This window comes from Nannobrachium achirus, assembly GCF_963921795.1.
Source record: "Nannobrachium achirus genome assembly, chromosome: 22".
Lineage (NCBI taxonomy): Eukaryota > Metazoa > Chordata > Actinopteri > Myctophiformes > Myctophidae > Nannobrachium > Nannobrachium achirus.
The window spans coordinates 28,789,416-28,850,363 of record NC_137829.1 but is presented as its reverse complement, the minus strand read 5'-3'; the positions used below and the strand labels follow the sequence as shown (position 1 = coordinate 28,850,363).

At 41.5% G+C, this 60,948-nt stretch overlaps 2 protein-coding genes across 2 annotated transcripts; one reads left to right on the top strand and one right to left on the bottom strand.

Moving 5' to 3' along the window:
* Window positions 1-6,242: 6,242 nt before the first annotated feature.
* On the bottom strand, window positions 6,243-36,901 carry mospd2 (motile sperm domain containing 2). The gene is made up of 15 exons (XM_080753794.1): window positions 36,764-36,901; window positions 36,593-36,647; window positions 36,034-36,189; window positions 33,877-33,963; window positions 32,174-32,328; window positions 29,452-29,512; window positions 29,255-29,293; window positions 28,728-28,852; window positions 28,027-28,206; window positions 19,409-19,533; window positions 14,875-14,968; window positions 13,093-13,189; window positions 11,673-11,793; window positions 10,678-10,780; window positions 6,243-6,929 (listed from the first exon to the last, which is right to left on the bottom strand). Exons 1-15 carry the CDS (start codon window positions 36,797-36,799, stop codon window positions 6,774-6,776), a joined length of 1,590 nt encoding a protein of 529 aa, XP_080609920.1. The 5' UTR covers window positions 36,800-36,901; the 3' UTR covers window positions 6,243-6,773.
* An 819-nt stretch (window positions 36,902-37,720) lies between these two features.
* Window positions 37,721-50,401, top strand: fancb (FA complementation group B). Its single transcript, XM_080752818.1, has 9 exons — window positions 37,721-37,743; window positions 39,381-40,339; window positions 40,742-40,897; window positions 41,414-41,506; window positions 42,320-42,448; window positions 42,951-43,123; window positions 45,395-45,813; window positions 46,959-47,199; window positions 49,923-50,401. Exons 2-9 carry the CDS (start codon window positions 39,416-39,418, stop codon window positions 50,329-50,331), a joined length of 2,544 nt encoding a protein of 847 aa, XP_080608944.1. The 5' UTR covers window positions 37,721-37,743; window positions 39,381-39,415; the 3' UTR covers window positions 50,332-50,401.
* Window positions 50,402-60,948: the final 10,547 nt, after the last annotated feature.

Below are 60,948 nucleotides of genomic sequence, written 5' to 3'. Positions count from 1 at the left end.
CAGGCCTGTGTGGGGCCACTGGGCCTGAGATAACTATACTGGGTCATTAGCTTGAAAATCTGTTATTTTCATCCAGCGACACTATAATTTGTCATGCCACAAATTGCCAGATCGACTTAAGGTACACTGCGCTGCCTTCCAGTAATATTGCATGTTGAGATATTAGCGCTTACTAACCGTATAGAACTAGTACGCATATATCTCTCTGCAGGGACGTGCAGAGAATGTTAGAGAGGCAGGGGCAACATTTTCAAAAAGGGCCTTTTGTTGAAAATATCGAAAATAGCCGACCTCTTAGCTCACAACGCATCGCAGCGTGACGCGTCGTGAGCTTGGAGGTCGGCTATTTTCAGTGCTTGATAGCCACACTACACTAAGCATAATCAAGTCAATACTGGGGGATTGGCGTATGGCATGGCTTTCTACACACTACACAGATACATTCTTTCAACATAAGATGCTTCATTCAAGTTCAGGAGAGTTTGAAGGCAGCATTCTCTTGAATGCTACCTTCAGGTATGGCATGGACAGGGCATTTGCATTTCTTTCACCATAGTAAAAACTGCATTCATGGTCTGGAGAGGGCACTTTTCACAGACAGGCAGGGGCTCAAGCCCCCTTTGATGTCTATGTGTGCACGTGCCTGTCTCTCTGCCAGCTGGGTGTGGCCTAGAGAGGGTTTTGGGTAGCTTGTGGAGGGAAATATCATTTCTGCAGCATATGCTTCTGGAGGTGTGCTCTGCCCTACAGAGGCCCTTCAATATGTGATTCAAATTTGGGTTTGATGTTGCATTCATGATATAGCCTACCGTGTGGTGATTTTGTTTGTATATAGGCCACTCACAAATATTTTGGGAGCCAATTACACACAAACAATATGGTTGGAATATAATGAATACAATGAATAAAAAAGAATGAAAAAGAAAAAGAACTTGAAGTATAATCATAATACCTGATGATCATGTTGAGGGGCACCCCGTCTTTAAAAAATCACATGCACATCCACTTTCTAGAGATAATGTGTAACGATGTGTGTGAGTAGTAGCTAGCGTTTTGAAGAAAATGGAAAATGGAAAAATCTGTGAGGAAATGGAAATATTGTTGCTACCACTAGATTCGGCTCAAACGTGGGGAAAAATTACAATTTAGGCATTTAGCAGACGATTTTAATCCAAAGTGACGTACAATAAGCAGGTAATACATCAATTTAACCAGTACGACTCCCTAAATCGGGAGATAAGCGACCGTCAGGTCGCATACGCAAGGCAATGGCAGCCGAATCAGGAGGGAATATGGGAAATGGGACAGATCCATGTTGATGACATGAGTCTAGACATACTGTGTGTGTACCGATTTGCGTGATTTTAGGGCAAGATTTGTAGGAGCAGTGTCCAAAAATGTGTTTTGTAAGAATCTGCCTCATGGTGGCGCTAGAAGAGGGCCATGTGAGAAATGAGGGGTTGTGGTTAGGCAGCCAAGGAGTGTGTGTGCAAAGTTTGGCATGGATAGGGGCAACGGCGGACATATGAGTAGGGCAAAAGTGTGACGTGACGGACAGACTGACAGACTGACTGACTGACGGACGACCGGTGGAGGTTTTGATAGTCACTGCGACCTGACGGTCGCAATAAGCAAGATGTCAGTACATCAACAACAATGTAACAAATGCATCGGGATATTAATCTAGCACCTAATCAGTAAAAAAAAAGGGAGTGAGTCTGTAGTTCTAAGTACGACAGGGAGTTTATTCCACAGTTTGGGGGCCAGGAGGGCAAATTGTCTAGGACGAGTGGATTTTTGTCCTGGGGTTTTTAGCGAGGGTTCTGTCAGCATCCCTGTGTTGGCTGATCTGAGTGAACAGGTGGGGTTGTAGGAGTTGATCAGGTTTTGGAGGTATGGCTGCTTTGAAGGTCAGCTTCAGTATTTTGTTTTCAGTGCGGGCCGCAATGTGAGAATTTGGGATGGTTGTGAAGACCAGTCGTGCCGTGGCATTTTGGATCAGTTGGAGAGGCTTAAGTGCACATGCCGGGAATCCAGTGAGGAGAGAGTTACAATAGTCAAGGTTTGATATGACAGATGTCTGGATGAGGAGCTGGGCTGACTCCATTCCTGGCTGAGGAAGGGTCTGATTCTACAGATTTTATAGAGAGTGAACCTACAGGACCGGGTGACTGATGCAATATGTGCCTTGAATGATAACTGGCTGTCCAGGACCACACCAAGGTTTCTAGCAGTTGGAACCAAAGTCACCAATGCATTATACTATGCTGCCATCAAAATGTGGAATGCCCTACGAACAGCCATTAAAGATCTCGATTCCCTATCCACACTTAAAACATGTCTGTCCTCAAAGTAGAATTGTATCCCCTAACAGTTTAGGTGGAAACATAATCTCCATCCCCCGCCTTTGGCCTGGCTGAGATAATTATACTGCATAGTGCAACCCTTGTTTTTAAAAAGGCAATTAGAAGTGATAATGAAAAAGCAACAGGAGGCTGGTACACTGTTGCGTTTTCATCTTCACTGAACAGTAAGATTCTCTGTGATAAAAGCAACAGTTGTGAAACTCACTGTGTGCTTCTTGTTACGCGCAGCAATACTCATTAACTTTCCATTGATCCACTGTCCTGATTTGCCCATTGAAGTAAATCATTGTCCCCTCAAACACATTGTGAGTACCTGAGGCCGGCCACAATTGAGCTTAGTTTCGATTTACTGGCGTTTAATGTTAAATCAATATTGTGCAGGACTTCTTGACTTCTGAGACTCTATGGAAAGACCTATCAGACCCTTGTCATTAGTGACATCTGGACAAGCAGGGGGAAAGTCAATCAGAGAGGATGACTGTCATTGACTGGGTAGTGGTGCATGGCAGTGAGTGACTAATTATTTTAAAATACCAGTGTACATAGTATCTATCCATACATCCATCCATCCATACAGCCATGTGTTTTAATTTGCACAAGGCTTGACCCACATACATAACAATATTATTATATTATTATGCCCAAATATGGAGATCCCCAACATCAGAGCAAATCGCCATTGTTAGGCAGCGGTTTCGTCTGTGTGTGACGTCAGACTATGATACACGAAAGAAGAAGAAGTCAGACTATAGAATGATCAGCAAGAGAGGGGGGGAGAGAGAAAGATAGAGAGGGAGGGGGGGGAGTGGGAGAGCATTTTGTTCGAAACGGATCAATCCTGCAAACTTTGGAGGCCAATCTTAGCCAATCAGGATGGAATATTTAATATGGGACAGATCCGTGTTGATCATATGACTGTAGAGATACTGTGTACTGATTTGTGTTAATTTTGGGTAAAATCTGAAGGAGTTAGATCCCAAAATGTGTCTTACATAAGTTGGCCTCCTGGTGGCGCTATAAAAGGCTGATGTGAAAAATGCAAGGAAAGGGTTTTTCCTTGGCCTATGGGGAGTGCGCTTACAAAGTTTGAAACTGATCGGTGGAGTTATAGGTAAAACCACGAATTGGCCTGTTATAGCGCCACCATGAGGCTGATTCCAAAAATTTGAAGTGGCATTTCTTTCTCGGCCTAGTGGGAACGTGTGTGCGCGATTTCATGTTAATTGCACTCTGCGTTTGTGATTTGAGGCATTTTGTCCAAAACGGACCAAACTTTGAAAGGCAATCTCAGCCAATCAGGATGGAATATGGACAATCAGACAGATCTGTGTCGATCACATGACTGTAGAGATACTGTCTACCGATGTGCGTGATTTTTGCACAATCTGTAGGAGGAGTGTACAGAAATGTGTTTTGCAAACATCGGCCTCATGGTGGCGCTAGAACAGGGCCATTTGACAAATGTGGGTCAGAGGTTCTGAATTGGCATCCAGGGAGTGTGTGCTCATTTTGGCAGCGACCGGGCCAACGGCACCGGAGATTAGCTGTTAACAAACTCGGAGGACGGACGGACGTGCGCATGGACGGACCGGGGCGAAAACATACTCTCCCCCAGCCTTCGGCTGGTGGAGACAATAACCCAGCCAATGTTGAGTAAACTCAACACATTTACCCAACTCTTGCTGTATCTATACTGCAATGTAGAAATACTATTACAAGTAAAAGTCTTGAATTCAAAATGTACTTGATGGTTGGTGATACATTTGTAATTTCTGGTACACATCTGAAAACACATTGATATGAAATGTATATTGGGCTGAAGTGAGTAATGTATGTTTTGTAAATATAATAAAGAATCTACAAAGTAAACTAGTTACTAACGTTTTAAGATACTTGAAATAATCTGAAAATTGGAGTACAGTACTTTACACCACTGCACATCACAGGATTGAAGGTGTAAAAAAGTGGGTAAATTATTTGCACAAGGTCCAATCATTTGCAGTTCATAAATATGAGGGGGAAATCGTTATTATGGGGACATGCATAGCCATTAAGCACTTGTCAGCCACAATTACTACTGACATAAGTTACCGTCTCATGTTCCTCTATAGAGACCCTCATCGTCACAGACTGCAGACTGCTGCTTAGATTTTGATTGAAATTACGTTACTAAATAGCTTATTAAACATCACATTAGTGTCACGATGACATTCTTGGACCACATCTACTAGACAGGTTTAGTCTTTGATGTTATTTGGCGACTGATTTGCCCTTGCAGGAACAATAAAGGTCTCATCTTGGGGTTCACCCATAATTCCGAAGGGCCGTTGGTCCGACCAGGTTAACATTCACCAGCGTCGGCAGGTGTGCATTTCACCAGTGTTATTTTTACTGAGGTTAGGGTTAGGCTTAGGTGGTCGGAAACACCGGCCCGTCTGCACATTGACGCAGACCCCTCAACTTAACCCTTCTCATCTTACAGTTTCTTCTTAGTTTAGTTTAGTATGGAACATTGTTCCATATGCAGGTTATAGGGTGGATTGTCTGCAGGCTTTTCCCCTGAAGGCAGGCAGAAATCCTCAAGACAACTTTTATTTTCGAAAACGCAGACAGCACAAGAATCACATTAACATCTAAATGAAACACCCACCATGATTAATGTCATTGGCTGGCTCGAACTGTTTAACTTTCCGTGTCCGCAAAGTGTGTATTGAAAAGTAACAGAAAATCTAATATGGGAGAGAAGAAAACATATAGTACAATACACGCGCACACACAGTAGTGGTGTTGTGTTGTGAGGTACACAGACGCACTTAGGAACCAACCCACCTGTGTCTAATGCCTAGGCTTTCACATTTATTCTCTAGAGGCAGGCACTCCACCCTGCCCCCCCATCCTGTACTTAATGCTTGGGCACTCTCACTGCCGGAACATTTCTCACTGCAGGTTAAAACACAAAACAAGTAATGTACGGTTTTAAATCCAGTGCACACTTGGCTTCTAAAACGATTGACATGCACAACCATCGAAGCAGAGAGAGGTTTCTCAAATGGCTTGGCCAAGAGGACGGGAAATGGACAAACACACAAACGGCAAACCATCTAGGAGTTACCAAAAAAAGAACAGATAGAACACGATCACTGGGGAGTATTGCTTGAGCGGAGGCGAGGCAAAGGCCAGTGGACATGAAATGCACGTTATTCCTGTTTGTTTATTCCCGGCGCTTAAATAATTCTAATTATCATTCATATGCCAGGAGCAAAGCCACCTTCTGTGGACTATAGCATCCGATGTCGTAGCCTGGCGCTGCAGTGCATGTATCTAATAACCAATGTGTGATCTTCCCCCCGCCTGTGCAGTGGCTGGTAGTGTGATTGCTCTGAGCCTGGATCTTGTTACAGATATACAGCCTTCCCACCGAGCTGTGAGAGAAGGTTCTGCCACATCCTCATACACACCAGTAATTGCCTCGGTATTTTTAGTATGTCAGTGTCAGGGTAATTAAAACAAATAGAAGCGATACGAGAGACAAGAGATCTCTCCAGGCTCTCGGGGATAAGTGTGCAAGAGGTTTAGGGGAGGTCACGCGCTCTGCCATGTTCTCAATTAAATACCTCTGCGCTGATGAGGTTCTTATTAAAGGGATTCATTGGAGAACCGTGTATTTATGCAAAACATGGGGCAGACCGAGTTACAGACCTGTTTCGGCTAAGTGGCTGAGACCATTAGGTATCACGACATTGCCTGGCGGAGCTTGTTCTGGCACAATGGCACAAATCTATTCCAATTCCTTTTCCACATCTGCCCAGCGTAAATGGTATACATATGATACATTTAAAGTATAGTCACGTTGGAATAAAATGAAACGTGTACAAATAAACAAAAAGGAGCTTGTTTATTTTTTGAAAAGATATGTAGATTATGTAAAAGAAATATTGTACATTATAACAAAAATGCTAGCTACATTTTCTACATCCTCTGTCATTTTGCAATAAATACTCTACATACAGTATACTGTATATTTCCATGATCAGTACATTTCCATGATCAGTATATTTCATGATCAGTCATAAAAAATACATTTAATGATTTCATCTCACAGGGGGTTAAAGTCTCTGCAACCGTAACTCTCACAAAGTGCCTCGGAAATCTCTACAAGGCAACTGACAGTCAGAGCCACACATTAGCATGTCCCTTATTACACTGCTGCCAGGGGACAGCGCTCCTCTCCATGACAACAGCCCTCGAGGACGGAGAGGAGGGAGGCCTTGCCTCTGGTTTCATCAGAGACGAGAGCGTTAAGACCATCTCTCACATGGGCGACTGTGTGGACCCACTAGACATCTCTGCCTACAGTACATGGCAGACGGATGCAGGGGGTGGAGGCGGGCGGGCACCCAGGGCAGGTCACGACGGCCGCTGTCCGGTGGCCAGTACGTAGTAGACACCCAGGAGGTTGATGGCCATCAGGACCATCACGAGCCCGACGAGGACCTTCTGGACCCACACGCAGGTGTCCAACGTCCTCTCCATCCTGGCGTTACAGGCCATGACTCGCATGAGCTGCAATGACAAGATGGGGATCAGCTCGCCCTTGTGATAAAAAGTTATGGTTTGAACGATCTTGACCAGTAAAGCCACATTTATTCTCCAAAGCATGATGGACGGTGTTGGTCGCCGAAAATGGCAGATACAAGCACAAGCTCACAACATCTTCGACGCGTTGTGAGCCGTAAATGAATAGACAGCCTCACGGCATTGGTTTCTACAGACAGTAAATGAAGCCTATTTATCAGCCATTTTTCAAATCCGGCATCATTCTATATCCGGTCTATTTCCGGTCCAAAATGCAAACGGGACCATAATTTACTAAACGCATATCGTGAGGATTTAAAAAAGACTTTAGACTAGCGATTGAAAACAAAGGGTTTATGAAAAGGTTTACTAAGGTAATAAAATCAAGTGTAAAGTTTGCCCAAAACCTCATTGACTCCCATTGAGATTACTAGAGGTTCGCGGCCCTTCGGGCCGCTCACATCTAGAGATCGCGCCTGCTTCGCAGGCGCTCACAGCTACGTTGCAGCAGTGATCCACCCACATCCATCCATCCATCCATCCACATCCATCCATCCATCCACACATCCATCCATCCATCCACATCCATCAATCCACATCCATCCATCCATCCACACATCCATCCATCCACATCCATCCATCCATCCATCCATCCACATCCATCCATCCATCCATCCACATCCATCCATCCATCCATCCATGCATCCAACCACATCCATCCATCCATCCATCCACCCATCCATCCATCCACATCCACCCATCCATCCACATCCATCCACATCCATCCATGCATCCATCCATCCACATCCATCCATCCATCCGTCCGTCCGTCCGTCCGTCCGTCCGTCCGTCCGTCCGTCCGTCCGTCCGTCCGTCCGTCCGTCCGTCCGTCCGTCCGTCCGTCCGTCCGTCCGTCCGTCCGTCCGTCCATCCATCCACATCCATCCATCCACATCCATCCATCCATCCATCCATCCACATCCATCCACCCATCCACATCCATCCATCCACATCCATCCATTCGCATCCATCCATCCATCCATCCATGCATCCATCCATCCATCCATCCATCCACATCCATGCATCGATCCATCCATCCATCCATCGATCCATCCATCCACATCCATCCATCCATCCATCCATCCATCCATCCATGCATCCATCCACATCCATCCATCCACTTACTGTACTGTACTTTACTGTACTCTACTGTACTGTACTTTACTGTACTCTACTGTACTCTACTGTACCTTACTGTACTGTACTTTAATGTACTCTACTGTACCTTACTGTACTGTACTTTAATGTACTCTACTGTACCTTACTGTACTGTACTTTAATGTACTCTACTGTACCTTACTGTACTGTACTCTACTGTACCTTACTGTATTGTACTTTGTACATTAATGTACTTTAATGTACTCTACTGTACTCTACTTTACCTTACTGTCCTGTACTTTAATGTACTCTACTGTACCTTACTTTACCTTACTGTACTTTAATGTACTCTACTGTACTCTACTTTACCTTACTGTACTGTACTTTAATGTACTCTACTGTACTCTACTTTACCTTACTGTCCTGTACTCTACTGTGCTCTACTTTACCTTACTGTACTTTGCTGTACTCTACTGCTCTACTTTACCTTACTGTACTTTGCTGTACTCTACTGTACTCTACTTTACCTTACTGTACTTTGCTGTACACTACTGTACCTGACTGTACCGTATTGTACTGTACTGTACTTTGCTGTACTGTACTGTACTGTACTGTACCGTATTGCACTGTACTCTACTTTACCTTACTGTACTTTGCTTTACTCTACTGTACCTGACTGTACCGTATTGTACTGTACTGTACTTTGCTGTACTGTACTGTACTGTACTGTACCGTATTGCACTGTACTCTACTTTACCTTACTGTACTTTGCTTTACTCTACTGTACCTGACTGTACCGTATTGTACTGTACTTTGCTGTACTCTACTGTACCTTGCTGTACCGTATTGTACTGTACTTTGCTGTACTCTACTGTACCTTGCTGTACCGTATTGTACTGTACTATGCTGTACCTTGCTGTACTGTATCTTACTGTACTGTAATCTACTGTATCTTACTGTACCGTATTGTACTGTACTCTACTTTACCTTACCTTACTGTACTTTGCTTTACTCTACTGTACCTGACTGTACCGTATTGTACTGTACTTTGCTGTACTCTACTGTACCTTGCTGTACCGTATTGTACTGTACTTTGCTGTACTCTACTGTACCTTGCTGTACCGTATTGTACTGTACTATGCTGTACCTTGCTGTACTGTATCTTACTGTACTGTAATCTACTGTATCTTACTCTACTGTACCTGACTGTACCGTATTGTACTGTACTTTGCTGTACTCTACTGTACCTTGCTGTACCGTATTGTACTGTACTTTGCTGTACTCTACTGTACCTTGCTGTACCGTATTGTACTGTACTATGCTGTACCTTGCTGTACTGTATCTTACTGTACTGTAATCTACTGTATCTTACTGTACCTCTCTCTCTCTCTCTCTCTCTCTCTCTCTCTCTTTCTCTCTCTCTCTCTTCTCTCTCTCCTCTCTCTCTCTCTCTAACCCCCCCCTTCCCTCTTGAAACCCGATACTCTTGTGACCATGATGACAAACTCACTCTACAGAGGATTGCGCAATAGGTATTGCGAAATAAGCATACAAACACAAACTGTACGGTAAATATGCATTTTGAAAAGATGACACTAAGTGGATTACGTTCAGCATAGCATGCAGTATATATTTCTGTAATAATGGTGACTTCCAACACGACCGAATGTCGGGAACCGCCGAACAGAATCCGTCTTTGGCCGTTTTGAGTTGGTGTGGCTGAGATAATGTATGGACACCACCAAGGGTGAAATAGCGACATCTGCTGGGCCATAAATAGGAACAGCTGCCTCAATGAGAAACCTGAAGTAGGCTTCATTTCCAGTGAAATAAGTTTACCCCTTGGTCGTGAGCTTGTAGGTCGACTGTATCCAACGTGCAACACCGTCGTGTGACAATTTCAGAACGTTAGGTAGAAAATAAGACGGAACATTACGGTTAACCAACTCATTTATTAACTGCTTTATGGCGTTCAAGTCGACAATAGACGAACTTACTGGAAAATCTATTTGTATCAACTACTCATTATACTTACGGGGATATACATTAAGTCATCGTCCACTGTCTGGGTTGAACCGAAGGATGCGCGTTTTTGACAAACAATGCAATGGACAGAAAATAGTCACCAATTGCAGTACGTTCCGTCTAGTAACACTTTGTAGAATAATTGATTGGTTGGCGAGATTAATTGTCACTGAAAGGAGTCAAAATTACCATCCCAATAAAAAATATCTGTCATTCAAAATCACCCTTTGGTGAAATTGACACAGGTACTCCAAGGCAATAATGACAATTGGAGTGAAAAAAAAAACATTATGGAACAATTTAAAGGGATGGTTGGTAATCCACTGCAAGTCATTATTTGACAAAATGATTGAATAATTCAAAGCTAATATATTATTATTATAAATATAAAGAAATGCAACATATAAATGCACTCATCCATGTTTGAACATATAAAGTCTAACCAAATATTAGGGTTAGGGTCACCCAAACAATCTCAATGAACATACCAACATACTGCAACAGAGAGAGCAATGGATTGGTGTTTGAAGCATACACTCCAATCAGAACTCACCATTGTGTTCAGGTCCTGATGCCCATTGGTCCCTGCGTCCACAGGGCCGTCCCCTAGAAGGCTCAGGTTTGACTTAGCGCTCTCCAGGACATGACAGCGTAATCTACAGGAAAGACACAATCTTGTGAGCAGATTAGCAGCCATTAGGCCCCGGCGTCACGACTCCAATGAGAAAGTCTGCATTAAAGAGACCCATGTCAAATGAGATGAACAAGCTGTGTCCAGAGTATGAATCCAAACACGGCTTGGCATGAGGCAAGATTATTAAAGGAGGACTTCACCACTTTTCAACCTATGTTCATATAATTGGTCCTCACTCAAAAATAGCTTATTCTTTTTTTTTTCTCAGAGGAGGGCTGTGGGCAGGTCAGAATCCCATAGTCTTGTGACATCATCGATTGCCAATCCAGCTTATAGAAACTGCAGGCTTTCTATTCCTGAAAAGTTGCAATTTTAAAGTGGAAGCCATTGTTCTCGCGATAATAAAAATCAAAATATTTTTTTCAAAAATATTGATTAATTTTTTTTTTTGGAAAATGATGTCACAAGACGATGGATTCTGAACTTCCCACAGCTCTCCTAGGAGACTTGGACCGAGTAGAAAAAAATTGTGATATTTTATCATGAACATTAGTGAGGACCTATTATATGAAGACAGGTTGAAAAGTGGTGAACTACTCCTTTAAGTATTTAAACCATACATGGGCAATTGGCGGCCCAGGGGCCACATGCGGCCCCCACCTTCACTTAATGCGGCCCGCAGGTTAATACAGAAATACTGATATATTGATTTCAGCTGTTACAATTCCAAACATGCCCTGCTCCAATTACTTCAGTCTAGATTAGCAGCTTAATGACTTGTATCTTAAATGCTACTTTTCAGGATTATAATAAAAGAAATAGCATTAAAACATTATTCAGTATTCAGATTAAATAGCTGCAGATCTATGAGATCAAAACGCGTTTTGAGCTTGATTTGAACACAAGTCCGGTACCTGTGTTCCATGACCTTGGTTTTAGGAACTTCTTTCCAGAACTGTGCAAGTTCTTGTGATCCGGCGGTGTCCATCTCAGCAGCCATGACCAGAAAGCGGTCCTGCAGAGAGGCTTGAAAACCTGCATGAGACCAAGAACGAACAAATAATTACTACTCTACACTTTCTTTAGTTCTACACTCTTTTGTTCTACTTTCAAATGAATTCAATGTACAGTAAAATATAAACAGTAGAAGTATATACCGTATATTGATCTTGAATAAGTTTTTGATTAATGTAAATTAAAGTGTTAGTTCACCTATTTTTTACATAAAGCTGTGTGAAATACTTGCCTTTAAAACAGTGGTTAAAAATGTATTAATTGATTACCAGAGTCCCGTGGTCAGAGTTCTGGTCAGTTTCTAATGAATATTAAGTAGTTCCAATGGGGTGGGGGCCATTTGGCGTGGCCCAATCATTGAAAATAGATTAATCCACAAAACTAGCGTCATTTGTATTGTTGGCCTATTTCTACCATATAGAGCGAGGTTTCGTTCTGATCAGCTGACTGCAAAGCACCTTTTTTTGAGGAAATATGTTGCAGCGGCATAGTGATACTGGACACAGAAAATAGTACCATGTGACAGAGGGGTCAAAGTTGAACGAAAGTTGGTCTATTTGGTAGAAATAGGTCAACAATACAAATGACGCTAGTTTTGTGGATTCATCTATTTTTAATGATTGGGCCATGAGCCCCTGCCAAATCACCGGAACTACTTTATATTCATCTAAAACTGACCAGAACTCTGACCACGGGACTCTGGTAATGAATTAATACATTTGTAACCACTATTTTAATGGCAAGTATTTCACACAGCTTTATGTCAAATAGGTGAACTAACACTTTAAGTCATCATTACATACGGTAAATGAAACATTTTGTGGAAAGAAAAAGAAAACCAAATATAGACGGCATAATCGTCAAAATCTTGAACAAAGACATCTTGAACGAAGACATCTTAATATTTAGCTAATAGATGTAGAAAATAATCTAAAGACGTTAAAAGACACCTCCCCCTCACAATAGTGCATGTCACGTTTGGCGTCTTTAAAAGGTCACAGAAAGTATTATCAGCCAAATCCGGCATCACGTCATGCTGGCTTCAACAGATTGATGAGGTCGGGTGTTTTATAGGAAACTACTAAGGCAGGTAACGCGTGATTCTTTATTTAGACCGTGTTTAGGGTTTCTGAAGGTTTGTTTTGGAGGCGGAATGATTATTTTATCACTCCTAAAATATGTATGTCTTGTCAAGACAAGAAAGCTGCACTTTGTCGGCACTTTGGGAAAAGAAATAGACGTGACTCGAATTTGATTATTCTGAATTCCTATAGAGCAGGAACATCCGCCGTGAGCTGAGTGCAAGCATAAGTGCCATACCTCCGTGCAAGGACACCACGATATCCACGGATGTACCAGGTTCACAGCAGCTACTACTGGGCTTCACTCTGTACTTCTCAGGTGCTGTGGTTCGAACCTATAGAAACACAATATAAGCAGCTTGAACAGAGGCCACCACATATTACAAACAACACTTTCTTAACTCTCAAATACCTGGAACACGCCCGAGTCGCGTTAGATTTTAACCACTTTAACCATTATTTTATGCTTTAACTTTAGAAAAATAGCAGATATACAAGCTCACAGCGCGGCACCGAGTGCCGCGCTGCGAGCTTGTAGATCTGCGATTTCTGAAAAATCGTGAAAATTAGTGCAAGTCTTTGAATATCTTTGACCCGATCTTTGACCCGACTTCTAAATCCTTCCCCTAAATCACGCTGTTCTCAAACCTTTTCATGTCAAGGACCCCCAAAATTACAGGTATTTGGCCACGGACCCCCATCTCAAAATATGTTGTTCCATGGACCACCCAGAAGTAAATATTTGAGTTTTTCGCTTTTAAGTAGATATATTCAAAGACTTGCAAAAAATATATATATATTTTTTTTAAATAGCAGATCTACAAGCTCACAGCGCGGCACTCGGTGCCGCGCTGTGAGCTTGTATATCTGCTATTTTTCAATAGTTAAAGCAGTCAATAATCCTATGCCTAAATGGGTTAAACAAATCAAGCAAATGTGCACTTAAGCATCCATGTTTCCTTTTCTTTCCCCTTTTTTAAATTTACAGTAGCCAAATATTTTCTCCACAATTTAGTTGCTACGCCAACGAGTTCCTCCCCAACACACATTTCTGTGTAGTCACTGCTGTTGTATCCTACTGACTCACCTGCCAGTAAGGAGCCCCCACCGGGAGGACGTAGAGCCTTCGTCCTACTCCTCTCGCCCAACACTGACAGGTGCCGCCCCCAGCCCATAAGAATACATGCAGTGACAAACATCACCCTCCCCTGAACACAGGCTAAGTCACCCTTTGTCAAGTCCCACCCCATGTCGCTCCATTATAAAAACAAGATTTTTCATAGCCTCATTATTGCTATTTAAAATACCAAAAGAAAAACATCTACGTGATATTAATAAAAAAGGAACAAAAACGTACAGTAGTTACATTGCAAAACAGGGGTTTTCCCCCCGAAAATACATATTTTAATTAATTTATTCCTCTGAAACAGGCAGAGGGCAGAGAGAGAGAGCAGTGCATCTTGGGCGACTCGCACTGACCAGGAAATTGTGGAACTATAGCCTCGCTCTCAACATAAAATGGATTTTAATTGTAATTCTGCCCCTTTAAAATATATTATGTACCCAATCGAATATCTTAGTTACATCGATATCGTTCATGTGAACTAGTTTGTTGAAGCTTATTCATTATAATTATCGAAATCGCTATGACCGTGCAGCGCCGTACTGCGCCGCGTCCGTGTCACGCATCACCGCACCACGGTGAAAGAATGAAAGAACTTTGTCCCACTGCATAACTCCGCCCCTGGTAGCAAAAGTGAATGATTTTTCTGGTTGGCCAGTCAGGGACCAATCAGAAGGCTGACAAAGGGTGAATTGTGTTCGCACAGATGCCCGACAAAGCCGGATGGCACCACGATGGATTCGACCCCCCACAACCTCCGTAGTGGTGGGCAGGGACTTTACCACCGCGTCACCCGAGCGCCCATATGCATCAACGTTTACAATTAATACAGGCTTGCTTGCTCCCTCCCGCACACTCATGCACGCACACATGTACGCACTACACACACGGAGATACCTTGAAGGCCACTTGATTTTTGGTCACATTGTTCAGGATAATGAGGCATTTCTTCTCCGTCTCTTTAGAACCAAAGCTGAGCTCCTCTGAAGGGCTGGAAGGAGAGAGAGAGATACAAAACACATCGTTTTTTGAATAGGAGCCACATTATTCTGCTGTCTGAGTGGATGGATGGCAGAGGCGCGGGGCTGGAAAAACAAAAAAACGATGTATGCCATTCAGCCCAAGTGTCTGTTTGGGCACACCAGAATGCCAATAAAACTACTTAATTCAAACAGTGACTTTAATTTGCCTTACAGTGTGCTTTGTTGTTCCTCTTGGTAGTATCTTGGCAACAGACATTATCTGACTGGTAAGCTTCCCGTACTTGGATGAAGAGCCTGGCAATCTGTGTGGTATGGGTTATCTGGGGACTGGCAGCCTTTCCCATTACATATCAACTGAACCATCTGCTTTATCAAATCGTGCCCTCCAACAACTGCCACAGTGAATAGTGGCAGTGCCTACCCAAGAAGTATACTATAACGCCACGACTTTCTGTTGCCACTTGCCAGCATGTCGAACATCAACTAAAATATGGACTCATTTTAACTCATCTGCTGCCCAGTGATGTCATTACGTGCGCATCCCGCATCAAAACCTCATTCAAGTCGCCCAGGGACTCATTCATGTCATGGTCCTCCTGGGGTCCCGGGGATGCGCCTCCATTGGAGTCCATGTTAAAATAATTTACCGGGTCGCGGTAAAAGAAAAACATTTTAAAATTCCACAGACACCACCATTGTTCATGGGTGAAAGCATCCTACTTTACCCTATGTTAACACAAATAAAATCCACGTAGAAAGTCTTAAACAGGCGATAGAAATGTCAATGTTTTGATTCCACCGACGTCCGACGCCATTTTGCGCGCCCGAATTCATTAGGGGCACATGTTTTAGTAGTTTTAGTAGTTCTAAGTTCAAACATTAGCTAAATTGTAAAATAAATATAAGAAATAGGCAAACATTTTGAAAATAGCCGATCTACAAGCTCACAGCGCTCGAAAACATTGTATTGAGGACTCATAAAACTTTTCTGGGACCCATTTGAATGACCACCTGTGGGTCCCGGGACCCATTACATTGAAAACCTAGTAACATCACTGGCTGCCAGAGAAATGTCCTTCTAAAAGCCCTCACTGCCAACGATTTTCTGTTTTTCAGGACTTTTTCAAGTAGTCACTGAATATTTATCTCCAGTCCGATCGATCCTCCCCGATCATTGGTAAAGACGTAGGTCATTTCGACCACCGGTTGTCGAATTTGAGTTGAATACGGCTGTCTCGCCCAAACATTCAATGCAAATCCCAAGCGGAGATAGAGGAATTTCCACGAGAAGCTGAATGAGTTGATTAAAATAAACGGAATGACGTCACACTGTATGTTAATTATGGTATTTTCCAAAAGGGACCCTTCAGAGTTGCATATGGTTGCTGACTACATTTCTTCGGGGCCTTCTCCCAGACTCTGATGTTGCTGCATTTCTTCCCGACACATATGGAGCCGTCAGGTCCTCTGGGTGGTTGGACCAGCCGTGTCTTATAGCCCCGTTTACAGGGGAACGCCAGGGATTACAGCCCATTACTCCCCAAGTTCACGCTGAAAACAGCTGCGATCACGCTTCAAAGCTGTGAAATCTGGAGCACGGGCAAATCCACAGCCTAAAACCTAGCCACAAGGCACTCTTTCATCAACTTAGCCACCCTACCTATAACCCAATCCCCCTCTACCTCAAATAACCCCAGTCCCAAAACCTTCAAAATCACTAGGCTCAGGTTCAGAATGCACACATAACGTGACTACTTCACGCTGAGCAGACCACTTCTTATCCAATTAGGAGTAATTTTCAAATAGCCAAAATTGATATAATTTCTGTCAAGTATTTGCAAAGTTTCTGCGACTCATTTGGAAAATGTGTTATTTGTGATAAGCTTTTTCCGTCTTTTTTCAAATATGTTAGTAAAAAAATATATAATATCTATAAGCTTACAATGTGCCACATCACGACACGTTGTGAGATTATATTTTGGCTATTATCACAGTGCAATAGCATTGTATGACAAAAGTATAAGATAGGGCTAAGTGGTTAAGGACAATGTCCCCCCCATCCTTTTCAAGTCCTATCGTTTCTTTTGCCAGGCAGAGTGCTTGTGGAGACTGGCATTCATTCCCTTGAGCTCAGAGCGTCTCACTGGGCTCCGGAAACCTTTAACAAACACATTCTGCACATCAAAGCCTCCCCTCCCCCTCCCCCACCTGCCTGAACCCTCCTGGTCTCGCGTCGGGGGCTAAAACACAGCTCCCAAACATAATTGCATTTAAGGCTCATGATAAATCTGTTTATCACTCCAACTCGTAGCCTGGGGCCCATCGAAAATCTAAAAAATCTAAGATCAAAGACTTGACTCTGTGAAAAAAGAAAAACAAAACTCGAGGGGCATACTTTAGTGAAAAGGAGGAGTGATCGTTTTATATAATGCGGGGCCTTTTCAGGATTTTTATATATTGTCAATGCATATAATATTTAAATTCCTTATTGTTGCCTTTATTGTGGATTCACATTTATTTTGGCATGTATGCATGTATGGGGTCTATCCATGCTATTATTGTTTTAGAAATGTTTAGTGCCTGGCCTGCTATAGCTTATATTCAAGGCCTTATGTGATAGGTGGAACACCAATCACCATCTAATTCAGACGTATTAGCTATTTAGATCAGTCTATGAGTTGATACTTGTCTGTTCTGTTACCTCGAAGAATAAATTCATGAAAAATTACTTTGACCTGAAAAGGGAGTGTCTTTGTTTTCTTTTTTCCATGATTGATTGCACCGCATTTGGAATATGCTTTCAAGCAAGATTTACCGCCTACAGTTTTGTCTCTGTATCTATCAGTCCTTGTCCCTTGTCATGCCCATGTATTGGAGATCCCTGAGGTCATCAGTATATGCCCATGGGAATGCCCCCTTTTGAGCCCATATATGGAGCTAAATGATTTGTTTGCCCTGATGCCATGATTGATGACACAATGAGGTTAGACAACACACTCCATATTTATAGACAACACATTACATATTTGGGCGTGGCTGCAATGGGAACTCCATATATGGTTATGGTTGACTAATGGTGTCATGATGTGCGTGCTCCCTTAACCCCATTTTAAATATAAGGATAAACTGTCATTAGAGTAGACAATCTTGTGATGGGTATAATGCTTTCCATTCCACCTTAGTCTCATCTGACATTCTTCTTCTTTTGTGTATCATCGTCCTTGATGATTGGTTAACGACATTTTATTTCACAAGGTTTCTTGTTACTTAGGGGAGGCTATGGGACTGTCTGTAAGAGGTTAAACTGACGGTTGCTTATGGTCATTCATCAGTGTCATTGATTATCACAGCACAGTAATAATTAACTACAACAACTAATTTCTACCCAAATAAATATCAATGGGGGCATCCTTAATTTCTACCCTCATCCAAAAAAGATCAATTGGACTGTAACGGTACAAACATGTCGATACCTGGGTTTAGCCCACGAGTGAACAAATCAATTTTCTTTTCTTTTTTTGCCCTGGATTTGTGAACAGAAAGGGGCTCCTAGTTGCTTGGAATGTTGATGAAGAAAAGATAGAAGCTAAGAGAATGGAGTGAAAGCGGTCTTCTTAACCGGTGTTCATTTTGTCGAAAACTATGACAAAAAAGGTTCGTCGACTACCTTTTTGCACTGACGAAAACTAAGTAAAAACTAAGCTATGATGAAAAAAAAAAAAAAAAGACAAAATATATTGACAATTTCATCAACAAATAAAAACTAGACTAAAACGTTAGGGAGGGACTAGTGGAGAAGAGATCACGTAGAACTAAAAAGGTGTGTTGTATTGGTTATGTTTGGTTGCGCTCGGGTGTTGCGCACTGATAATAGCAGATCTACAAGCTCACAACAATGTGAGCTTTACGATGCCATCAAGGCCCACCAAAATATATTTTTTTTGTCAACAAAATCAACTGTAAATTTAGTTACTTATATTTAGGGGAGATTGTGTGGTGTCAATCAGATCATGTGTTTTGTGGGTTATTTTTGGTTCTTTGCTCTCAATTAGACTCCCAAGTGTGCTGGAGGCTACTTGGAGTAAGGGTCAAAAGACTCAGGAAGTTACCATGGCGGTTTCCTCTAATGTGTGGTGGATGACTCTGGGAAGTTACCATGCAGGTTTTCCCAGTCAAAGACAGGGGTGTCGCACCAAATTCTGGGCCCTGGGTACAAGGATTCACTGCGTTGTTTTGTGCTTTAACTATTGAAAAATAGCAGATATACAAGCTCGACTAAAATCTTATATTTAGTCGACTAAAACTAAACGGTTACATGTCTCCATTCAGACTGAATGGAGACATGTTCCCAACTAAACTAAAACTTTTCAGATGACTAAGTAAAATATGACTAAAACTAAATTACATTTTATACAAAATACTATGACTGAAACTAAACCAAAGTTTACCTAACATGCAGTAGAGGGCCTTTGAAGGTGGTCAGTGGTTTCCTGGCTCCTTTGGTCCGACTGGCCAGGTCTACTTTGTCATTGTCCTCCGACCTCATACTCACACTGTCTTCCAGGAAGTTCACCTGAAACAATAAAAGACCCCTTAATTAGACAGATTGCCAGGATAAACCGGCAATTTTGTGCACGGCACAATTTCTCCTGTGCTTTCTCTGTAAAAGAAACTTCAAAAAAATCAATGGCCCCTTGACCTCCGCACAGAGAAAGCTATCAGTTAACTCATACAGGGCCAGATTTCCAAAATATGAATATGAATGTGCGCTTATAACGCCAGGAAATAGCTATTTTGTATCCCCCCAGACCACCTTAACCAGACCACCTTAACGAATGCACGTCCAGCATACCATACCACCAGATGACCACTAGAGACCACCATACACCATACACTGACATGGTCCCATGTTAAGCCTGTTTAAATCCACATAACAGGATGAGACGCTGACTTGGTCCTCATTGACTTAACATGGACGGGCCGCCGGTCACCATTTCAGCTCAATACTGTTCAATTCGTGCTTGATCGTCTCAAACCACCATTGGTATGGGCATCGGGACGTATATAGATGCCACACAGAAAGTTTCAGAATCAAAATCCGACCTAGTGAAGCTACGTGAGGGTCGGATGGTTGCATTGAGGCTAACGCTAGCAGAGGCCTGTTGTCAACAGGAAGCCCTGGTTTAAAGGTGACGTCATAATCGTATCCTTTTTTTTCACGGTTTACGTGTGGACATTAGCTGAGGTAAGCTAACCATTTCGCTCCGTCTATAAACACATATTAAAAGCTTAAACAATGCTTTTATATAAAAGTCGCTCCGAGTCGCTCGGCACCAAACGCCATAGTTAACTAGTCGCTCGTAAAGTCGCCCGGCGCTAACTGAGTTAATGAAAGCCTCCACTTGTCTTGTGTAATGATTAATAAATGGTCCCGTATAAAATAATGGTGCGAAGTATCATCTGTTATCGACGTTTAAGTCACCTTGTACAGTATGTGTGTGTGAAAGGTCATTTTACTGCGGCGTCACAAGGGGGGGGGGGGGGGGGGGGGGGGGGAGTGGGAGTTGTGGAAGTTGCTAGGGCCCAAGGTGGAGTGGCCTTAATTATTTTATGCTTTAACAATTGAAAAACAGCAGATATACAAGCTCACAGTGAGCTTGTAGATCTGCTATTTTTGAAAAGTCGTGAACATTTGAGCAAATCTTTAAAAATACATAAATATAATTTATATATATTTTTAAGCGAACATTTGTAACTCAAAATTTTTTGCTTCTGGGGGGTCCCTGGAACGAAATATTTTGAGATGGGAGTCCGTGGCCAAATACATATCATTTTGGGGGTCCTTGACATGGAAAAAGTTTGAACACCACTGACATAGAAACAGGTTTTTCAAAAAACCTTGAAAGACTTGCACAAACTTTCACTATTTTTCAAAAATAGCAGATCTACAAGCTCACAGCGCGGCACTTGGTGCCGCGCTGTGAGCTTGTATATCTGCTATTTTTCAATAGTTAAAGCACAAAACAACGCAGTGAATCCTTGTACCCAGGGCCCAGAATTTGGTGCGACACCCCTGTCTTTGACTGGGAAAACCTGCATGGTAACTTCCCAGAGTCATCCACCACACATTAGAGGAAACCACCATGGTAACTTCCTGAGTCTTTTGACCCTTACTCCAAGTAGCCTCCAGCACACTTGGAGTCCAATTGAGAGCAAAGAACCAAAAATAACCCACAAAACACATGATCTGATTGACACCACACAATCTCCCCTGACGGCAACTAGTTCAACCAGTCCCAAAACCGTCGATGCATCATTCACGTCAGCACTTTCAGTTCACACACAACACAACACATCCATAAAACTTTCCCTCTAAAGATAAGAAGTTGAACACGGGTCACATGTCTAGAGCAGAGACCGAGGTCACATGTCTGAATCAGAACTGGAAGACCGGACAATGTGCAAAACTTACATAAAAAATTTAGAAAATTACGGGATGAAGGTCAGCCCCCCCCTCCCCAAACGCCTACCACCATCAGCAACACACACTCACGGTATTGTTTGGACCACAGATTGTGTGAAACAGATGGGAAAGTCCATTGATTCTGCCCCCATGATGAGGAAGTGAGTCTTCTGCTGTGATAAGCAGACAAATGCAACCCTTGTGTGTGTCAACGCAGCAGCAGCTGACGGGACACCCTGCAGCCACAATGAACACATCAAAGATACTCGGCCGCTTCTGAAATGTCTGCATTTATTTAGCATGAACAAGTGTTTAATACAGTCAGTTCTCCAAATAGGAAATAAAGTGACTTATTGTTATTGAAATAATAAGTAGCAAACGTTGAAAATGAACAAATCTACATCCTTCACTTTTCAAAACCATATTAGGAATATAAAATTACAGCACTGCAGTAAGAACATCATTGGCATCATTATTGGCATGTCCATAAACCAAATGAACCAAATCCAGCTTAGATTAACAACAACCTAAACAGTGTTACTTCATTTTGAGAAATCAATGAAATCATTAAGATCAATGTCTTCCACTTCTTCATAACAGGAGATATAGTCAACAGAGATTATACACACGTTGTATAAGAAATGAAATGATAGGACAATACATTATTTAAAGTTAAAAGATTCGAATTAATCATACATAGTGTTTCATGACTAGGTGGAGTGTTGATAATCAACAACACAGTACAAAATAACATTGTGTCTTAATACTCTTAATAACACTGTAACATCAAGGCACAAAGAAATGTTTTGCTGGTGTTCAACAACCTTTAGCGTCTTAATCATGGCTGGTAAAGGATGGAGTGGCCAAGGCACAGAGGTAGGAGAGTCTGTCATTATTAGTCATTATTACAAAGGATAAACAAAAATCACAAAGAATGAATAAAGTAGGCAAAATGTAAAAGTATGAAAGGAATTTAGAGCAGAGTTGTTAATACATGTCCCCATTATGGCACTATTTCTGAAGACAATTTCACCTGGGGCTTAAAAAAAATTATAATTGCGAAACATTGCCGGAAACAAATCTTCTCGGATTAAATTTACATGAAATGTATTACATCGCAAACAAACAGTAACAGCTGCGTGTAAGTTTAATACTAATAATAGTCATAATAGTAATCCTTTCATAATAGTCAAACATCCTGACATGAGAATGTTACAACATATCTAAGGGGGTCACCTTTAAAATCCAGGGTGATGACAGTCAACACTAGTGAGGCACACATACTCAAAAAGACAACAAAACAGAAATGTATAAAACCCAGACACAGGTACACCTGCGTTTCCAGTCTGCAGAAACCTCCAGGACTCTGGAGCTCCTTGTGTGGGAGTGATCCTACATTGCTTTACCACCACCAGCCCTTGTTTCAAAACAGAGAGAAAGGCAATTAGCTTCCCGGAGTGATCAGTTATCAACATAGCGCTGGAAAACCCTGAGGTAATATTCAGGTGGGAGTCAGTGTGGAAGGAGTAGGGGTGGGATGTGTTTTTACTGACGGTGGGATGAGCGGAGAGTTGAGAGCAGGGCCTTGGAATAGAGGTTTTGAAGCTTGTTGGACCAGCACTCTCACTGGTATTAAGCCATTTAGATCTGTGTCACTTTAGATTTGAAGCACTTTAACCATTAAAAATAGCAGATATACAAGCTCACAGCGCGGCACCGAGTGCCGCGCTGCGAGCTTGTAGATCTGCTATTTTTTTGAAAAATCGTGAACATTTGTGTTCAAAGTCTTTGAATGTTTTTGACCCGATTCTATAAATGTCTTCTAAATCCTTCTTCTAAAATCAGTGGTTCTCAAACTTTTTCACGTCAAGGACCCCCAAAGGTACATGTATTTGGCCACGGACCCCCATCTCAAAATATGTCGTTCCAGGGAACCCCCAGAAGCAAATATTTGAGTTAGAAATGTTCGATTTTAAAAATATAATATTCAAAGACTTATTTTTCAAAAATAGCAGATCTACAAGCTTGTAGGTCTGCTATTTTTCGATAGTTAAAGCATTAAATAATTCTAGGCCTAACTGGCTTAACATCATCCTCCCCCCCAGTCATTTCACGATAGCGGTAAGACCTACGAGCTCATCAGGGTTCTGATCAAACACGCCAGATGCAGTTCAACTTCTCCAGATATACGGTAGCAGTTGTTTTGCTCAGAATCCATCCGCCTAGGCTATCCTGAAAAAAACCCTATTCCTGCGTCCTATGGGTGCACCTCACAAATCAAACAGGATTTCACTTTCTAGACAGCCGGCTAAAGCCAAGACTCACAGGTCAGGCCATTACGTGTGGTTGTTCTTACAACATCAATAAGGCTTCGGTTCATACCTCAGGAACGGAATACCACTATAGCAAACAGTGGGTCACTTTTGTATGGGTTGCCAGTTTTTTTTTTTTTGTTTGCTTCGATTTGTTTAATTATTTAACATTTTTAATGGGGGAAGAAAACAACTTTTCTGGAAGAAAATCTAAAAAAAAAATTAATTACCCAAGCTAGTGAAAATAGCCGATCTACAAGCTTACAACGTGGCACGAAGCGACTATTCTATTTTGGGTCTGGAGCTAAAAAGTTTGGGAACCACTACACAATAGTAACCACTCTTTGTACCATATATATGACCTCGTATCTCACTTCCTGGTTATGTATGGCGAGTTGACCTACTGGCCTTAAAAGCTCTACTAGGTGATATAATGATGTGAATCTCCAAATGAGAGATCTGTGGATAATTGTGTTTAGGCTCAAAAACCACTGATTTAGCTTATTGCCATTCTAAATCTAAAATCTCTTGTGCGTGACTACTGCTGTTTTCACTGACAAAGAGAGCTTTTGTGTTTGTGTGCTGTTGCTTAGGAGGCTCATGGGAGCAGCTCTGGGTGATGCAGCGCTGCCAGGGGGGTCTCCTCCTGGGACTGGGAAGTAGGCTGTTCAAATAGCTAAGTATCATTATTTTGTGCTTTAACTATTGAAAAATAGCAGATATACAAGCTCGTAGATCTGCTATTTTTGAAAAATCGTGAAAATTCGAATTTTGACCCGATTCTAAAAGGATTCTTTTGAATCCTTCTAAGGTTTTTTGAAAAACCTATGTTTCTATGTCAGCAATCTGGCCAGCCATCGTCAAAGAAAAGGTCCTTTTCACTTAACTGGAGCTGCAGTTAGTCTGTTCTTGAGAGACTACTAGTGTCAGTTGTTCTCAAACTTTTTCATGTGAAGGACCGCCACAATGATATTTATTTGGCCACAGACCTCCATCTCAAAATATCTAGTTCCAGGGACCCCCCAGAAGCAAAATTTTAGTTACAAACGTTCGCTTTGAAAATACATATATTCAAAGATTTGCACACATTTTCACGACTTTTTCAAAAATAGCAGACCTACAAGCTCACAACGCGGCACTCGGTGCCGCGTTGTGAGCTTGTATATCTGCTATTTTTCACTGGTTAAAGCATTCAATAATTCTAGGCCTAAATGGGTTAATAGCTATTTGGCTGTCTACAGTAAATTTTGTGGACTAAAACTAAGGTTGGTCGACTACCCTTTTTCAGTGACGAAAACTAAATAAAAAGAAATTAAGACTAAGCTATGATGACTAAAGTTAACAATTTCATCAACAACTTAAAACTAGACTAAAATGTTAGAGAGGACTCGTGGAGAAGAGATCCAATAGACAAGACGAGTCATTTTATGCTTGGTTGCTCTGAAAATTCTAATAGCAGATCTACAAGCTCACATAGATCGATAATTTTCAGCATGCAACCAAGGGCATTACGACGCCATCAAGGCCCGCCAACATAATCTTTTGTCGACAAACTCAACTGCAGATTTAGTCTATTTTAGGATATGTAGTCAACTAAAACTACAACTTGTCAGATGACTAACGTTTCGACCCGCGTGGGTCTTTGTCAGTCACCTTTAAATAAACTTTTGCTTCTGGGACAGCTACAAGACAGTGTGTAGACTTCTGTGTTGTAAAAAACGTCAACTAAAAATACCTCCTCAAGGAAGTCAGCGTTAAGCATAGTCAAGAGGATTGTTAAATTACCAAGAACAAATCACAAAACAAAACACCCCACAAAACCTTATTGTTCATAGTATGTGAGTTCATGACCCATGGTGTCATCCGTGGCAACATGTTCAACCTTTCTTTTCAACCTCTTAGGTTAAAATGTTTCCTCATTTTTCCTAGCCTAGTAAATTCCTCTGTGAATACGTTTTCACAACAGAAAACCTGGATGTTCTTCCTCATTCCTCAGTAAATGTTTCTCTCAGCAGCTCTGTGAATGTTTTAAACTGAAAACATCGATGTTCTTCCTCGTTCCTTAGTAAATGTTGCTCCCAGCAGCTTTGTGAATGTTTTTATGTACACAAAAGAACCTGGCTGTTTAGAATAATTGCTGTAAATGATTAATTTTTGATAGATTACAGTATACTGTATTTGCTCAACACTCACTGATGTTGATGGACTCACTCAGGATTTCCACTAGGCATTCTATTGGCTGGGCGGCGTGACCTTTACATTACAAGTAATGTTTGTGTTGCAGAAACATGCATGTGCATAATTAATATTATTCTACAGACAGTATAACCCAGTCAGACCAAGTGAAGAAGGATTAGGTCACCCGTTAATTCTATTATGTTGTTATTTATATTCTTATCTACAATGTATATATTAAATACTTAGAACTAGAACGCTTCTGTTCAATTTGGGGAACGTTTAGTGGCAATATAAAATATTTGATGAATATGGCCCCAGATGTGTAACTTGAGGGCACTTATTATTATCTTATCTTATTATCTTATTCCTCAATATGTATCAAAATCTCTTCCTGCAAGGCATCTCCAGAGATGACATCCTAATACCCTCAATCTATTCCCATGCACGGTTGGCTAGCATGCTGTTAGCCAGAAAATAAGCTAAATAGATTATGAAGCTGGATAACCCTGTAGAGTGTGTGTGTGTGTGTGTGTGTGTGTGTGTGTGTGTGTGTGTGTGTGTGTGTGTGTGTGTGTGTGTGTGTGTTGGCGACATCAGGGCGAGGTTAATGGCACCTGCGTTCAAGCTGAGAGCTGTGGGGTATCACAGGGTTCCACATGGCAGCGGCCAGCCAGCCAGCCAGCCAGCCATGAGCATCGAACAGGCACTGATGAACTGTATCACTCTAGAGCCTCCAATGAGGCGGAAGACTAATGTCTCTTTTCAACTACAAGAACTAAGCAAACCGTCCTGTGCTGTGAAACGCGTTTCACAGGTTCTGGATTTGTTTCAGATAAGGATCTCGGAAGCTAATTTGAGTTCCTCATGAGGTACTGCACACAGAACTACTATAGCCTGGTAAACCATCCCGGCTGTGTGAATTGGCCCCAAGCGCTGGATGGGTCATTTTGCAAAAAAAAACAAAAAGGAAGAGACAATCAGCATCCGTAAATCACACTGCCCTGAGCGCAGACGCCGACTCGCCGAGTGGCTCTTCCACTTATTGGTTTCTGCAAAACGCCCACCCAGCGCTTGGGGCCAGACCGGCCAGTCACAACATTGTGAACCTGTAGATGGACATTTGTTTCCTTTTACGAGTTTGGTTCGCATAACATACCATACCAACAAACAAAAAAACATCACAGATTCTCTGAAAGTTTCAGGTTATGGAAGCCAAGCTTCTAGGTTATCCTTCAGAGTCGAAAGAGCTACAAGCTGTTAGTCAGAAAAAAACAATTTGGTAGTAGTGTGAGTCAATTGTGTGTGGTGTTTGAATCCAGCTACAACAGCGAGTGGGGTCACTAACAGCCTTGAAACTCTCTTCATACACTAATAGGAGCTTAGAACATGAAGAGAAGCAATGCGCTGAGGCGAGGGTGACTCAGATGCATCGCTATTGTCTGTAAGATTAAACTGCAGCCGAAGACTTCAGGAGTCACCTTGACAGAGACAATGAGCAGGGGCTTAACAGCCGCCAAATCAGGGAATTACTGCCACTTAATTCACACTTGTCTCAGTGGAGGGGCCTGATTACATGCTGTAATCACAGACCCAACTGAAAGAAATACGATACTCCACAAGTGAGGCGCAACATTAAAGTAAAGCTGAATTTCTGGTGACCGTAAATCTAACACGACTAGAACGAGAACAACTTGATTTGTTTTTTCACGGACCCCTAAATTTAAAAAACAGGGAATATCAGAGAGATGGACTCTACATTTCTAAAAGCCCACATTCAGATTTAATGGCGTCTCCAAACAGGTTGACTACATCACACTTGACAATGTTGGATAAAACCCGCACACATTTAAACACTTTCACTTTGGACATTTGAACAAAAGTAGCTCACCATGCCTTGCGACGCGTTGTGATGCTATTTTCAGCACTTTTGTATGACACGCTTGTACAACAATTTACCCCCCCCCCCCAAAAAAAAAAACACATGTTGAAATACTGTACAGAGAGATACAAGGTTTCTGCCAGTCAGCAACAAAATGCTAATTACACCATGTCCTTCACGGTTCTCCCAAACACTGATGGGTATGGAAATAAACTCCAAAGAGGGATTTAGTACCTTTTTGGGCTTTACGGCAACCTCGTTGGAGTTGAAGCTGGACTCCAGAGCATCCTTCACCTCCGATTCCCCGTCTTTGCTCTCCGTTTCGTCTTCACTCGCGATCATGGGTCCGTTCTCGTAGATGGGCGTTTGGAAGTCGTCGTCGGGAAGGGGAGGATAGCAGTATTTGAAGGAGTCCTACAATGTAACAAAATAGGTTATTTGACCATCCAGAAAAACGTAGGCAAAAATCCTTGATTGTGCAGACTAAAATCCTTGATTTTGCGATCAAATATGCTGTGTTTTATGTGATTGTATGCAGTGAAATTGCAGAAAGTTGTGAAATATGCAAAATGTTGTGAATTACGCGAAGTATGCGAAAAGATGCGAAATATCCAGGGCTTTATGTGATTTTATGCGGTGAAATATGCGGGTAGTTCCGAAATATGCAGGCGCCTTTTTGAAAATATGTGACAATATGTGATAATCTGCAGCATTTGGCTGATTATGCGGGAAATTATGTGATCGCATAATCGCATTTTTCTGGATAGGAGGGTATAGGTTATGTCTGTATACTGTACATCTATTCATGAATGAGTGTCATGGTCATCACAAATTCTAAGTGTGATTCTTTATGTCTTCTAAGACTAATAAAAGAGGCAAAGTAGACCAATTTGGAAAGCCATCATTAGCACCTATCGAGAGTTTGAATTACATACCGTTCCGCCCATGTGAGCTGGCAGGTATTCAGGGTCAATGAATGTGTGAACCTCAGTTTTGGACGTAAACTTCAGCTTGCTGATGGCATCAGGACCTAACCATGTCTTGACAATCCTCCATGCAGCTGCAAAAGTAAGCCAGTACAGTTGTGTTAATGAAAACAGACAGTCATATTAGACTGGATATTGTCTGCGTTTTTGGATATTGTACTATTGTGATTGATTTGGCATTAGTGTTCTTCTAGCTTATTGGTACTCAAATTGAAGTATGTCTTGTAGGCCTACTTGGCCTGAAAAAAGGGTATTTGAGCAACCCTATTTTCTAGTTCTTAGCTAAAGAAATCGGTATCGGAAAAATTGGTTTTGGCAGGTCAGACCTTCATAAAACCGGAGGATCGGTATCGGCCAAGAATTTTGCAATCGGTCCATCTCTAACCCACACACACATTTATATGACATAAGATCAATATGTACGTATAATGTATGGTGGTGGTGGTGTGTGTGCAAATGCAGAAGCAAGATCTCACCATTCATGATCCAAGGCATGTCCACAATGATCATTTTGGCTGAAATGGTAAGAGAAAACATTTGGCGACATCAGAAATGAAATACCACCCGCCAAGGTCTGCATATGAAACTATACTTGTGAATAAGTAGAGTACAACAATGGACATCAGGATGACAACACGTATTGTGTCTTGCGTTCTTTCCCCCCGGTACTTACACAGAAACTTTGGGTAATATATTTTGAAGCAGTTAATGATGTACCTCACAAAATCCATGTCCTGAAAATACAAAGTAAGAGAGAGAGAGAGAGAGAGAGAGAGAGAGAGAGAGAGAGACAATGACTTACAGAATACAGTGGGAAGCACACGGAGGGCTTTGACTAAGAGATGTCTTATGAACATTCAACAGAGAATGTGTTTGCGCAGCTGAGGTATTAATGCCTCTAGATGAGCACTGACCCAGTTCACATCAAACTGAAACTTTGTCACAAGTGTGTACATAGAGAACGCTTTTGATTTTTCAACCTCTAGCTTCTTCATACTTTTTCATATGACGCATGGGGATTTTCCTCTGCATGGTACCGGCTCAAGTCAACTCTACTATCTCTTAGCACCAGGTACTTATTTTCCCCCACTAGGGCTGTCACGATTATGACATTTTACATGACGATTAATTGTCACCCAAATAATTGCGATTAACGATTTAATTGTGTATTTGTCGTTGACAATTACATTTCTGTTTGGCTTCAATGGCTTGTAGGCTTTGAAGTTGCACATGGCAGATATGACACATAACTTAGATATACAAAGAAATTACTGACATGTTTGGCCATTTTATACTTAAACAAGAACATTGCTAGTGGAAATAGACGATCTACAAGCTCACGACGACGCATTGTGAGCTTGTAGATCTGCTATTTCCACTACTTTTTGAAAGTGTTTGAAACTATATTAGCATTTCTCAACATGGAAACGATTATGACGATTATGCAAAATAATTGCGATTAGACGATTATGTAATAATTGTGACCGCCCTATTTTCCACTGCAGGTAGTACCCTTTATGTAGCTGGTCATCATAGCGATGTTCCTCTGGGTAGCATAGCGCTCAAGAAAAAGGCAACTTGTCTGGAAACAATCTCTACTTGACCTATATACAGTCAGGCAAATAACATTTTAGACAAGAAATAGGCCATGCAGTTGCTCAATATTGATTCACTTCACATTTTACAACACAATAGGTTTGTTAACAGTATTCAGTATTCTGCTTCCATGCAGATACAGGTAGTCTGTTGTGAAGAGATGACGTTAGTTTTTTCTTTCCTGACCAATCAGTAGTTTGCATTATTTTCATGTCACCTTTTGGCATCACCTCAGATCACTTGAAACCTTGCTGGAGGTGATAACCAAAAATGTCTCGGGTACCAAGTTAGTATCCACAATCATTTTTGCCCAATGGAAAACCAAAGTACCCCCAGTAGTACCATGCATTGGAAAAGCACCAATAGTTATGTAGGTTAAATGCCATGTAACTCTTGACAGTTAAGCCTCACCTACTCGTCTTGCCTGTGCTCTGTGTGACTGAACTTAAGGTCAGACATTTACACAGAACACATAGTTGCATAACCATTGGTGTTGTTTACTTTTTAACAACCTCACTTCAACAAACCTTTATCCCTTCAAGGAGATATCTCTCAATCAATCAATCTCCATATAAAAACAGGTTGTGGAACTACAACAGTTTTACCTGCCTTTTGGCCAAAGCAATTTAAAAAAGACAAGTTTTACCTGCCTTTTGGCCAACAAAAGAACCTGTAATAATCATTAGCCACCACAACACAAGTTACAAATCACATATTAAAGAGCTCAAAATGCAGGTGAATGATTCTTGTAACCCTTCTTTCAGGTTAAATCAGTGAAATTGTGTTCTTTTATAATAAAACAACGCGGATAAATGACTGGAAGCAGGCCCCTATCGTCTGGCTCAGCTCTGTGGGCTGCAAGCCTCATTGCTATGCAGCAGGCTCACCCAACAAGCCTTAATGAGATCACACTGGCTATGCCTACTGCAGCTCGCACTGTGCTTCAACAAACTTCAATAAGACTGGGTTTCCAAAATGGTCTCCTAATCCGCTAATTTCATATTTGGGTGTCTGTGTTATTTATCCTCCTTAATGTGTATGCGCAGAGTACATGTGATTAATTAAGACATCTCTGCAGGAGAGTTTGGCCCGTGAAATGAGCTAGCTGGCAAAGCGCTCCTATGCAGGGATTAAGCAGTCCACTTGGATTGACCAATCGGATTTAAAGGTCACTTTAATCTCCCAAGTGTTAAACCATTGAGGAGCATCAATCCCTCCACCACACTGTGGCTTCAAACAGCAAGAAATATGATGCTATGCTTCAATGACACCCATAGCAATCTATAGTTTTGAGTCCTGCTCTAGGTCCTATAATATAATACAAAATAAACATATACATCTGAAGAAGCATATCATCACTGTCGGGCAGAAACCTCGTATCTCCAAGTTTCAGATTTGTACGTTTTTTCACGAAGTAAAGCCCTGCTTCATCATACAAGGCCGTCGCACAGGTAGTGAAAACAGCAGATCTACAAGCACACAACGCCTCGCGGTGCGAGGTGTTGTGGGCTTGTAGACCGGCTGTTTTCACTAGTTTAAATCATTTTAAAAATGATAAATGCAAAACAAACGGTTTCGGACATACACGGTTTCCACCCGACAACGACGATATTGACGTTGTCGTGTGGAAACCTTGTACATCCAAAACCGTTCCTCTAGTGTTTTATCATTTTTTACAATTATTTAAAATAGCTGACCTACAAGCACATGTGTTGTTAGGATTGAAAATGAAAATAAATGCGTTGTTAAATGAAGAGGTAGGTCAGTAAGTACAGTGATGATGATTGACGTGGACTTACAATATTACTGAGGCCAGAGTCCGTCATGTCGAACACAACGGTGAGTGGCATCCCAGGCTCTCTTTTTGCGTAACGCTCAAGCCAGAAAGCAATGTACTTCTTCTTGTCGATGACTGTTTTCGCATCTTTGACGTGGAGCTTCACTTTGAACCAGACTAAATCCAATGAACACGAAAGAGAATACATATTTAGTGATAAATGGGCAGTGACATCATGCTTGAAACATTTATGGGAAAACTAGCACATTAAGATTTAGATTTGGGTTATGCTAATGAATTTTGCAGGCTTTAAGCTATAGGGCTGAACAATTAATCGAATAACAACCAGAATCACATTATGAACAACTGCAATTTACATATCAAAGTAGTCCCCCCAGTAGTAGGGCGATTTCACTTTATATTGGGACAATAGTGGGGACGCTATACTTTGTAATAATGATAATGCCACTGAAGCGCTCCATATTGATCTCTCATGATGCACTTGGGCATCAGGAAGTGTGTTTATTTCGTAGCGTGTCATGGTGTTGATTTTACAGGTATACAGTATGTATTTTGGTGTAACACCATGAGTGTGATGCCTATTTGTTTCTCTCTTCTTCAGTCAATTTGAAATAGGGTTGTGTACTGTGCATTTGCCACACCAAAGGTCCAAGCCTCATTTATGCTTTGCCATATGTATTGCGTGAGGAAGAGAGGTGATTTATAGGCTACAGACAACTGCGTCAGATAACGGATCTGAAACACAAGCCGATCCGCCAGATACGTCCATTTCCGTTCTTTTCCTTTGTTATCTTCCGGGGCTGTGGGCAGTGCCGACAAAGTGACGGTTTTATGGATGTGTAGTTCATTTGACTAGTGCTATTCTTAGAAGTGAGGACAAAGGAATGCACGCACGCAACATGGAAACATATGCATGCACTCATAGAAAAAAAAACATTATGCATCCGAAGACATTGTGAAGACATTGTGCACCTTGACAAATGAATATATGAATATAATTAAGATTTGAATTACATCAATAAATGACAGATTCATTTGGTAGAACAAGGGTGCAATTTGTGAAAAAGCAGGGGTGCTTTGTGTTTTGAGGCCTACACTTTTATGTGAAACTTTTCAAAAACAGTTTCAACTGCTTCTCATTCATTTGGGATACTCATTTATTAGACTGCAAATCTTCAGATGGGGGGGGGGGGGGGTGTATTGAAATACAAGCACATCATGTGCACGTTAGTTTTTTGCATTCCCCCTGCATTTGGACTGTTGGCTCGCTGAAAGAACACTACAGCCAAGATGGGTTAAGAGAAGTCTGCACGCTTCAGCCAGCGGAAGGTAGAAGAGCTCGTCGGTGCTCAACAGGAACAACTTGAATCAGAGAGAATAATAATAACCTGGGGACTTCAGGAGGGACTACCCAAATGAAAATACGGGAGCACTTGACTGGTCTGTACGTTCTTTATTTTGCAGGGGTGACTCCATCGACGCAATGCAACGGGACGCTCCGCTTCATTTCCCCCATTTAATAGGAGTGAATTTCTTCTATTGAATTTCCTGAAATCTGACGCAACTGTCTGGCCGAGGCTTAAGATCACACGCGAGATGCATTTGAGCTTATGGATTGGTCACAATTAGATATTTTTCCCAAATTCGCTGAGCCCTGCTTAAATCCAAAACATTTTATAAGACCGTAATAATATGAGAACATACAGAGCTTGTTGCCCTCTTTGTCGTAGCCATGGAGATAAACCGCGCCAGTCTCAAACATCCACTTAGGAATGCTGGCCTCACTCAGATCTGAAAACCACAAAGAAAGAACACACACAAACACTGTTAATTAGATCTTACACAGCCAATGCTCAAACTGAACTAGAACTTCTGTGTAGAATTCCATAATAATAATAATAATACAACTTATATAGTGCTTTTCTAGATCAGTGGTTCTCAAAGTGGGGTCCGGGGACACCCAGGGGTCCTTGGAGGGGTTCCAGGGGGTCCCCGGCAAAATGTGTTACCGTGGCCATTTAAAAATATCAGATCTACAAGCTCACAGTGATCTACAATTTTTTAGCAAATCTTCTAGCACCAGGGCAAACTGTATGACAGGAAATTTGGTGTGCATCTGTCTCAATTCAACACTTCTCAATCCATTATGATGAGTTATGAACACCAAAATATCGTTCTACTGCATATCTACTTTACTTTATCTACTAATATTGGCAACGGCATGCCTATAGAAAGTTAACAGAACTTGTCACAGATCATTTCTCCCTGATCACAAGGAATAATATACAGTACATTTGTGCAACAAGAGATGACGTTAATTGTGTGGAAGAGTGTGAAAATGATATACCAATAACATTAATAAAATCTAATTTGAGGACACAAATGAATTTCCCAGTTTAAAAGGGCCAGCAATTACTTTAGTAAAACACAGTAATTCTACTAGCAGTTCTTCAGAAACCACTGACACGCGCGTTTGTCCATAGAGGTCAATAGACAATGGTACTCTTTCTGGATGCAGACTGTGTGTGCATCCCAGACAAGCACAAAGACACCCACTGATCTGTGCCTACACATCTAGACGCAGAATGTCAATATTGGGTTTAGCTGTTAGAAGAGCAGTGTTTCTCAAACTTTTACATTTCAAGGTCTGCCCTTAACTCGTACACTGTCAGAGTTACAGACTAGTATTGGTCCATTTAGACCCCCCCCCCCCCTAAAGGAACCCAGAGTCCCTGGAATCCACTTTGAGAAACACTGTAGTATAAAAACAGTATTAGAGGGGCCAGTGGTGGAAAAGGTACTCACATTTCTTACTTAAAGTTTGGATGATTTTATCGTCTACTCAAGTGTTTGGGAGCACCCAGACAGTTTTTTTTTTAAGTAGCTTGATTCAGTATTTAGATATTTGATATTCATGTTATCAGACACGCCCCCTTCCTAAACCCATTGTAACTTAAAAAACTAAATTTTAACCATGTTAGATTAATCGAAAACACCCATCCTTGGTTCTGCTGACTCATACTGTCTAGTGTCTACTAATACGTGAGGGGCCGTGTTTTTTCAATTATTTTTATTAAAAAAAAATGAATGCAAATAATAAAATACGATAAAATAAAATAAAACACGTCCCCCTCATTTATTTTGAGTACATTGTGAGTGTTCCAAAAGGCCTGAGTAGACGATAAAATGAACCAATTTTTTTGGAGGGAAAGTGAAATATCCTTAAAGGGGAAGACCACCCATTTTCAATATTGAACTATGTCATTAATATACCATACAGGAGTATGGTAAAAAAAAAGTTCCCCCCCTTCTGTGTTGCCTAGAACTGGAGAATTGATTTTGGGGTTTGTATTGTAAAGTACAACTTGATGACATCACACATTGTTTGTACTTTACAATACAAACCCCAAAATCAATCCTCCAGTTCTAGGCAACACAGAAGAGGGGGAACTTTTTTTAATTTCCACACAACTCCTCTAAGGTATATTAATGACACAGTTAAATATTGAAAATGGGTGGTCTTCCCCTTTAAGTAAACGTGTCCTATTGTCCTACGTTTTCAAATGTAAACAAATCTTTTGGTGAGCTTGTAGAATGTAGATTGTCTATTTTCAAATGGCCAAAAGGGCTGCCACTGATGTGGTAAGTGTGTTTTGTAATAATATTCAAAATCTACAAAGTAACTAATGTTTTCAAATAATTGTATTGGAGTAAATGTACAATATATGCCTCTGAGGTGTAGTGGAGTAGAAGTAAAAGCACTGAAAATTGGAAATAATAAAAGTAAAAGTTCCTACTACCACCTCACCACTGGTAGTAGAGAACAGTATTATTACAGTGGCCCAAACAATGTCCACCTACCATTCACACCAATCTCTTTCCTCCACTGAAGGCTTTCATCGATCATTTTCAGGGCATCATCGATGACATACTGTCTCCATGACAGGTACCAATCCACCAGCGTGTCATCTTTCTGTAGTCTGTCCACATCTCTGGGGTCATATTTATCTGAGGACTCTGAAGGAACAACAACAACAGGGCAATCAGTTCCAGTGTCACATAGGTAGTTAAGATGTCAGTTTACTTTCCTACCATGACAGCATAAGCCAAAAAATGTAGAACTATTGAAAAATAAACAAAGGCTTTTAAGAGAACAGTTACTCACATAGAAAATGTAACTCTTTTTAAACTGACAGTGACAGCTACCCTCATATAGTTGACCTATCTGACTAACTGGCAATCTACCTGTTGTTTGTAGTTTTTAATGTTATTAAAATTAGGTACATTATGGTATGCTTCTTTTTTTGCTCAATTATTTTTATATAGAAGATGCAAACCATGCTAATAACTTACTATTAGCTTATTAGCTAATTATTAAGTTAAAGCCAGTCTATAAACGTTACATAAGAAACGGTATTACCTTGCAGGAACTCATTGTTGAACCTCTGTCTCGTCTCCTCGATCCTTTTCTCATTCTGTGCAAAAAGAGGACATTATGTCTTTCCATTAAAACAGAGACAGACATTAAGTCTTTCAATTTACAAAGAGAAACTGTGTACGCAGCTTATTGTTCTAGTTATAATGTTATTACCTGCTCCGACTCGTCGTTCTGGTCAACTTCAGCCATGTTCAAGTGTCACACACACAGTGTCCTACTTGTTGTCGGCAGCAGACAGTTCCTTGTTGACCAGCTGCAGCAGCTACTAGCGTTAGCATGCTATGTGGCTAACGATGAATCAGTGCTGTGTGAGTGGATGTGAGAAACTGCTGCTCTGTAGGGCTCTGTAGGGCTCCATGTTGGCTCCGCCGCCACGGAAACGCCCCCTGCTGACGTCATCTCACTGACTGTATGAGTCATGTGTCAAAATATCAAATAATAAATGTATTTATACAGTGGTTGGGAAAAGTACTCACGTTCTTTGCTTAAGTAAAAAGTATCAATACTGCAATGTAGAAATACAATTTTACAAGTAAATGGCCTTAATTAAAAATGTACTTAAAGGTAAAAGTACTCATTATGCAGAATGTCCCATTTCAAGTTTTCAAAGGGCCGAAAATGTACAGCATATAGGGCTGAAGTTGTTTTTGTAATGTAGTGGAGTAGAACATGTAAAAATACCTCAAAATGTTACTTAGTACATTCCTTGAGTAAATGTAGTTATTTAACACCACTGATATGTTTTATAAGATTGGTCTTGACAGGATGACATCTATGAAGTAATTTGAAAGTAACCCATTTTTTTCTATGCCAAATATTAACTGCTGCGGCTTTGGAAAAACAATAATCCCTCCTTTGAATACTCCTAACACATTGATTAGTGGCTTTATCACTCATGTGCTACTACCAGTAAAAGATCTTCGCGAATCATCTCAACAAATTAACATTACTATTTATGTATTCATGTAGTTGTGTGTATTTATGTTATTACGCTTTTATTTAGCTGCATAAATAACGTAAACAGGCACGTGCTAAATGTTTACCATAATGCACTCCGAGTGACGTCATATCAGGAAACGTTGAATCTGTTCGCGCGCTGGAAAGTTCAGTGCAGAGTGGAGACATGAAGATGAGTGAGTGTCCTTCCTAACAATAACATGTATGCTTTATTGCTTTGTCTCTTTTCACAAGTAAACCTAAACGTTACGACGTCTGTCAACGTTATACTTTGAGAGCTGTTCCTGTTCAGTCTGTTAAGGGTTTTGTCTGTCTGTCTGTCTGTCTGTCTGTCTGTCTGTCTGTCTGTCTGTCTGTCTGTCTCATGTTTACACTGATTTAGCATCTACACATTACACCAGTGTTTCTCAAACTTTCACATTTCAAGGTCTGTACAAAAATGCTAAATGAACCCACAGAGTCCCTGCAATCCAATTGAGAACCACTGCACTACACTATCTCACTGTTCTCTCACAGAGCTGGTAGTCATCTGCCATGCCTCTGAAGCAAACGCCTTGCATTTACAGGCAGCAGTCCGCAAGTATAGGCTATATAGCTCGATATGCTTAATATTAATGTTGTGTTGTCTTGTTGCTAGTTCTAGTTGTTAACATTTTATCTGCGTGTGTGCAGCTACGCATGTTCTACCATGGCAAAGTTAGTTTAATATTCGATTAGCCTTGGATCAAGACTGTCATGGATGTATTTTATCGAGTCTGACTTTTGCTCTATCCATACATGTCAGAATCGATAAGATACATCTTTGATAAGTCTTCTTGATCCAAGGCTAATATTGGATATTCCACAGACCACCACGGAGCTTCTTCTTTAGAGCTCACTCCATTAACCTTTTATATGCGTACATACATTTTGAATAGCCTTTAAACCAAATTAGTTATATATCTGCACAACCCTTTAGATTTGACATAAAATATTTCCAATACTGTATATTCATATTTATTGCTGGGTGGCAGTGGGGTAGAGCGGCCGCTTGTTTGATCCCGGGCTCCCCCAGAGTTGGTGTCAAAGTGTCCTTGAGCAAGACACTGATCCCCTAGCCTAATTGATCCCAATGAGCAGGTTGGTGCTTTGCATGGTTTCCTCCGCCCAGGGGCGTCACAAGGGGTAGGAAAGTGGGACTGAGTTACTGGGGCCCAAGGTGGAGGGGCCCTAATAACTTTATCTATTGAAAAATAGCAGATATACAAGCTCACAGAGTGCCGCGCTGCGAGCTTGTAGATCTGCTATTTTTGAAAGGTTGTGAAAATGTGTGAAAGTCTTTGAATATATGTATTTTTTAAGCGAACATTTCTAACTCAAATTTGGCTTCTGGGGGTCCCTGGAACGAAATATTTTGAGATCGGGGTCCGTGGCCAAATACATATCATCTTGGGGGTCCTTGACATAGGTTTCTTGCACATATATATTTTCACGATTTTTCAAAAATAGCAGATCTACAAGCTCACAGCGCGGCACTCGGTTCCACGCTGTGAGCTTGTATATCTGCTATTTTTCAATAGTTAACGTTCATGGGGGACCCGCAGTGAATCCTTGTACCCAGGGGCCCAGAATTTGGTGTGACGCCCCTGCCTCCGCCATCGGTTTATGAATGTGTGTGTGAATCTAATGCACAATCATTGTAAAGAGCCTTGGATAAAGGCGCTATATAAAATGCACCATTTACCATTGCCTCTTATTTTTGAATACTGTACATTTGAATAGCTTCTAAAACAATTGACTTATTGACCCTATTATCCCTCCCAACATTGTGCAGGGGGATGACAGCCACACCCTATTTCTCTTACCTACATGATGGAGAAAATACACCTGGAAGAATCGGAGCGTAAACGGCATCGGCTGTCTCACTGCGGAAAGATTATCTTCTTTCAGTGCAAAACATCTTCAGAACACAATGCAAAAGCCTCTGAGATCCTATTCAGTAGCCTTTCCTTCGACCAAGGTGGCAACTCTTTCCTACGAGCAGACGACGGAACAGCTGTCATCAGCAGCAGAGCGAGGTCGCTCGACATAGTGACTTGCAAATGTGTCTTTGACGTTCAAAAAAGGGTCGCCACGCCGTGTGTTTTATTGGTGCATAGACGTAAAAGCGAGAGCTTCAAGTACAGTCTCCTCACTCTGAGCAGTTCAAACAGACTGGAGCCTCACATGGAATTTCAGCTCCCTTATCAAATGCAAGAGGATGTCGGCATTCTGCCAGGCCCCACAGTGATGTGGAGCCATGCCGCTGCTGTCTTTTACACATCTCTGCAGGCACCTGAAGTGAGACAAATACCTGCCCAACTCTCCCACATCATCGTCGGCGTGCTCCCGCTTCACAAAGAACGGGTGTTTTTTCTAGGTTTGCGAAATTCCTCTGAAGAAAGTATGAGCGATGCGCGCAGCAGCAGCCTCGTTCTTGGGTATCTTCCAGATGACGGACAGATGTTTGACGGAAGTTCGATTTTACCTCAGGCCTATTGTTCCATTACAAAGTCCATGCTGGTTCTCTCAGCTGAAAGGGAGAACGGCGTGTTGTTGAGAACCAGAGTTGTAGCAGCGACCTGTAAGAAGCAGCTGGTTTATTTTGAGAGTGGAATTCCGAAAGAAGTGTGCCAGCTCCCCTTCGAGGAGCCTGAGGATGTTCAGATGGTCAACACGGGAAGAAATGGCCCCCTGTTTGTCGTCCACTTCCACCAGGGGCATGTCTGTGCTGTATGGATGGAAACGTTCCAGGTATATTCTAAATGGGTTAATCTTTGAGGAGGTTAATGTCATCTTGACAATGTTTTTCTTTTTTTTTTACTTCCTTTTTTTTCTTTTTATTAGTTTTACACGTCGTTTTCTACATGGGTACTCATACATCAGAAATCCAGAAAAGAAAGATAAAATCCCACATCCCACCCCCACAGACAATACAATTCGTTTTGGTGGCTGCAAAATTATGACATCTCATATTAAACCACAATAAACCACAGGAAGTTCATCGCCTGGCATCTACATAGTCAAAGCCAAGTTTTCTCAATGGAACCCCATAATGTAAAAGTGTAAATAATCATCTTTTTTTAGGTAAAAGATAATAGTAGTCTTATTCAGCAACCCTTTTATTGTTTGTACTGCCCCACTTTCCACATGCAGGTAGCCTCTTGTTGGTCAGGTGTGAGTTCTATCCATGTGGATGACTTTCTGGGCCATGGAACAGAGCAGATGCTGCTGGTTTTTGCAGAGCAGGTGGGCCCTGGACCCCCACTGGAGAACTTCCTCATCACAGACCTCTGTGGCACCATGTACTCTGTAAGCTATACGTCATCCTCACAGGATAATACTACTGTTGTTAAAAAAGCATCTTGTCAGCATTTGCCAGGATAAGCGATAAAATCGAGTAGATCACTGGTTCCCAAACAGTGGGTCGCGACCCATTAGTGGTCACAGACCAATTTCTATGGGTCACGACTCGAATAAAAATCCCATTTATTTTCCTACAAAAAATAAAATACATACTTCAAAATAAATAAAATAGAAATAAAAATCTTTTGGAAATAAAAAATATTTAAGCATTTTATACATTTTCAAACATTAAGAAATTCCATAAATAAATAATAAAGAAGTAGTGAAAATAGCTGATCTACAAGCTCTCAACGCGTGCGAAGCGATGTGGTGTGAGCTTGTAGATCTGCTATTTTCACTAGTTTGGGTCCTAGCGAATGTCTAATTTCTCTTTTGGGTCACAGGCTAAAAGGTTTGGGAACCAATGGAGTAGATCATTTTTTAAAAGTGAGAATGATTAATGGTGAATATTTTCTTTTCTAGCGCAGTCAGGACAGTGGAGATGTTCCAAAGACCTCTCATCCAGCCCAGGAGAACTATCTGCTCACTCTTCAAGCTTTAGAGACTCGGCTGCAGGTAGACATGTACAAACACTGTTAGAATGAGCATCATTATTAACATGGCTTTCTTTACGTTATGATTCATAATCAAATATTTGTATTTATTAATTTAATTCTTGATAATCAGTTATGTTATTCTTGTGAGGTGGCTGTAGCCTGACACTGTAGCCTGAATTGACATTTCGTTTCACTCAATTATTCAGTCTGAAAGTGCTTCCGACCACAGCAGTTTCTGGGATGGGCGTTGCCAAAGAGGCAGTCTTCTGCGATTGGTTCACCGCCTGACCAATCACAACAGTAGCAAAGCAGACGGCGTAGTTGTTATTGGTGTTGTTATGTGGCGGGCTAGTGGCTAGCCTGTTGCTTGCTACTTGCTAACCAAAGAAACAGGCGGAATAGGAGCGCTACGAACTAGTAATCAAAAACAACACAACATGTCTGCTACTGATGTTTCATAGCAAGATCGATATGATTGCATGTTACCGCAGCGAGCGACGCGATGTTCCGGCGGCGGCGCTGGGTTACTTGGAATCGCACATGAGTTCTGGGAAAACCCCACCCACGCTGCTCACAAGCCCCGATGTCATCGAGTTGACGCGACGCTGATTTGCCGTCGGAACCGAGGAAAACCACTTCAATGAGAGCACCACCAGACCCCTGAATCGCCGAAACAAATTTTTAAAAGGGCGTGGCTAGCGATTCAGGGTCTGGAAACTTGCAAATCAATAATTTGGTTAGTGCCAATGAGATCTCATTCAGTCAAGTCAATTTCATTTAAAACAATCAGTGGACTATCTCACTCAAATAATGTGATGTCTTTTGTATATAGAGTGGCTTGAACTTGCTTCAGGATCTCCAGAGAGATGTGAGAGTGAAGGAGAGGGTGATTGACCAGTCAGTCCAATCCCTTATAGACGTGGTCTCAGGAAGAAGGCCTGTACTCTCTCAGTATGAGGAGGTAACTGTATACTGTGTGCTGACCGTGTTCTTCATCCATACACTTAATACACATTGGCCTAATTGAACTTCAGTCCTAAAGCTTATTCAGCATATGAAGCATGAGATTTATTGATACTTAGTTATTTATTTAAAAAATACTCACAAAGTCTGAGAGATCGCAGAGAAAATGTGGGAACATTGTTCCCACTGTGTGTGTGTGTGTGTGTGTGTGTGTGTGTGTGTGTGTGTGTGTGTGTGTGTGTGTGTGTGTGTGTGTGTGTGTGTGTGTGTGTGTGTGTGTGTGTGTGTGTGTGTGTGTGTGTGTGTGTGTGTGTGTGTGTGTGTGTGTATACGCACTCGAATTCTATAAAATAGAGACATTATTAAAATAAAAGTATAATGGACTTACATGTAGACCAATATGGGTGTGCTATTGCAGGAAATTGCAGACAGAGATAACAGCCATTGCTGTCGCAAAGATGTTGTCAGTGTTGCTTATAGTCTTTGCCCATCCTGTACAGGAGGGTCTTACTTGTCTATGGGACGGCAATGATGAGCCTGAGATTGAAGCCTTTGATAACGAGAAGCGAGACGTGCCAGCAGTGTCCTCAAAACCTCAAGTTGACAAGCTCTGGCACTGCATCATCGACGACCGATTGGTCGTGGGCGTCGTCCTAACTACGGACAGCTCTAGGTAAATGTCTGGTGATCTTTTATTATTCCACAAACGTAAGATTATATACAGTATGTAGCAAAGCAAAACTAGTTGGTGTGATTTAGGGCTGGGGCGATATGAAAATAACGGTAACACTTGCTATGCATCCTATGACTATAATGCACTTTAAAAATACTTATAATGCATTACAATCTGCTTATAACACTGTATAATGATAGTTATACACACTCATAAATACTCATAATGCTTCAAAACAATAATCATAATACATAAAGCATTTTGTTAACCACTTGAACGGTCGCCAAAAATAGCCGATCTACAGTAGAGCTGCTATTTTTGTCAAATCGTTTTGTGTAGAGTGAAATAAGACCATACCAAATGTGCTCTTTACAGATCAGTTTTATCAAGTTGGTACTGAATTTGAAGCTCAACAAAAGCTAATTCATCCTATTGTACTGTATGAAGGAGGACAATTTCATGATAAATTTGAATCTCTGCGATATGATTATCGTGAGCGTTTTCTTTATCACGATAAAGGATAATAACAGATTATCGTCCCATCCCTAAATGTAAGATTACCTACTGTACAGTATATGTGTCTCTATATCTGATGACTCATTGAACATCACATTATTGTAGCACTTGTTATTGTTAGTAATGATTCTTGGAAATTCCGGGCTTGATATCACGCCAGGCCATCCTCATCTGGCAGAACGTGAAACCATGTTGTATGGTAACGATACAGGCAGTGTTAATGTGATGTATGAATTAATGAAGTCCAGCCAAGCATTGTTTCCTAGTGAGGGGCACTTTACCGTTGTCTGCTCCTACCACTTGCTGTCTGATTGCATTTTAACTACTAAAACATGAAAGAGCGAGGCTATTAATCCTCAAATCTTAAAGAGAATGAATAATGTGCACTATCTGCATAATAGCATGTTTCCTTTCACAGATGAACAAGGCGTTATTGTAAGCAAATTCAAGTAAGGCATTAACCCATCTATACTATAATTTTGCGAATGTCTGTCTGAGTGAGTGAGTGAGTGTCTGTCTGTCTGAAACAGCGTTTCTCCTCGGTGGCTGGAGCAATTGATCTGAAATCGCATCACCATAAGCATATGAACACACCTGACATAACTGTGAAGCCCGTTTGTCACTTTCACAAATCGTATGCTGTATATTAGCATTTTTATGGTGTATCTACTATCTATTCTGCATCTAGCATGAGGCACATCTATTCTGCATCTAGCTTGAGGCAAAATGTTTAACCAGCTCTGTGTGTGTGTGTGTGTGTGTGTGTGTGTGTGTGTGTGTGTGTGTGTGTGTGTGTGTGTGTGTGTGTGTGTGTGTGTGTGTGTGTGTGTGTGTGTGTGTGTGTGTGTGTGTGTGTGTGTGTGTGTGTGTGTGTGTGTGTGTGGGCAGGACAGGCGGGTGTGTGTGCAGGCGGGTGGGCGGGTGGGCGGGCGGGCTGGGGGGGGGGGGGGGGTTGGGGGAACAGTATCTCTGTAGCCATTAAACGAAACGGGTATTTCTTACATTGATGCTCCTACATCATGCAAGCACCAGTTAAAGTTACTTTCCATCCCTCATATACTGTCTGCATCCCATAACCCACACACTGCACATCATTTTGGAGCTCATATCTTTGAACGGGTAAGGGCTAGTTTAGGAGATTTAGCAGATATACAGTATAAGCAGCGCGGCACCGAGTGCCGCGCTGCGAGCTTGTAGATCTGCTATTTTTCAATAGTTAGAGCATAAAATAATGATACACTATAATGTGTACCCGTTCTAAATGAGTTTAACTAATAGTAATTCCTTGAAGTGTATGTGTATCTGTCTCACTGTATCTCCTGACTTTGTATGAAACTGCACCACTGTAGCTTTAGCTTAGCTGTCAGGTGGTAGCCATGGCAACACATTGTCAAATAACCCTCCAAGCTCTTTTTTTTTTCTTCATTTTTTTTTCTTTCATGGAAGCGACAGAGCAATCAGTTCCTTCGTTACACCATCCACCTGTTCTGGTTTCAGTTTGGTCACATTGTAACTACTGAAATCCATGGCAGAATTGCTTCAAGAGCCTCTGTAATACTGTGGGGGTTTATATTACACCGGGAGACTTTCAGTAATACATTGGGCCCCTCCAGGGTATCTCACTTGTTTACCAGTCCACCTACCTGCTCGATCAGTCACTTTTTATGAATCTTCATAATAGATAACCTGTGTGATGGCCTGTCTGTCCAGTTATGACACATGACTGTCAGGGATGTGTTTTATTTTATGTTCCAGACCGGTAGCCAGTGTGAGCTTATCCGTCTCGACAGAGACGGGCCAGAGATCAGTGCCTGCAGTCATCCAGACCCACAGCCAAGTGCTCCGGCTCCCCACACTCGGTCCCTTATCCCCCACTTCTTCACCTTCCGCTTGCCCGGAGCCCGCCGCCAAGAAAAGCAGACGGGACGATGCCAACGCGCCCGGTGACGGCGATGCGTGCAGCAGACTGGCCGTGACCGCCGTGACTGACCTGCTGCCTCTGCTGAACTCTGGCTGTGTCAAGTGCCTTGTCGCGCTCCATTACCTCCACACGCAGGAATCTTCTGACCTTGCACACAACCCCACTCTGTTTGTCCTCCATTGTGGTCATGTCCCTTTGGATGTTCAGAGCAATACCCAAACTCGGCTGCTGATTGACTCCAAACTCACGACGGGTAAATTTGGGAATCGAGAACCTTTAGAAGAACCTTTTTTATCTACATTATACAGCAAAATCCAGAGTGTTAATTTGACCCTGAAAGAGTAACAATGGACCCGTAATGGTGTTAAAATTGAGTATTTGTATTTTGTGTATGAGCCGATATCTAGTTTTTATTAGAGTGATTGGATGTTGTGTGTCTACATCTACTTCTGCGGTGTTCTCTCTGTTAGGGTTGTCACAATTATTACATAATCGTCTAATCGCAATTATTTGAGGTAATCGCAATTATTTTGTATAATCGTCATAATCGTTTCCATGTTGAGAAATGTTAATAGAGTTTCAACCAGGCCTGGCATTTCACCATTTTAGGGGCAAGGCAACTTGGCCTTTGGTGTTGTCCATTTTTTGAGGGCACAAAGGCCAAATGCCAGGGCAGGTAGGCCATCAAATAAAACAAGATTTTAGTCCATTGAAAGAATTTGTTGAATTTAAGGGTTAGGGATGATAACCTAATCTGCAGTGAAATAGATACATGATGGTATTTACAATCTGATCCATGCTCAGCCATGCACCAATCAAAGTCACTGGAGTGGTTTAAAGATGGGGACTCTGGGGAGTTACGATTTCAGATTCTCAACAAAAGACACTGATGTCTACAACATGACAAAAAGAGACTGGTGTACTGTCTACATATTGATAAGAAACAGACAGAGGAGAAAGTGGTTCAGTCAGCTGGGGCATTAAGGCCACTATGGCCTTAGGTCATGCCATTGGTTTGAGGGGCACAAGGCCAAACTGAGGGGCAACGGTGGCCATGGCCTTCATGGCCTCCATGAAATTCCTGCCCTGGTTTCAACACTTTCAAAAAGTAGTGGAAATAGCAGATCTACAAGCTCACACGTTGTGAGCTTGTAGATCGGCTATTTCCGCTATCAATGTTATATTTTAAGTATAAAGTTGTCAGATATGTCAGTAATTTCTTCGTATATTTAAGTTATGTGTCATAAATGCCATGTGCAACTTCAAAGCCTAAAAGCCAAACTAATGTAATTGTCAACGACAAATATACAATGAAATCGTTAATCGCAATTATTTGAGTGACAATTAATCGTCATGTAAAATGTGGTAATCGTGACAGCCCTATCTCTCTGTGTCCAGATGAGGTCAGGGAGGATTTGCTGAGCCTGTTGGCGGTGCTGAATCGCTGGATCCTCCACATAGATTGTCCTGACCACAGCTTAAGGGATGTGGATGGCTGGATCCAGAGAACAGTGGGGTGTGAGAGGCTAGAGGTGGACCGCCGGTATCTTCTGTCCAACCCTGCAGGACCAGCTGCCTCCATGCTGTTTCACTGGCAACAGACAACTCCCTTCCAGGGGGAACTGACTGTCCACTGCAGGTAATTCGCTTTTATTCACAGAATCAAAGCGGTGCGCAGAACCGCACCATAGAAGTACAGTTACAGTAGGGCGGTACCTTTTTTTATTTGATACTTTGGCTACAAAGATTTACAAGTTTCCAAAATAGGACCGACCATGGCATTGTGTTTGGAAGTACGTTTGTTGAATTGGTTCATTGATTGACAAATCATTATCCTCGACCCACGTGGTCTTAAAAATGTGTATTAGACTTAGCTAATAGATATGCAGCTAATCATTTATAATAATAAGACGAAGGATCTGAAAATCCCAAATGTTCCGCTATGTGTATGTGTGCAGGATGTAATTTTATACAGTTTATTAATTCCTTTGATATATTTTAACATTTATATGTTACAATACTGATTAGAATCGTGTGTGTGTGCGTGTACGTGGCGCACAGAGGGAGAGAATTATTTAGAAGGGGGAAAAAAAGATGGCATCCCGTCTCGGGCTTGGTATCGTGCTGGTTGTCGTGATCAGAATTGAATAAAAAAAGATATGCCTACTTTATTGATCCGTGAGGGAAATTACAGCTACCCTCATCAATACAAACAAACATGAAAGACAAGAAGCAATAAATATATTATGAATAAGTATATTGCACATATGTTTTCATAATTGAAGAAAAAAGTTTGCTACTTAATTGCCTTTGTTTTGAAGGTAACGTCCAAGGCGTACTGCTTTGTTGAGCAGTATTCCATTTCATCACAATATTGTTCTCTCTCCATAGTCGAAGCTGGTGAGCTAGTAGATGCAATTATCTGACAGAAACGGGGAAGCCCCTTGGTGTAAATATACTGTACATGGATGCTTCTCACATCAATTCTTGCTTTGAAATTGATAAACCTGGATTTGTGTCAGTCACGTAGAAAACCGATGGAATTTTCAAAGTGATGGGACTCCTTTGAGGTGTTCTACAACACTGTGGAGTGAGAACCAATCTCATATACATGCTTCATGAATTTTAAAACCCATTCAGAACGGGTACACATTTTGTGTATCATTATTTTAAGCTTTAACTATTGAAAAATAGCAGATATACAAGCTCACGGTGCCGCGCTGCGAGCTTGTAGATCTGCTATTTTTGAAAAACAGTGAAAATTAGAATTTTGACCCGATTCTATAAGTGTCTTTTGAATCCTTCTAAGGTTTTTTGAAAAACCTGTGTTTCTATGTCAGCAATCTGGCCAGCCATCGTCAAAGAAAAGGTCCTTTTCACTTAACTGGAGCTCAGTTAGTCTGTTCTTGAGAGACTACTATGTCAGTGGTTCTCAAACCTTTTCATGTGAAGGACCCTCAAACTGATATTTATTTGGTCACGGACCCCCATCTCAAAATATCTAGTTCCAGGAGGCAGGGACCCCTCCAGAAGCAAAATTTGAGTTACAAACATTTGCTTTGAAAATACATGTAGTCAAAGATTTGCACACATTTTCACGACTTTTTCAAAAATAGCAGAACTACAAGCTCGCAGCGCGGCACTCGGTGCCGCGCTGTGAGCTTGTATATCTGCTATTTTTCAATAGTTAAAGCATTCAATAATTCTAGGCCCTAAATGGGTTAACAACCGTCGAGTTGGATCTGAGGTAGCTCAGAAATGATAGTGAGCAAAACTCAACACAACTGCACTGTAAAACCCCCAGTGTTAATGTAACTTTGTGCACTACACCAGTGGTTTTAAACCAGCGGTCCTTGAGAGGGTTTCAGGTGGTCCCCAGCTAAATGATGGAGACTTGGTAAACCCAATGAACCCTTCTAGATCTTTTAACTCTTTAACTCTCAGGAGTTAAATTATTGCAAAACATCTAAATCGGGGGTCTTCAGCGTTTTCAGGCCAAGGACCCCTTAGTTGAGGGAGAGATGAAGCAGGGACCCCCCCACAACCTTTTCATAGATTCCATATAGTTTCATTGTTTGCACAATCATCAGTGTATTTTGGATTCATGTCAATTTGTGTTTTCAGATATTTAACCACTTGAACCGTAAATACTTAACCCATTTAGGCCTAACCTATAGAATAGGGCTAAATCAGAAATTAGCCTACAAAACAAATATGTTGCTACATACTGTACATGTACTGTAAGCCCCTCCCAAACAGCAAAATGTGTTCCCGGCCTGAATGGGTTCAAACTTTAATCCTTTCACTCTGTACTTAGTCTGCTCTTTTTCCCCTCTACACCTAACGTCTTTGCTGAAAATAGCCGATCTACAAGCTCACAACGCCTCGCAGCGTGAGGCGTTGTAGATCTGCTATTTTTGGCTAAAGTTCTCAGAATATGGGCGCTAGGGTTCAAGTGGTTAATATAAAAAAGGAGAAAAAAAGTTTCTATCACACAAAGATTTGGAGGCCCCCCTGTAGTAACTATGATGACCCCTAGGGTTCCCGGAACCCCTGTTGAAGACCTCTGATCTACATTGCTTACTTATCTACACAATTAGAGAATGACATTTAGAAAATGTGATATTTTGATATTGTTTGCCTCCTTTGGTACCACATCAAAACAGCATGGAATTGTGGACAAAGTCTGAGAGGCTAAATCTCATCAAACGGAGGTCTGTGGCTCGAATGCTGAATAAATAATGGACCTTGATATGAACACGTTTTGAAAACCAATGCACTACACGGTTACAAATGGTAGGAATAACACTGGAGATTTGACTGTGCACGAAAACAAAACGGCTATACTTCCTTCTTTTACAGTCACTTACGGATGCTGCAGTTCTTGGATTCCTTTTTGGGTTTCCTTCCGGCGTCCTGCACCGTCAAGTCCCTGAGAGACCCGGGGACGTGTAGGACGACCCGGGCGCTGTCTCTGACCTTGGAGGAGGAGGTGCTGTCACTCAAAGACGGCGTCTCGTCCCTGTTGCGTGGCGAGGACGAGGAGAGGGGAAGGACCGTCGGAAAGGGGCACCGAGACGCCCCAGAGCCACACACTGCCGAGGGTCTCCAGAGACGCAGGGAGGACTGGGACATGGACGTGGAGAGGAGCGAGACCAGATTGAGCCCCCTGGTGGATATGGGGAGCTATCGCAGGTTGACCCAGAAACTATTGGAGGTTAAGCTAGAGGGGGACATGGCGGTGCTCTTAGAGTCACAGAGAATCAAGTGAATCTAGGAAGGAAATAGCCGATCTAGTTTGAGTCCTGGGAAAACGTCTAATTTCTCTTTTGGGTCTACAGCTAAAAGGTTTGGGAACCACTGATTTAATCTGCTCCCCATTGATTATCCTGCTTATTACAAGGCTGCTTAATAAAGAAATTGATCCAAAAGTAACAACAAAGCAAAGTAATTGATTTTAAACCTAATTCATTTCTGGAACGCACTAAGAGGCAGTGGAGTGTCGCAGTATTGGCTTGCGTGAAGCGCCGCGCGTAAGCACCTACTGGACGCGGCTCACTGCGTGGTGAAAATGTTTTTTCCCCACCAGGGAAATGGATGCGCCGCGCGTCCAGCCTAGAAATAGAACAGCGGCGTATCGGAGCGGCGGGACCCGCGCCTGCGCTCGTCTGACACCGCCGGTGTGGGTATGTTCATTGAAAACTATGGGGGTGGCTGTTTTGACGCACGCCGTCCGCAGCCGGTGTGTGTTCCCCTCTACAAGCTCACAGTGCGTCGCGCAAAGTATAAAATCAGCCATTACGACGCCATCAAGGCCTGCCAAAATATTATTTTGTCGACAAAGTCAACTGTAGATTTAGTCGACTAAAACTAAACTTTTCAGATGACTAAAATATGACTAAAACAAAGTCAAATTTCATTCAAAAGACTGACTAAAACTACATCAAAATGTGCTGTGAAGATTAACACTGGTGTGAATAAAGATTTAGTATTCTAGATATGGCAGTGCTTTCAGTTTGGTAACGACTGTTCTAATCGCCCTGAAGGAGTTTATTTCTTTATAACGACCTGCTCCCCATTAATTATCCTGCTCATTACACGGCTGCTTAATAAAGAAATTGACCCAAAAGTAATAACAAAACAAAGTAATTGATTTTAAAGGGATTTCACCGTGTACTGTTTTAGCTGCAAATGACATTGCAGAATGACAACACGCGTTGGATACGGCAAAAATCAAGCAACGCAGATTGATATGGTCCCGGTGCTCTGAGTCTTTGTGTAGACAGTGTGATTGGGTTCAGCGGTCATTATACAAAAATATAACAGACTGATGAATTCAGTGATTGACCAATCAGAATCAGGCATTCAACATAGCCATGTAATAAACAAACAAATATTATACCTTCCTGCCTGTGCTGTATGTCACCTACACATAAAGGAGTAGTTCACCCCCAAAATGAAGTTTTTCTATTGATTACTCACGCCATGGAGACTTGAGTTCAATAATATGTTTTGGTTTTTGTCACATTCCTAAGACAAAAATGAGATTACAATAAATTGACCACCATTTATTCCAGATGGGGACTCTAAAGCATTTGGGTGACCTCATCCGAAACCAAATTATAGTAAATTTACTATAATACATTTTTTGTCTTAGGAATGCAACAAATACAAAAATATATGTCTCCTTGGCGTGAGTATAGAAAAAATACATTTTGGGGGTGAACTACTCCTTTAGCATAAATCCTATCATTCAGAAATCTGCGTCGGAATCCACGTTCTCCAATATGTTCTGAGAGCTCACAATGTACAATCTGCCACCACCCTAAATTATGTACAACCTCAAAATGGAGATTAGGGATTATTGTGACCAAAATAATAACGATATTATCGCGATAATCAAAATATCCCCAACAATTATTCTAGGGTGGAACGTTTGCCAAAAATTGCAGATCTACTAAATGAAATGTGTCAAGGGTAGTGATTTAATGACGCCATTCAAGTACGCAACATGTTTCCTCAGCTAATACTGAAAGCATGTCCACATCTTGGCTAGATTTCTGTGCAGAGGTTATTCGGTATGAGAGACTACCCCCTTTCAGACCAATCTCTTGGCGTTTGCATTTCATGTCAGTGCGTAGAGCCTCGATGTACCTCCTGTGGACAACTTCCTGGATTTCATAGCCCTAATCTGTCCGTGATGCTCAGCTCACATCAGATCAACAGTGTTTCTGTTTAGACAGCCTCTTTAATGTCTGACTTTGCTGTGTGCTCACCAGTGGGAGAGACAGAATCTGGCTTCTTTCATCCTGAAGTGGGAAATGTAATATGTGTTCAATATTAAGAAAAAAAAACACTTTAAGGCAAGGCTGTTCTGCTGCTATGCTGGCTACCGAAGTTGGCTGTGAAAGCATTTAGTGCCCCACCCCCCCCCCCCCCCTCCCCTTACGGTTCAGTTGTTATTTTTGTTATTTTCTATTTTGTATGCGGTCTCCCCTGATGCTGTACAAGCTGTCAGCACTGTTATTAAAGTGCCAAGTGCTGTAAGCATCAAGCATGTCTCCAAAATGGTCCATGTGTTTAGTTGAAAGCTGGAGATGTGTGGTGGGTTGACCGACCCAACGGCATCTATTTAGATGGAGATAGCTGGCCTCTGCTCCGTGATGTCGGCCCGTGGGAACTAGAGGTTGGGGATGTGCAGCGTTGTTGTCAGAGATCCAGGACATGATGCTGCGTCTCCCATCTGTTTGTAGCGCTCAATCTGAGGAGAAACGCTCCCTCTCTTTCTTTTAGGCCTGAACACATGACGCAATATTTTATGCTTTAAATATAAAAGAATAGCAGATATACAAGCTCACAGCGCGGCACCGAGTGCCGCGCTGCGAGCTTGTAGATCTGCTATTTTTGAAAAATCGTAAAAATTAGAATTTTGACCCGATTCTATAAGTGTCTTTTGAATCCTTCTAAGATTTTTGGAAAAAAAACTATGTTTCTATGTCAGCAATCTGGCCAGCCATCGTCAAAGAAAAGGTCCTTTTCACTTAACTGGAGATCAGTTAGTCTGTTCTTGAGAGACTACTATGTCAGTGGTTCTCAAACCTTTTCATGTGAAGGACCCCCAAAATGATATGTATTTGGCCACGGACACCCATTTCTAAATATCTAGTTCCAGGGACCACCCAGAAGCAAAATTTGAGTTACAAACGTTTGCTCTAAAAATACATATATTCAAAGATTTGCACACATTTTCACGACTTTTTCAAAAATAGCAGATCTACAAGCTCGCGCTGTGAGCTTGTATATCTGCTATTTTTCAACAGTTAAAGCAGTCAATAATTCTAGGCCTAAATGGGTTAATTTAGACCGATAATCCACTTCGGTAGTCTCTCACTGACTGTCAAGACTTTATTCAACACTCTCAAACAGAATTGCTTTCGTCTTAGTTATTTTTAAGGAGACTAGACCCGCACCTGTCATTTACTGTCATTTTTGCATCCAGTACTTGTTATCAAAGTACTACTATATGACTTAATTTATCTATGTCAGTAAGTGAGTACATTTTATTACTTGCGCCAGCAGAGCGCACAAGTACTGTTGTCTGTATGTATAGGGTGGGCAAGTTGGCTCTCTACCGAGGTGCCAACTTGTGCCTTGTTATTTATATATCAGGTCGCACTTGTTGGTGATGTCACCAAGAATGCTGGTCCCTCATTAGCTGTTGATGGTGATGTAACCTGGAATGCTGTTCCGTGATTGGCTACGGGCGTAAACTTACACAGACACCCGACAGTACTAGTGTATATATGTCACAGTTTTTTTGAGTTTCAGTGAAATTGAAAACAGGAGCGCTCGTCGTGCGCCGCGGGGCGGAACAAGCGGTCGCTTTGATCTACAACGACGACAACGACAACGTAGTGTCGGCAGGAATGATAGTGCCTCACCCCACGGAGGTTAGGGTTAGGCATAGTTTTACAGAGGTTAAGGTTAGGGTTAGGGTTAGAGTTAGGCATAGTAATCTAATGGCTAAACACAGCCGAGCTAGGCTAGAAGATAAACAACGAAAGGTGTCGCAAACGAGTGATGTCAGCAACTACACAAGTGAATGGCTGTTGTCGCCATCTCATGGTGAATATGCAGAATTACACAGGTGCGCTGATAAGAGACTATCAAAGTGAATTGATCCAGGTGGTGGTAGGGGGTGTGGTGAACGACAAAACGAGCGCTCTTACCCCAATCTCACTGAGTTACCCAAACTGACTGTAACATATATACTTATACTACTATATTCGAGAGGGTTCCCCAATTCGTTGTGCCGGGATGGCAAGCGCAGGAACACTCAAAATCAACTGGGTTTTCGCCTACAATATTCTCCAGAGCCTTGGCCATGTCATAGGCTATCTTTCCTACCTTCAATAGACTTACACTAGTCCCGTGGCCGGGGGGTATGCAGTATATGAGGGATTGAATGTAGGAGTCTCAGAAGTAATTTTGGAGAACCCACACCAGCGCCGCTGGGCAGAACATTCACCATTGACGTCCAGTTGTGCAATACCTGTTGTATCAGTCTGTGATTTCCCCAAATTCGGGCATTGTTAATATGTTTCACTGTCTCCAAAATGCATATTGCTTATTCATTTCTCATAATGTATGAATAGTCTGTTCAGCATGAATTATTAATATGTAATTGGTGTTTGAACAATGGTGTTTCTTGCATATGAATTAAAGGTTGCACAAAGGATGCTATTGCAAGATGTCAAGGACAGTGTTGAGTATTGTGTTAAAGCAAGCCATGTTGATGGTGATTTTCACCCTGAGTGCTCTGGTCTCTGGCTTTACTCTGTCTACAGGTATTGAATTGGGGCAGAGGGTTTTCCATCCCCTGACTCTGGATCTCATACTGGCAGATTATTAGTGTGGTTGGCAACACACTATAGTACTATAGTGCAGCTTTATTATTTCTAGATAAACTTTTAGCCAATGAGGAAGCAGCATTCCCGGTGACGTCATCTTTATAGAGTAACCCCAGTGACTTGAATTTGACTGCAAAAACGGCAACCACACTCGCAATTTCCCAGAATTGCATCTTTCTAATTGATTATACTGTACCTCCAGTGTGTTAATACACAGTATGTAATCAGCATAAATTATATATGATGAAATGAAACCCATGTGAGGTACATTTCATTTACAGAGGTACAGTAATGGAATAACTGAGACTAAATTAATTTATTTCTGTGTAAGGGAAGCTATGGAGTAAATTGAAGTGCCACTATTATTCCGCATATAGAGATATCAAACTGTACTCGGGCTACAGTATATATTCTAGCATTTGTGGCAAGTTTGCAAAAACATTTTGAATCTATTATTGGGCTTGAGGCTACAACACGCATTCTAAACTCGGGGGAGAGGTCAGCTGATGGCTTTTGGACTTGCCTCTGAATTTGAGAGGCAACATGAGTGACAAATCTTCGTAATCCTCAGTGTGAATTGAAGCATTAACAAACACTTAGTTCCTATTGATCGGGCATGAGGCAACATTAAACCGTCACAAAAGAGTGAAGATCAATACTAACACACCACACATGACCACACAGGAACCACTAGTAACTGCTTAGCTTGAGTCCCCGGTGCGTTACTGTTTTCTCATGACTTTGTTTCAACAATCTATAATGAACAATGGCAAAGTCCCACTGAATGGGTGTTTCTCCCTCTTCTGGCTGTTTCACTGAAACTAGTACGGAACCTTCTGGGCTTGGTGGGTGCTTGATCCTGTAGATAATGGATGAATGTGAGCAGGGACATGCTGGGCCCCTGATTCAGCCCAGGAAAAAGAGTTGGAGAGGCCCTCATTGCGCTCTATAGAGAGAGATCTCTCTCTATAGCGCTGCTGCTACTCAAAGATTTGCCATTTCAGATCGTGACAAGTGACAAGCAAGTGGGCCAATTACATGAGTTATATTTGGTCATTGTCGGGTGGAAACCTTGTATGTCCAAAATCATTTAAAAAATGATTTAAACTAGTGAAAACAGCCGATCTACAAGCACACAACGCCTCGCACCTGTGTGCTTGTAGCCCCCAAAATGGAACGAAGGCCGACATTTTATTTTTATTTTTTTCCTAATGGCCGGCCTGGACTAGCCTCGTAAACCAGTCTCCCTTCCTGCCTTCATTCGAATGCGAGCAGGAGAGACTGGCCCCCAGCAGTGTCAGAGCGATTGGGCTGGGCGGGAGCATGGGCGGGAGTAGAGCGTTGACAGACAACCCCTTCAGCCAATCAGGGACGCCTGGTGTTTGTCTGCTTAGTTTAGCCGGATATATTTGCAAGAAGACGCTGAAGCACTGCTTTCTCCCTCCTGCGCCTCCATTTCGTTTTAATGTTTATATTGTTTGACCGGCATGGACCCATGGACTTCTCAAGATGAAACCAAGGCAACATCATTTCAAAAGGTATAGTCAAGAGACAGTAACTTTGCGATCTTTTGCCTTGCTGAGGTTATGTCTTTTGCATTTTACAACAAGATGTGGCTAATGGAATCTAGCAATGCTAATATTGCTAACTTCCCTGTGTATACTTCGCTTTGTTAACCATGTCATTTGTATCAATGTGATCAAAAGTAGAAAATATTACGCACATCTCTTAATGAGGTGCTGGGTGAGAAATATCACAATAGAAAAGGAAACCCGCACACTCTGCTCCAAATGACTGAATATTTAGACAACGTTTCGAGCTACAAGCTCTTCATCCAGACCAGATGAAGAGCTTGTAGCTCGAAATGTCGTCAATAAACGCTCGTCATTTGGAGCAGAGTGTGCGGGTTTCCTTTTCTATTTTTATCAATGTAAAATAACTAACTAGTCATTATATCAACCACTGTGTTTTATGCAACTCCTTTACTGCTCAACAGAAACTGTATGTCTAGGTTTACGAGGCTACTTACTGTATGTCCATTGTCCACCAATATAAACACAGCAGTGGTTTAAAAATCTATAATGGTTATAATTATATAATGGTTTGTTATAGATTGATATAAAGGACACGAATAACAAAGCCTAAGCAACAGGCGAAATGCCTGCCAACATGACCGATCTAAGAAAATGGTTTTGCCTCAAGAGTAACAACACCCATTGTTATTTATTTTTCTAACAGGTCAACACCAATACATGGAACTGGAGAGAGCACACATCTCCTTGCTGTCTGTCGTCCATCTTAATGGCTCATCCTCTTGCTGTACTTGAAGACTCCAGACCTCCGTGCAACATCTCCCTTATTGCATTTCTTTTAAATAGTTATGGTTCCTCTAATGTAAATGTTTCACACGCCGAGGACAAAGTAATTGTGTAGTAAACACTACAGGATCATTACATATACATTTAATTTTCAGCTGATCAAAATAATCATTTAAACCTTGTCAACCATGATATAAGGTTAGCAGCATATTTACACATGTTTACAGTCCATCAGTGGGTATTCAGATAATAAGTGTATACAATGTATACTGGTTTGTACATGTACATGCTGAAGAGAAGTAGCAGAAAAGTGATGAATACTTTAGATATAACTGAGAAAATTAATTAAACAAAACAGAATAATTTCAGTAGTCAGAAAGACTGACTACTGTGTTGATGTTCTTTTCCTCTAATACTGTGATATTATAAAAAAGTGTTTAATAAATGACACTAAAGCAAAGATACAGTCAACTTCTTATGAAATTAGAAAGTAGACATCATCTCTGTGTATTCCTAAGAGGAACGAATGATTCCTATAATTGATTTCTGTAATTGTATTTATTATTTTATTGAGACCATACAAATATTGTCAATAAACTTGTTGATGACAGCCAATGCATGTGTGGATCAAACTCTGTCCATTGATGCAGTCATCCGCCAGCTTCCATTTCCTAGAGGAGAAAGAGACAAGATTGATTGTCATACGTTTTTGGTAATGATGTGTCACAAAAGTTACAATTCTATCACAAATGTTTTGGTAATGATGTATCACAAAAGTTACAATTCTATCACAAATGTTTTACATTGCTAAAGGATACATTTAATTAGTTGTATGGGTCAATTCATGTATTTTCATCTACAAAGAACGGCCCAATCACAACAAAAATAACAGACAATGGTCTTTTAAATTTAACTTGTAGCCTAGTTCTTGGTGTGATTTAAGTTGTGAATACGTGCATTTAGATCACAGATGTGTCAGGACCTATTGCCCAATCAATTAGTATTCAACAACAGAAACTGAACATCCACCATTATGCAAACAGTATAGTGGCTTAAAAACTAGGTTTGATATAAAGTAGCCCTGAAACATGACGGTCATGAGTGACCATGCTTCAGGGCTAGATGTATGTTACAGATATATTTAAGGACAAACAGCACAAGTCACAGGCGATATTCCTGCCAGAATGACTGTCTCTATATGGAAATGGTTTAGATTAAGCCAAAGCTATGGTGAGTGCAAAAAATGATATGATTAGTTCCTTCCACAAAAATACAACGAGTACACAGGAGAATAGCTAGGCTACCTATGTTAGCACAGTCTGTCCCATTAAATCATTTTCAGACCGAAAACATTAGCAAGAGAACCGAGATTGCAAAGCCATACATATTATTAGTCTACTGTACCTTTCGAAATTAAACGTTGTTGCAGTTGCCTTTCATCTGAAGAAAAACATCCATAGAGAAAAACGGGAGAGTGTTTTTTGCAGGTCGTTCAGTCCGAGTGTATCAAAAAAGCTACTGTGTTAACGGTGACTGCAGACTGCAGAGAAAAACAAACAGATCGCTTCCGCACCGAAGCGACGTCATAGAATTCCCTGATTGGCCAAAGCGCACTGTCAATCACAGAGCTCCTGAGCTCGAATGCTGATTGGCGAGGAAGAGCGCTTGCTTCCGCCCGAATGGCTTGTGTTGCTTGGAGGCTAGACTCCTCTGCAGATTCGAACTGAAGATGGGAGGAGTCAGTTTACTAGGCTAGGCCTGGACCGTCCAGGAATTAACCCATTTTTTCCCAATGGCCAGCACGTCCCTGAATCTGAGCATATGCTCCTATTACATGTTATATAATATAGGAGCCGTTTCCGTTTACCCTCATATTCATCTTTAGATTGATATGAGGCGTACTCAGTAAATGATCTACCAATTTTCTTAACTCGATCAATTCCTCCACTTTTCTCACATGCTGGCCTTTTCAATTTCTGTGCAGTTGCTATGGAAACCCTCATTACTTACCTCTCTCAGACCTTGCAGAGCTGCCTCCTGAACTCTAATGAATGATGGGGAGTTGTTTCCCCTCTCAAACACAATTAAAACAGCCTATTTTTACACAGAGGGCCTGGAAAAAATTTCCCTTTCACAAGCCGTCAAACTTAAGCTTGATTGGGTGTTGCAAAGGAGATTGTCAATGTGTACGCCCTCGTCCGCACGGCAGAAATATGAGAAATAACAAAGCTGCGTCAGTGGAATTGATGGTACTACCAACTCTGGATTAGCATTATTGATTGGTTTATAATCCTGCTGTTTTTGAGTTCCAAGCAGCAGTTAGATGAATCATGCTGTGTCCTTAATCACCCCACCGTTAACTATTTATCAATTTCTGAACACACAAACATAATGGGCTGATGCATCCTAATCATGATGCCTTCAATTATTATCCGACAACATAACAATTATCCATTATTAGAAAGAGGGCAATGTCCGTTGGGAACGCTTGCCATTCTGCTTATGTTGTACCCGTTGTCAGAGTACTTATAGTGTAGTATGTATCCACCAGTAAGACGCCTAAGGTTGACGGGCGAGGTTGCGCCATGTCTTGGCCATCTGGCCATGATGTTTATCGGATCAGTTACCCATATATGGAGACCCCTGGTACACATATGGAGATATGCTGTGATACCCCAAACATGCTTACACAGTTATTCGTTATGTGAAAGTCCTATGACGTCTGTTATCATATATACAATCCCTTTTATGCCCATATATGGAGATCCCTGTCTGTAGAACCAGCCACACAGATATGGGCTGTCTTGGCCATATATGGATTCTGTTAGTGTTGTATGTGGCCGATGTGGCCTCCATATATGGGCATTCCCATATGAAGTCCTGTTAGATATGGGCTTAATTGCGACCGAACCGAAGGTCGCAGTTTAGTATGAGTATGAGAAACGGCACATCATGTCACCGTGTGTCCGGCCGTGTACGCTTAAAAGAGACGCAAACAGACAGATACAGAGATCTCCATATTTGTATTACTGTAAATGAGACACAGACAGACCGATACCTTTTAATTTCAAGGACCACCATCACTGAGTGTACAAATGGAACCAAATGGTTCCATTTGTACTCTCTCATGGTTATCTGTAACCATGAGAGAGTACAAATGGAACCATTTGTAACCACCAGTGGTCCATTTGTAACCGTGATAGGAATTGTTAAGGAACCAGAATATTTAAAATCCTAAAGGATCCCAACCCCAAGTAGGATGGAATCCATTATGCAACCTCAGAGTTCATTAGTAAGTTCCAGCACAGCAGCTTTTCCTTCCTTTACAATTTCAAAGATCCATGTTATGATGTTTGCCTGTCTTTGTCAATAATAATCAGGGATTTCATCTGAAAATGGCACAAAGGTAATTACAAACATGTGACATCGTTAAAGGCCCATTCACACATGGGCCAGATAACAGATAAAAAAATCTCTTTCTCCATTCAAGTGGATGGTAAGATACAGATACAAAAAATATCTGTCGCAGATATTATTTGTATCTGTGACAGATATTTTTTAAATCTTTCCTCCATATTTTGGGCACTCCGATACGTGACTTTGTGTATATGGTGTATGCCCATGTGGGGGAAATAAGTATTTGATTTCTCCATTACATAG

What these genes read in the sequence shown, in the direction of transcription:
- mospd2 (XM_080753794.1), bottom strand. Translation starts at nt 36,799, where the DNA reads ATGGCTGAAGTTGACCAGAACGACGAGTCGGAGCAG. An exon ending in CAGCTCACATGGGCGGAACG is followed by an intron (nt 28,207 to 28,727) that starts GTATGTAATTCA and finishes GTTACATTGTAG; the next exon opens with GACTCCTTCAAATACTGCTA. An exon ending in ATCAGGACCTGAACACAATG is followed by an intron (nt 6,930 to 10,677) that starts GTGAGTTCTGAT and finishes TTGTCATTGCAG; the next exon opens with CTCATGCGAGTCATGGCCTG.
- fancb (XM_080752818.1), top strand. Translation starts at nt 39,416, where the DNA reads ATGATGGAGAAAATACACCTGGAAGAATCGGAGCGTAAACGGCATCGG. An exon ending in TCTGTGGCACCATGTACTCT is followed by an intron (nt 40,898 to 41,413) that starts GTAAGCTATACG and finishes TTTCTTTTCTAG; the next exon opens with CGCAGTCAGGACAGTGGAGA. An exon ending in CTAACTACGGACAGCTCTAG is followed by an intron (nt 43,124 to 45,394) that starts GTAAATGTCTGG and finishes TTTATGTTCCAG; the next exon opens with ACCGGTAGCCAGTGTGAGCT.